The sequence below is a fragment of the Odontesthes bonariensis genome, chromosome 5 (genome assembly GCF_027942865.1).
Source record: "Odontesthes bonariensis isolate fOdoBon6 chromosome 5, fOdoBon6.hap1, whole genome shotgun sequence".
Classification (NCBI taxonomy): domain Eukaryota; kingdom Metazoa; phylum Chordata; class Actinopteri; order Atheriniformes; family Atherinopsidae; genus Odontesthes; species Odontesthes bonariensis.
This window is the reverse complement of record NC_134510.1, coordinates 38,912,290-38,984,165: the sequence shown is the minus strand read 5'-3', so window position 1 is coordinate 38,984,165 and position 71,876 is coordinate 38,912,290. Positions and strand designations below refer to the sequence as shown.

The 71,876-nt window shown below is 40.6% G+C and overlaps 3 protein-coding genes across 6 annotated transcripts; 1 reads left to right on the top strand and 2 right to left on the bottom strand.

Moving 5' to 3' along the window:
- Positions 1 to 8,340: 8,340 nt before the first annotated feature.
- On the bottom strand, positions 8,341 to 11,854 carry caspa (caspase a). The gene is made up of 3 exons (XM_075466341.1): positions 11,400 to 11,854; positions 8,637 to 8,680; positions 8,341 to 8,544 (listed from the first exon to the last, which is right to left on the bottom strand). Exons 1-2 carry the CDS (start codon positions 11,650 to 11,652, stop codon positions 8,655 to 8,657), a joined length of 279 nt encoding a protein of 92 aa, XP_075322456.1. The 5' UTR covers positions 11,653 to 11,854; the 3' UTR covers positions 8,341 to 8,544; positions 8,637 to 8,654.
- Positions 11,855 to 15,053: 3,199 nt separating this feature from the next.
- On the bottom strand, positions 15,054 to 25,426 carry etsrp (ETS1-related protein). 2 transcript variants are annotated; one of them, XM_075466850.1, is made up of 8 exons: positions 25,295 to 25,426; positions 24,954 to 25,035; positions 23,358 to 23,477; positions 23,193 to 23,267; positions 19,330 to 19,479; positions 19,006 to 19,248; positions 17,182 to 17,300; positions 15,054 to 15,782 (listed from the first exon to the last, which is right to left on the bottom strand). In XM_075466850.1, the coding sequence occupies exons 1-8, from the start codon at positions 25,358 to 25,360 to the stop codon at positions 15,495 to 15,497; spliced, it is 1,143 nt and encodes a 380-aa protein (XP_075322965.1). In that variant the 5' UTR covers positions 25,361 to 25,426; the 3' UTR covers positions 15,054 to 15,494. The 2 variants fall into 2 exon arrangements, with proteins under 2 accessions (XP_075322965.1, XP_075322966.1); XM_075466851.1 differs by having other exon boundaries at positions 23,358 to 23,444.
- A 10,506-nt stretch (positions 25,427 to 35,932) lies between these two features.
- fli1rs (Fli-1 proto-oncogene, ETS transcription factor-related sequence) lies at positions 35,933 to 69,831 on the top strand. 3 transcript variants are annotated; one of them, XM_075466335.1, is made up of 10 exons: positions 35,933 to 36,143; positions 47,351 to 47,556; positions 50,850 to 51,019; positions 56,111 to 56,314; positions 59,172 to 59,255; positions 61,198 to 61,269; positions 61,769 to 61,831; positions 67,342 to 67,389; positions 67,604 to 67,690; positions 68,846 to 69,831. In XM_075466335.1, exons 1-10 carry the CDS (start codon positions 36,126 to 36,128, stop codon positions 69,367 to 69,369), a joined length of 1,476 nt encoding a protein of 491 aa, XP_075322450.1. In that variant the 5' UTR covers positions 35,933 to 36,125; the 3' UTR covers positions 69,370 to 69,831. The 3 variants fall into 3 exon arrangements, with proteins under 3 accessions (XP_075322450.1, XP_075322452.1, XP_075322451.1); XM_075466336.1 differs by lacking the exon at positions 35,933 to 36,143 and adding an exon at positions 36,335 to 36,637; XM_075466337.1 differs by lacking the exon at positions 67,604 to 67,690.
- Positions 69,832 to 71,876: the final 2,045 nt, after the last annotated feature.

Sequence of the window (71,876 nt, the reverse complement as noted above, 5' to 3'; positions counted from 1 at the left end):
CTAAAGGACAGATTTGGCTCGTTTTTATCTCAGTTTGTGTGATGCAACATCTGCTGTTGGTAAGAACTTTAAAACAGTTTTCATGACCTTCTTTTACACTGAAAAAAATTACTTTTTGGTGAAGTAACTGTCATAATCTCCACCTTGTATTTTTAAGATTCAGTAAGAACTCGAGCTTCTTAAGTAAAATTAAACATTTTATTAACGTAATACATGAATTATGGGGGAAGAGTAAGTTTTACTTAGGTTTCCTCATACAATTTAAATGTTTAATAGTTGTATGTACATAAACCTAGAAATACTACATAAACTTTACTCTGAAAGTGTATCGTTAAAATCTACTAAGTTACTTCATAACAGCAAATACTACAGATATGTAAAATTTACTTAAAATTTTGAGTAAAATGATGTTCCTGCGTATGAAAAACAAGTAGACTTTACTTAATTTGTTTAAATAAATATAACTTAAAACTTAGATGTAATTAATTAAATGTTATTTAATATCTTCTAAACGGTTGTGTTTTATGGTAAGTAAAATTCACTTGATATTGCAGCATTAAATATTACTTAAATCATTTGAGTACAAATACTTACGAAGGGTTTTTTAAGTAAATCTTACAAGTTGTTTTTTTCAGTGTATACTCAATTTAATATAAGATAAATATATGATTATTCATTGCACTCTATTTTATTCCATATGTATATATTTTTAATCTTATTTTGTACTTTAATCTTGCTTATATATTTTATTTGATATTCTACTATTCTAATTTAGGAATTTTTAATTTTACTTTAACTTTCCATTAATGTTACTTTGCTACCTAGTTTATATTTTGTATTTTGTGGACGGCGGTCAAGGTCATTTCACTGCATGTTGTACCGTGTATAACAATGCATGTGACAAATAAAACTTTGAATCTTGAGTAGTTTTTTTTTTGTACTTGTACTTTTTTGAGTAATTTTTAAAATCAGTCATTTTACTTTTATTTAAGTAAATATTGTTGGAAGTATTTTACTTCACTACATTTTAAATAACTTCTGTTACAAAGTAAAAAAAAAAAAAAACAGTTTCTGCAGCGCCAGAAAGTGCGAAACGTCGAGACGTTGGTGCCACAGAGGAGCTAGCTAAAAGATAATGGAGACGAGTGTGTGGGTGGAGACACCCGTGGGCGTCGCATCCGTGGGGGATGGGGGTGTTTCGACACCCCCACTTTTACAGCAAGATGATTTCACCTTTTTGAATTTTCAATGACCAAATAAAGTTTTAAAAATCATAAAATGTGTTTTAAAGACCCTGCACCCTCTTTAGAATAATTCCATCCAGATATGAGCAGTGCAACTATTGTAGTTTCCATACAGGACCTAGTTTAGTGTGATCAAAATGCAAAAAAATGCAGAAAATGGCCTTGTTCTGCATTTTTACAAATCAGAAAAAGGTTTCAAAAATCCCAAACCAGGTTTTAATGAATCTATAGCCTCTTTAGAATAATTCCATCCAGATTTGAGCAGTGTAACTATTGTAGTTTCCATACAGGATCTAATTTAGTGTGATCAAAATGCAGTAAAATGGCCTTGTTCTGCATTTTACAAATCAGAAAAAGGTTTCATAAATCCCAAACAAGCTTTTAATGAATCTATAGCCTGATATGAAAATAAATAAGTCCCAGGCACTCAAAAAGTAGAAAAGGAAGAAGGTATAAATAAAAAGCCTTTAATGACTTTGGCTAATCATGATAAAATGCCAACATGTTTCAACCACCACCGTGGTCTTCATCAGGGCAAAGCAGAAGTCACAGACTGAACAACGGTAAAGACAATTAAACCCCACACCTGGATCAGGTGTATAATTAGTGTGCCACCAATAACAATTGGAAGAGTAAGGCGCACCTGTCATAGATGAGGGAGGGAGGGAGGGGGAGGGGGGGGGCATAGATCACAATACAATAATAGTTGTATAAGTACCAGCATGACAAAAACAATAAACTCTTTAGATATACAAAATAGCAAATGGGCAGATAACATCAGAAAAACCTACAGACAAAATATCATAAAAAACATTTAAACTCGATATCTTCATTAAGGCCTGGATACCTAAGCGCATCTAACTGGTGGATCCAAAACGTCTCACGTTGGTTGAGCCTGCGGATCCGGTCGCCGCCTCTATCTAAGGGCCTAATGTGCTCCAAAGCCTCAATTTTTAACAAGGAGTCGTTCTTATTGTGCGCTTGTAGGAAATGTTGGGCCATCTGGTAGTCAGCATTAACAGTGCGTATCGCATATTTATGCTCAGCAAGTCGATCACGTAGGCGTCTTTTGGTGCGTCCTACATAGAACACACCTGGGCACGGACAGGACAGACGATAAATAACAAACGTGGTGTTACAATTTATAAAATCTTTTATTCTATATTCCTTATTGGTTTTAAAATCAGTAAATGCTTTTGAAGGAATAAGATGAGCACAATGAGGGCAATTATAACAACGGTAGACTCCCAACGGTCTCTTGAGCCAACTCTCCTTTTTAACAGGAGGAAGATGGGTGTGTACGAGTCTGTCGCGCAGTGTCGGAGCTCTTTTGTAAGAGACTAACGGGGGTTCAGGAAAGATCTGTTGCAGATCAGGGTCCGAGTTAATAATGGCCCAATTATTCCTGATGATCCGTGTAACCTGTTTGGCCTCTGAGCTGTATTGTGTAACAAAAAAGGGTCGAGATAGTAAATTTCTATCTCGACCCTGTTCAACATCTATAGCCTCTTTAGAATAATTCCATCCAGATTTGAGCAGTCTAACAATTGTAGTTTCCATACAGGATCTAGTGTAGTGTGATCAAAATGCAAAGAAAATGCAGTAAAATGGCCCTGTTCTGCATTTTCACAGATCAGACAAAGGTTTCACGAATCCCAAACAAGGTTTTAATGAATCTATAGCCTCTTTAGAATACTTCTATGATATTATGAGTGTATTATGGCACATTGAAAAATGCACCAAAAAGCTATTAAGTTTTGGCTCATAAAAAATCTTCTAGCTTTGTTCTATTATTGGGTCTCTTTAAAATTAAATCAAAGAGTTATGGTCTACACTGACCTCGTGGCACCACGGAAGCGAAACCTGGAACCAGAAAAAAAAAACCCAAGCAAGCAAAAATATCTGACTTCCTGTCAGTGGGTGGAACCAAACGTGCGCCACAAGCAAAAGTTGACATGGTTCTGATTAAGTTAATTTGTGAAGGCCTTCATCCATTTGCTGTGGTTGAACAACCTGCTTTTAAAGAACTAAAAAAATAAGTAAGTAAGTAACTTTTACTCTGAGTACATTTTAAGGCCCAATCCCAATTCTATTTTCTACCCCTTCGCCTACCCCTCGCCCCTTCAAACGTAGGGGTAGGCGAAGGGCTAAGAATGTCACCCCTTCGAATTGGGACAGCACTTCACACTCACGAACGTAATAAGTCCGCGCCGTCAGTTGTTACGTAACCAAAAGCGACAGCTTTAGCCAGAAGTAAACAAACATGACCGGTGCTGTGGTGTTCGCGCTGTCCTGGGCTATTCGGATATTTTTAGAAATATCTGCGTCGAATCGACGGAGTGCCATCAGGCGAAGGCGTCTTCGACATCTGGGAGCATTGCTGGATCTTGTTACAGTATGTACAATAAGAAATTAATGCAAATAACGCTTGTGAGTGAGCAGCTGGTAGCTTCCAGAGCCGGCGTGTGAAAATGATTGTGTGTGTGTGTGTTTGAAAGTGCTTCTAACTGTACATTTGTGATATCGTGTAATATAGAAACAATTTGCTTGTCTCGTTGGATTTGCTGATTTATTGACTGGAGTAGTATCCTAACCTGGCTAACCTAGCTGAAAGCATAAGCTAACGTTTAGCCTTTGTTACTCGCCTCGTTCCGTTTGGAATAAACGTGCAGCTCATGCGTTTTTGAAGCGGTTTTCTTTGTACCAGGTTCAGATTTGATGACTTAAATAAATGCACTGCATTGTGTGTGCTATCAATGTGTTGGTTTGGGAGGATAAAAGCCTGACCTTTCCATGTTTTTCTTTCCAGCAGACGGGTCATCCTACAAATTATTGCCCATTGGACCACAACATGTACCCCAATTTTTTTTGTTATCCCTTGTATAATAAATCTCTTCATACCAATATCCGTTCCAGTCGTTCATATGATGTTGATGTGATAATCATGCTCACAAACCTTTTGTCCTTAATTTCTTTTATTAGGCTCACATTACAGACTGGTAAGGCAGCTTATTTTCAGAAATAACAGCTTAAAGTGTCTGCTGTAAAGTGTGTGGTGCAAATATGGACAATAAACAGTATGAATATAAACGGGCAACAGTGCAATCATCAAGAACGAGATGACCGGAGCAGGAACAGCGGAGGGCGCATCGGAGGTGCTGATGGGCTCAGTGATGTTCTGGGGGAACAAGACATGACATTATAGCATGTACTTTCATCCATTGTAAAAAATTTAAAAAAGGTGTTTCAGAATGCGGTAGTGGTGGCTGTGTGTACAATAGGTGCATGGCGCATCAACTCACCGTAAAGTTTGTCTATCATGCGCTCAAACAGAGCTAAAAAGCGCTCCGTTTTCTGCTCGTGGCGCTTCTGCTCCTTCAGGCTCTCCTGTATCAGGTAATCCATTATGGGATTGGACTTCCTACTTCTTTTTGGGGATGGGGATGACTTTAGAAACAGATCTTCGTTTTCGGCGCTAAACCTGATCAGGCTCTTTGTTTGTGCTTGAGTCCCTGTGAATCAGTCACGTATATGAATACTTGTGATAATAGGTAGCGAAATGACACTCAAAAGGAACTTCTCTATGGTTAACCAACTACATTGCTTGTAAATACTCGTGTTACAATTTAAAAAACGACAACTCTTTCGCAGCACCTTCACATGCATTGACCGATTACTCCATGTAAAATAGCAACTTTTCCCATGTGCGTTTATAGCAGAAAACAACTACACATTGCCACCACTTTAAACTCACACAATACACCAGTTATCACAACCTAAAACGATTAAAACAGTTAAATTATGGCAAAAAAAATAGAAGAACTTACATTTGTGTGGTGCTCTTTGCTGCTTCTGCCATTTTTAAAAAGACTCGCGATCTCCCGGTAGTCGCGTTGTATTCTGGGAAATATATCATACCCCTTCAAACGGAGTCTGCCTGGCCGAAGCCCTCCGTTTGAAGGGCTACAACGGAGGGGTAGGGTTAAGGGGAAGGGCTTTGGAAGAGTATTGGGACAACACTACCTCTACACGTGAACGCGCAAAACGGAGGGGAAGGGGTAAGGGGTAGGGCCAAGGGGTGAATTGGGATTGGGCCTAAATGAGCTACTTTTTACTTTTATTGAATAGATTTTTACACCAGCACTTTAACTTTTACTTAAGTAAAATTTAATCAAGGTAACAGTCTGTTGTCTCATTTTTGAGGGAGCTGGGCGTAAGTGGACAGAGTGTGAGGAAAATGGTGAAGGAAGTGTCAGATGAGGCAGTAAAGTCCAGTCAGTGGATTTGGATTAGAAGAAGCAATGGCAGCTGGGGGCCCAGCAGGGGGAGCACTTAGGGTAAACAGACTTTTGGAAGAAGCAAAGAAGAAATTCAGGAAATTTAAGTGGAGGGTTTGGCCTATGTGATCCTTTTGAAATCAGGCGGCCATTTTGGGTGAGTTGGCTTTGAGTGAGTTGTATGGCTTAGTTTTTGCTGGCATTTTTGCTGATTATAGGACTGTTTAGGTGAGTTTGTCTGCTGAATCTGCTAGTGAGTCTTGTCCTGCTTCCACCTCTGGCACCCTCTATGCTTTGATTACCCCCTACCCGAACCAGGGTTTGCATCCCCACCCCGCTGTGACTGGTGTGCAGTTGGTGACAGGCTGGGGTAGCTTGTGGCTGTAAAAGTGATCACTCTCTAGCCTCCTGGAGGTGTCGTGGGCCCAACTAGATGAAACACTGATGAAAGGAGGTTCCCACCTGATGACCCCAATGACATGTTGGTCAGCACTGCTCACTGGTATATATAGGGAGTACAGGGAATTAGTCACTGAGTCTGGTCCTTTTTTCTTTTTTTTTCTTTTTTTCTTTAGCACAAGTTTCTTGTGTTTACCTTGAATCTTGAGTAGATTTTTTTGGTACTCTTTCCACCCCGGGTGTAAACTGCCCGACCCGCCCACATAAAGACCCCCCCCCACACACACAACATGCAGGTTACACACTTTAACCTGCGTGTGAACACTGCTGGAGCACATTCAGATTTGTTTTCTCTCCGTGAGGCAGATGAAATATTCACGTTTGGTTCCCTCAGTTATTCTGAAGCTGTTTTTTCCTATTTTCAACGGTTACTGAAAGAAACTGTAACTGGGTGATAAAGATAAGAGAAAATGAACCGCTGGTGGGAGGAGGCAGTCATTACCGCCATCTCAGAAGAAGGAAAAGGTCAATTAGCTTGTGGTAAAAATAAGTTTCTGAGCTCTGTGGAATTTAAGAAGAGACTTAACAGAAAGGTTTAATATCAGAAAGACAAACAGAGAACATCATCGGGTCCATAACCTGGAACACGGAGGGTGCCGCGCTACTGACATTTGGTGCTATTAATGCAACATTAAGATAGAATTAATCACAGTCTGGGAAATTCTTGCATCCTTTCCTTCTTCCTGCACCAGGAAGAGTTTTCCAGTTTCCTTATTGAGCCAAACAGCTGACGGATGAGACAGATAAAGGAATAAAAATGGCAACTGGTGAACACATAGACATGATCCGACAAAGCGTTTCCCTCAGAAAGAGGAAAACATTTAATTTTTTACATCGATTTACAGAAGAAGCAGTTCATCCAAAGTTTGCTTTGTGAAATATTAAAAATATAAATAAATATTAAAGATGTGAGCGAAAATGGACACAAAATGGCTTCCAGCTGTGATCCTGATGCTTTTAGCTGGATTCGGGTTTTTAGGTTTTCAACAGATGTTTCGATTGAAAGGTTCATTTTAGGGCTGGGCAACGATTAAAATGTTTAATCTAATTAATCACATGATTTCCCTGATTAACCACAATTAATCGCAAAATCCCAAAATGAATCCAAAAGTAGTGTATAGCCTTTAGCATTTAGCTTTATTTTAAATGTGCTGCCATATGAATGAAAGTGCCATAACATTTGTTGTGCAAACACACTTTTAACATCAGCATCTTTCTGTAGTTTTTATGTAGAAGCCTCGCTCCACTGTCTGTTTCCTTGAATGACTTGCTGCTATCAGTTGTGTGTTTTGCCTTTAAGTGATATTTTAGACTGGAACTACGACGCTGAGAAGACAATTCAACTTGGCAGAGTTTACAGATGACTTTGGTTCTGTCGACTCCGCCGTCTGGAAGAACTTTAACATGAAAATGGCCGAGAAAAAGTTCCGTACCCTTCTCCATGTTTGGTGGATCCGCCGATTACTTTCTTTTCCTGTTCCACAGCAGACAGCAACAGACTTTTACAGAATAAAAGCCTGTGAGCAAAAGACTTTTACAGAATAAAAGCCTGTGAGCAACAGACTTTTACAAAATAAAAACCTGTGAGCGACAGACTTTTACAATAATTAAATAAATAATAAAACAGGGGTGGTCCGTGGCGTAGTGGGTTGAGCAGGCGCCCCATGTACAGAGGCTATAGTCCTCGCTGCAGCTGGCCCCGGTTCGAGTCCCACATTGGATGGCCCTGTGCTGCGTGTTGTTCCCCCTCTCTCTGCCCTGTCTCTCTGAACTTTCCTATCCATTAAAGGCACAAAAGCCCCCCCCAAAAAATGTAATGTAATTTTTTTAATATAAAATATATATATATATATATATATATATAAAAACGTGAGATTTAACACAAGCGTCTGGATTCCGTCAGATCAGAACATTATCCTGTAAGTCTGGAAGGGAGTACATCTCTACTGGGAAGAAATAAACAGCGTTTAGTCTGAGAAACACATTCTTTTGGATTTTAAAGTGTTCAATTTGGGGTTTCGAAGGTTTAACAGCTGAGGCCAAAAGCAAAGCTGTAACAGTGTCTCTGACAATTTGGTAGTATTTTGAGGGAGAAAAAAATGGCAGCAGCCATTTCTGTACTTAGAGATAAAAGCAGAAAAGAGAAGTAGGCTGCTTCATCAGTCCATCCATTTTCTATACCCGCTTAAAGGAGAAGTTCGGTTGTTTTAAACCTTATTTCTGGCATAAAATACGTTCATCTACTCATCGATAACAGTTTGGTGAAAGTCGGCGTCCTTCGGAAGATATTTAGATCACTGGAGATCGGCGTATATCCATATAACGGGAGAGAACAAGAAAGAGACAATACAGCCTCTAAATAAGGCATTGTCTGTCTTTATTTCACCAATACTTTAAGACCAATGAATGAATAAACGCGTACTATTGCTCTGTTAGCTCAGAGCTGCCGTGTTGCTGTTATCCGGGGTTATCGGGGGGCTTATAGGAAGCTTTCTACACACACGTCTACTGGGATGATGTCATCAACACGCGCCGCTGCAGCACAGCTCCTGGAAGTCCTCCTCCTGCAAAACAATTAGAATTTTTTTATTTATTTTTTTTGCGAATGTTAAGGTAAGTGCACAAAGAGTAAAATCTTTTCAGGTCAACAACTCACCGTGAACACACAGGAGCTCTACTGTCCTCCCCTCGCCTCTCTGACTGTAAAACACATCAGAAACAAGAACGGTGACGTCAGCGTTTGGCTTTTTCTTTCATTTATTTATTCAGAACAACAGAAAACTATTCAAACAATCTGTTTCCTGCAGTAAAAATGATTTAATGAAACACAAATCTAAATGCGTTGCTAGCTGTGGGCACGTCTGCAGAGAAAATGTTAAGTTGGCATCACCTGTTGGTTCATTCGGGCCCTGAGAAGCGTTTGTCTGCACAGGCCCCAACTTCTAATGTCAGAATAGTTTGTGCTCACATCTCAGTCCATTTAGAATCCTCAGAACCAAACAAACACGTCTAATAATAAATAAATAATGCATTGGGGGGTCTAATTCTGTGAGGCATCAGGTTTCAGCACAGCATCAGATCTTTTCCATGCAGCAGCAACATTCAGGTATTCCCTGTAAAAAGCATCATCTTCCTCCTTTTTTCCTTCCTCCATCTTGGCCAATTTGAGCCAAACTAAACAAATTCTAACCAGGCATCATGGTCAGAGACAACAGAAGCGCATTTCACATAAGATGGTGTTCCTGTTTTAGTTTAAGGACGTTATATTTGAGCTGATATCTCTGGCTTCCTTTTGTTCAAAGACCAACCGAGCGCCACCAGAACAGGGGCGTCCCTGTCCCAGCTGATCAGAGAGCATCTCCCTGTATGCTTCACCGTCCCCTCTGAGTCTGACTGGTGGTTTCCTTCTATGTAGCTTATTGTTAGCTTTGACGTTAGCTGTAATGTTATAGCCTCATATGCAAGTCGCTTTGGATAAAAACGTCCGCTAAATGCATGAAAAAGATCATTTCAAAATAGGGCTGGGCAACGATTAAAATGTTTAATCTAATTAATAACATGATTTCCCTAATTAATCACATTTGTACACAAAATCCAAAAATGAATCCAAAAGTAGCGTATAGCTTTTAGCATTTAGCTTTATTTTAAATGTGCTGCCATATGAATGAAAGTGCCATAACATTTGTTGTGCAAACACACTTTTAACATCAGCATCTTTCTGTAGTTTTTATGTAGAAGCCTCGCTCCACTGTCTGTTTCCTTGAATGACTTGCTGCTATCAGTTGTGTGTTTTGCCTTTAAGTGATATTTTAGACTGGAACTACTACGCTGAGAAGACAATTCAACTTGGCTGTTGCAGGAGTTTTTCTTAAAATTTATTTTGAAATACGTGCTTTTATGTTGAAACAAGTAAAACAGGAAGTAGCGCCAGTTAGCTCCGTTAGCTTCACACCTGTAGCGGTGATGTTACCTGCTCGTTTATCTTTATTTTATTCCTCCATGCTTCGTGGTGTTTGCTGTAACTGTGTGAATGTGATGCAGAGGAGAAGTGGAAGTTAAAGAATCCTAGTTCTGACCGTGAAGATTGACTCTGCCGTTGGTTCAGAAGCAGCTAAAGTGGCCAGAATTACTTTGATTATTTATTGGTACCAGCGACAATGCTAAGCATGCTATTTCTTTAATGATTACAACAACTAATGTTGTCTTTTACTTTGTTTACATGAACATTTAGTTCTACGGTGTTGATGTGGCGTTAATAAACATTTGTGAAAATCAACGGGCGGCATATTGGCAGAGTTTACAGATGACTTTGGTTCTGTCGACTCCGCCGTCTGGAAGAACTTTAACATGAAAATGGCCGAGTAAAAGTTCCGTACCCTTCTCCAGGTTTGGTGGATCCGCCGATTACTTTCTTTTCCTGTTCCACAGCAGACAGCAGCAGACTTTTACAAAATAAAAGCCTGTGAGCAGCAGACTTTTACAAAATAAAAGCCTGTGAGCAACAAACTTTTACAATAATAAAATAAATAATAATAAAACCTGCGTTAATGCGCGATAAAATATTTATCGGCGTTAAATAATTAACACATTATAACGATTTAACTCGCCCAGCCCCATTTCAAAGTTCAAGAAGTTCAATATCAGTCAGTTCAAAAGGAAAAATATAATAAATAATAATGAACAACTCCAAAGGACTGAATGAATTAAAGTTCAGTATTGACACTAGAAAAGGTTTTCGGGTCAGTTTCTCAATGACAGGAAACCAGGAAGCTTTCACATGTTTAAGATCACATTTTTGTTTCTTACATCTAACCGACAACGACACGTATAGAGCTCACATCTAAATCTAAATATTAAATATAAATTTAAACAAGCATATTGAAAACATTTAGATTTAACATTTAAATTATGTTTGAGCTTTTTAAATGTGAGAAAAGTGAGATAAATATTTAAGACGTTACTTCAAGGTTGGTTCAGACCCAAACTGTCTCAGATAAAAGGATAAAAAGGATGCATTTACTTATCTAACTACAGAATAATCCCAGGTTTTACCCAAAATGGAACTTCAGGGTTGGTTCAGACCCAAACTGTCTCAGATAAAAGGATAAAAAGGACGCATTTACTTATCTAACTACAGAATAATCCCAGGTTTTACCCAAAATGGAACTTCAGGGTTGGTTCAGACCCAAACTGTCTCAGATAAAAGGATAAAAAGGATGCATTTACTTATCTAACTACAGAATAATCCCAGGTGTTACCCATAAAGACTCTTCACTTCGGAATATCTTCACTGGGACGCGGACTAAAGGATTTCTGCTTTGCCTTAGCACTACTTTATTTCCCTGCCATGGCCACGTCACCCTTCGGGTTTCCTGTTAGGAGAGGAACGAGCGGAACCCAAAGCGTGCAGAGACCTCACCGAGCGCGTGCGCCTCCTCGTTGCAGTTGATCTCCCGCAGCGTCTCCACGGCCACGTGCACGGCTCTCGCCTCGGTGAAGGTTGACACCATCACGTCCACGATCTCCACCCGAAGTTTCCCCTCCACCGTGCAGCGGCGGACGCGCGGTTCCTCCGCGCGGTGCACGAGCTCGTGGCAGAACAAGTCAAAGTTGTGCTTGGACAGTGTCTCCAGCGCGTTCAGCAGCGCTACCTTTATGTTGGGGGGAGGCATTCCTCCTGAGGAAAAACGATCTTTATTCTCACCCTCGCCTCCAAAAGAGGAAGAACAGCCAAGTTCAAGGCGCGCGCCGGGAGGCCGCGTTCAGAAACAGGAAGCGCAGCAGAGTACACATCTGGAACAGAACTCCTCCTTTTCCACGTCCGTGATGTGAATGGACTTCTTTAGAATGTGGAACTGAACACGATCCAATGCACCAGAGCAAAGGAAACCTTCAACTGGTGTCGGACAAGAAGAGCTCTGCAAATCAGCTGTTGGAAGCAGCACGAGACGCGGAAGTTGTAGGATAAACAGTTTAGATTAAATTAGACCCCAAAAAGCCACAGAAACAACATCTGGGTCATTATAAATGCGTAAGATTAAGACAGCTTGTGCATGTAAAAGTCTGATCTGTCTGTTTCTGCCTTTGCAATTTAGTCTTTTGATTTATTGTAATTTATTTCTTGATTCATTGTTTGATTGTTGGTTTTTGTGTTGTTTTTATTCTTTATTGTTTTTGTTTTTCTCTCTCATTAATCCATTTGTTGTTTTATCCTGATAAGATACATTTAATTTTGTTTATTTACCTCAATGGTGATGTTCCCGATAAGCCCTCCCAGGGTTTCTAACCTCTGATTCATTGCAGCTTATCATTTATTATCTATTGTATATATATATATATTTATATATATATATATATTTATTTATTTTATTCTATTTCTTTCTTTTATGTGATATACTCTTGTTTGTAATGTTTTATTAAAGTGAACACATAACAGCCTCTGATTTAACACAATATTAAACTAATCCTGATTGAACTTTACACCAAACATTTACACACCGCGACCCCGGGAGAATTCATTTCTCTTCACTCACTCTTATCCGTAAAGGTGAAAGCGGTCCACAGATCATTCTATCTTTCACAGCCGTCATCCTGCTTCAAGTCAACAACAAACAATCACTCGTTCAGATAGAAAAGAGAAGATTTGTTATTAGGCAGGCGGCTGTATTCCTCAAACTGAGGCCATTTGCTGTCTATCTGCTCACAAAAAGGACACAAATGCCCCAAAAAACATTTAAAATAACCAGGGCTGGGCGAGTTAACTCGTTATTATCGCGTTAACTTGTTAATTATTTAACGCCGATCAATATTTTATCGCGCGTTAACGCAGGTTTTGTTATTGTAAAAGTCTGTTGCTTTCTCAGGTCCGTATGCAGTCCCGAGAAGTCCGGTCGCGGCAGGTGATGAGTTAACAATTACTGATACGCGCGGCATATCAGTAATTGTAAGGATTCCTTACTTATGATGTACAGTAGCCTACACATTAAGGGTTGTTATAATATGTTTGAATGAAAACACCAATGAACACAGTATTTCATCGGTCAAAATGATTTTGGAGAAACAGTGTATAATGAGCAGATAGACCACACATGTGAAAACATTAATACAACTTCTTCAGGGGATAACTTATTCATAGCTATGAGCTATCACCTGCCCAATAAACATATTAACAATAGTCAGTCTTAACAACAGCAATTAATTCATTTAGCCTCGTTTGCCTTTTGCTGAATGAAAAGAATCTCGTTTTTATTAAGTAATCTTGCCCTCGAAAAATAGCAAGGATGTCTGGGTAATATCGTTGCCAAAGATTCTAAAGCCCACCTACATTTCCCTCCACTATTTAAGCTTGGGCTCTGACTACGTCTTAAAATGTCTCTTGGCATATTTAGTACCCCGTCAAGTCTACGCTACGCTATTGAGTGAATATCATCTTGTTAGTATGGCTAAGGACACACGTACAGTCAAATACATATGTGATGAGTGATGAGTGAAACATGAACATGGCTGAGTGGGTAGGCCTGTGAGAGCCCAAAGACCTTACGGTGCAGGCCCGTAGGCAGGGGGTGTTCTACAAAGTCTAAAAAGATGCATGTGGAGGCATTACAAAAATGTATATATTGAATTCGTATTCTTCATCGAAAATTTATACATTCTTTGAATACAATACTGCCTGAAACAGTTATCTACAGTCTCCGTTTCTTACTTTGAAATCCTCTCAAAAACACAGGAAATGCCATTTCAGAGGGTTGAATTTTCAAAATTTTACGGGGGGGCATACCCCCCCCCCCCCCCCCCCCCCACCGACCCCCCTACAACAAAGTCTCAAAAATATACAAAAAGAACCCCCCCAAGCAAAATCCTGGCTACAGGCCCCACCAAACATGGAGAAGGGTACGGAACTTTTACATTTTCATTCAAGTTAGACATCACCGCTACAGGTGCTCCTCGGTCTCTGTGTGAAGCTCACGGAGCTAACCGGCGCCACTTCCTGTTTTACTGGTTTCAACATAAAAGCATGTATTTCAAAATAAGTTTTTAAAAAAACTCCTGCATTTACAGCCAAGTTGAATTGTCTTCTCAGCGTAGTAGTTCCAGTCTAAAATATCACTTAAAGGCAAAACACACAACTGATAGCAGCAAGTCATTCAAGGAAACAGACAGTGGAGCGAGGCTTCTACATAAAAACTACAGAAAGATGCTGATGTTAAAAGTGTGTTTGCACAACAAATGTTATGGCACTTTCATTCATATGGCAGCACATTTAAAATACAGCTAAATGGAGAAGCTGCCTTCAGTTTTTATGGATCATGCAAACTCCCAGATAGGTCTGAGGCATCGCTTTGTCTTTTGAATCAAACCCAAAGACTTTCCCGTTTATCGCTGAGTTGAATTACCGACTGAATTGAATTGATGGACTTTGGTTAATAGCTTTCACTGCACTGTAGCTCTCAGAAGAGGTCGTAAATGTTCTTTTTAAGGCTTTTATGTTCGATTTAAAGCACTTTGCTACACAAATACATTTGCTTTGCCTCTCTGCCCTTTTTAACCAAATTTAGCCCAATTTTGTGACATTATTGTGGTCATTAACTCGTGTTTCCCTGTTCCAACAGGTATCCTTTGAATGGTGTTACAGTGGGTTTTTTCTGCTCTTTTCTGTCTTCTCAGACCCCAGCTGGTGGAGGCGGATGGCCACCCTTCCTGGTTCTGGTTCTGCCAGAGGTTTCTTCCTGTTCAAAGGGAGTCGTTTCTCTCCACAGTCGCCTCAGGCACGCTCAGCACGGGAGATTGGACTGAAGACAAGTTTCGGTGCAATCTGTTGGTTTCCTTAGCTGGGAAATTGTTTTTTAATTGGCTCTATATGAACGAATTGGATTATTTTGTAAATAATTATGATTACAATAAATTGAATTCCAATTGGCTTGAATTGGACTTTATTATTTAAGTGCCTTGAGGTGACATTTGTCGTATTTGGCGCTATTTAAATAAAAATTAATTGAATTGAATTGAATTTTAGCTCCACAAACCATTAAGTTCTTCAAAGTCTTTTAAACCAAAACGCTCAGCAAGTGTTTAATATATACAATTTATTTACAGAAAAGGATCATCATTAATTAATAAAAGCTTCTCTGGGAGGGCCTAATGACCACCAGTCTGTCAGTCTCAGTATCAATGGAGGTAGACATGAGTTTTGTTTAAAAAACAATAACAATATAAATGCACAAAACTCTACAAAGTGTTCATATAAACACTATTTACAAATGATAATTGGAAACCCATCGAGTGAAATATGGCTGCATCTGTAGTGCTGAAATGATCTCCGGCCGGTTTCTGTGCTGCACTCGTAGCCCTGAGCGTAAAAAGACTGAGAAATTCATTAAGTTTCATGTATTATTTACGACAATCTGACCTACAAACACCAGATCTGAGAATTCCCTGCCACAGAATCAGCCGCTGAAGGCACAAAAGTTCGTTGGGGGGCCCTGAAGAAGCAGTGTTGTCTCCTGGGGCCAGTTCCCTACTGCGCCGCCCATGATTCGCTGCCGTGTTCGGACGCCGCCGCCACCGCCGCCGCAGGTACCCTGGTCCACGACTCTGTGTTTGCAGGCATGATGTTCAGACTGCTCAGGACCTCCTGCGCCGTCTTACCCAGCATGCCCTGCATGTCACAGACGAAGCGGTACACGTAGCGCTTGCCCGCCGTCTTGTGGATGATGTTCTTGTGGTAGTAGTAGCGCAGGCCGCGGCTCAACTTCTCGTAGTTCATTTTGGGTTTGTTCTTACACTGACCCCAGCGCTTGGCCACCTGTGGGGTCAACAAAAAGAAAAACCCTCAACTTCAGTGCTGGATAAACGTGGAGTAAACCCGGGGATTAGTCATTCAGAAGCTGAACACCAGAGATGGGGACTCGAGTCGCTGTTTTGATGACTTGTGACTTGACAAAAAAATAAAAGACTTGAGACTCGACTCGGACTTGGAAGTTAAAGACTCGGCACTTGACTTGACTTGAGACACGATGACTTGAATGACTTGAGAGTTATTCAGTTCATGTTTTCAGTTTGAATATAAAACTAATAAATTAATTTAAAAAATAATATTGATTACCCGGTAGCAGCGCAGGCTGAGAATGGCGTCATGATTGGATCCCTACCCTGTCAATCAGTCATGCCCTCTCTACATACCTTAGTGTTTATTGGAGAGAATAAACTCATATCAGATATGCATCAACATGTCAGCGGGACCGAGAGTCGTTGTCTTCGGCTTCCGTAATCACCATTTTGACGGCAAAAGACGAACAGCTCAGTGCAAGACATGCAGCATCAACATCTCAGACAGCCAGACGACAACTTCCAACTTTGTTCGTCATTTGAAGATCCATTCTGACCAGTAAGTGCTCGTCAAATTAGCTAATATTATCCTGTTAGCCTAGTCGGTAGTTAGCTAACGTTAGCTTGATATGATACGGGGTGGACAGGTTGGACACATTGGCCAATGATGTTTACTGACAGTTACTTATATCTTTGTGTTTTCACTTTATTAAGATCAGATTCTGCAGGTAAAATTGCAATAATAAGGTGACTTTGACTTTGACTTGACCAAGAAAAAATGACTTGAGACTTGCACATGTGTGACTTGGTCCCATCTCTACTGAACATCCAATGCTTTATCTCACATGTTGGAAAGAGAGTGTCTGCCTGTTTAACTGTTAATCACATTTTAACTACTGATTTGATCTGATTCTATCTATTGTTCTTATTTCTTTCTGTTTTGTTTAAAATTTAAATCATGCTTTTTATTTCTACTGTTTTATCTGTAAAGCACTTTGAATCGCTTTGTAGTTGAATTGTGCCGTACAGATAAACCTGCCTTGCCTTAACTGACTGAGATGGAGCTGTTGATAACTACCTCATATAGAGTTCAGACGCATCCAAAGTCTAAAGAGCTGGGAGTGGACAGAGGTCCAAACTCCAGCAACAAGTGCAGAAAACAGTGATAAGATAATCATAAAACACATAACTTCCAATAACAATTTGACTGATTGGTTCTGACATAACTGAGCTACCACAGACTCCTGAACTGGGACTATTGTGTGCATTTAAAACAGAAGTTACTACTTTTCATAATGTCCAAAAGATGCAAAAGAAAGAAAGATCCCAGAGGAAGGTATGAGGTAACTTTGCACCCATGTAAAACCCGTCCTTACCTCTGTGGGGTCGGACATCTTGAACTCCCAGCCATCTCCGGTCCAGGAGATGAACGTGTTGCAGGTAGAGTCCAGAAGAAGCTCCAGTAAAAACTGCCACAACTGGATGGGACCAGAACCTGAAAAACGTATGAACAAACTGATAAATGTGGTCACAGAAGTTTGCATTAACGTGTAATAATCAGTGTTTGTTCAAATATATAAAAACATTAGGGCTGGGCGAGTTAACTCGTTATTATCACGTTAACTCGTTAAATATTTTATCGCGCATTAACGCATGTTATATTTATTTATTTTTTAAATTAACATTAAAAAAAAATAAATTTAAATTTTTTTTAAAATGTAAAAATAAAAAAAATATATGTATATTTTTTTTACATTAAAAAAATTACATCACATTTTTTTGGGGGGGCTTTTGTGCCTTTAATGGATAGGAAAGTTCAGACAGACAGGAAGCAGGGGGCAGAGAGAGGGGGAACGACACGCAGCACAGGGCCATCCGATGCGGGACTCGAACCGGGGCCAGCTGCAGCGAGGACTATAGCCTCTGTACATGGGGCGCCTGCTCAACCCACTACGCCACGGACCACCCCTGTTTTATTATTTATTTTAATATTGTAAAAGTCTGTTGCTCACAGGCTTTTATTTTGTAAAAGTCTGCTGCTGTCTGCTGTGGAACCGGAAAAGAAAGTAATCGGCGGATCCACCAAACATGGAGAAGGGTACGGAACTTTTACTCGGCCATTTTCATTTTAAAGTTCTTCCAGACGGCGGAGTCGACAGAACCAAAGTCATCTGTAAACACTGCCAAGTTGAATTGTCTTCTCAGCGTAGTAGTTCCAGTCTAAAATATCACTAAAGCCCGATTCGCATGGGACTTGTATTACCTATGGACCCCCCGTAATTCGGAATAATTGCGGAGAATGTCTGAGTTCTTAGTCCTGTGCGAATGCGCCATGTCCGTGATTTGTGGGGTAATAATTCCGCCGCGAATTACCTACTGTGTTTCGGCGAAACACAGACGTCCTGTGGTAATTTAAGTCCTGTGTGAACGCACACGTGTGTGTTTGTGAATGCAATCGCACATCTCTTGTGACGACAATTACGGAATATCCGCTCATGATGTCTGTGATTTGAGTAAATTACAAACTTTTGCTTGTCCCGTCCGAATGCGCCACAAAAAAATACAGAGGTGCGGGGGTAGTTTCGAATTACCAGTGATCCATAGGTAATATTTAATCGGGCTTTAAAGGCAAAACACACAACTGATAGCAGCAAGTCATTCAAGGAAACAGACAGTGGAGCGAGGCTTCTACATAAAAACTACAGAAAGATGTTGTTTTTAAATTCATTTAAATTACTTTATTTGTTTCTCTTTATATTATTTTATATATTTTAACGCTTCTTCCACTCCCTGCTGCAATGCTTTTATTTTATGTGAAGCACTTTGAATTGTTTTGTACATGAAATGTGCTACAAATAAATTTGATTTGATTTGATTTGAAAGATGCTGATGTTAAAAGTGTGTTTGCACAACAAATGTTATGGCACTTTCATTCATATGGCAGCACATTTAAAATAAAGCTAAATGCTAAAAGCTATACGCTACTTTTGGATTCATTTTTGGATTCTGCGTACAAATGCGATTAATCGTGATTAATCAGGGAAATCATGCGATTAATTAGATTAAACATTTTAATCGTTGCCCAGCCCTAATAAAAAACTAACTGGATTTTCTAAAAAGAATAACCCCAAAAAGATTCCAATAAAAAAAAAATCGTGTCAGATGCTCGGATCTCAGAATAAGATGAAACCCTTTCTGACCTGGGTAAGCTGACATTCCCGTCATCTGGCCCTCCCTCTCTGGCCTCTGGGAGTGTGTGTGTTTCCGTTTGGCCACACGAGGGCAGTACTGCACCGAGGACTGGCGGTTGGGGTTGGAGGGACAGGATGCCGGAGAAGGGAGTGGTGGTGGCGGAGTGGTGAAGCTGGGGGATGGATATTCAGGCCAGAAGGAGGAAGACTGCCTCTGTCCTTCTGCGTCGTAGTAGCTCTGATCTGCCTCATCTGCAACGAAAACAAGGATTACACACACCGACCCGCAGTGCATGAGATGTTTGATTTGAATCTGCGAGAGACACCACGCACTCTGTAATGTATTAGATCCTTTTCCAGTCAGGAAGGGACTGTGGCTTCCCTCCAAGGCTGGGCTGAACTGTCCGTTCTGGGGCACCAGGCTCTGATATGTCTGGGCAGTCTCCTGGTACCCAGTTTGCGTCGGATTTAGAGCCAATCCATCTGTGCACAAGTATTATTATTGTTTGTTTGCACTTTAATAAAACATTACAAACAAGAGTATGTCACATAAAAGAAAGAAATGGAATAAAATAAATATATATACAATAGATAATAAATGATAAGCTGCAATGAATCAGAGCTGGAGAGGTTAGAAACTCTGGGAGGGCTTATTGGGAACCTCACCATTAAGATAAATAAACAAAATTAAATGCATCTTATCAGGATAAAACAACAAATGGATTAATGAGAAAAAAAAAAAGAATAAAAACAACATCACAAAAATCAATTACAATAAATCAAAAGACTAAATTGCAATGGCAACTATAAACAAAAAAGAGAATAAAAAGTATTAAGACAGTCCCATAGAGTACAGGTGAACTTTTAATTTCCTTTTATAGACGGGTAGGGAGGGAGAGCTGTTTGTCAGGTGAATATACCTGTTCCATAAAGTTTATATTTGATGGAAAACTGTGCTCTGGTGGTACAACAGCTTAGATTGCCGATTTGTTCTGGAGTGAATGTTTGAGGGTTTTTTTTAAAGTATTGTTGGAAATGAGATGGAAGTGTGTGTCCCTGATACACTCTCAGAAAATAAAGTACAGGATTGTACCTTTAGGGGTACGATGGCTTGTCCCTGGGGCAGTACCCTCAAAAGGTATAGTTTTGTACCCTTGTGGTTTGTACGTTACAGAGACCAATCTTGTACCTCTGGTGGCAATTTTGTACCTTTATACTGAAGTTGCCTAACACAGACTGTCTATTGTATCCCAGCATGTAGAAAAAAAGGTGCATATATGTACTTTTAGGTCCAATAATTAACCCTACACTCTCAGAAATAGGGGTACAGTACGAGTCCTTTTTTCCCCCCTGAGGTACAATCTGTACTAATGTACCCCCTAGGGTTAATTATTGGACCTGAAGGTACCTATATGTACCTTTTTTTAGGGTCCAAAAGGTACATATATGTACTCAAGTGGTAAAAAGTACATGTATGTACCTTTTTGAGGGTCCAAAAGGTACATATATGTACTCAAGTGGTAAAAAGTACATATATGTACTCAAGTGGTAAAAGGTACATATATGTACTTAAGTGGTAAAAGGTACATATATGTACTTAAGTGGTAAAAGGTACATATATGTACTTAAGTGGTAAAAGGTACATATATGTACTTAAGTGGTAAAAGGTACATATATGTACTCAAGTGGTAAAAGGTACATATATGTACTCAAGTGGTAAAAGGTACATATATGTACTCAAGTGGTAAAAAGGTACATATATGTACTTAAGTGGTAAAAGGTACATATATGTACTTAAGTGGTAAAAGGTACATATATGTACTTAAGTGGTAAAAGGTACATATATGTACTCAAGTGGTAAAAGGTACATATATGTACTCAAGTGGTAAAAAGGTACATATATGTACTTAAGTGGTAAAAGGTACATATATGTACTTAAGTGGTAAAAGGTACATATATGTACTCAAGTGGTAAAAGGTACATATATGTACTCAAGTGGTAAAAGGTACATATATGTACTCAAGTGGTAAAGGGTACATATATGTACTTAAGTGGTAAAAGGTACATATATGTACTTAAGTGGTAAAAAGGTACATATATGTACTCAAGTGGTAAAAGGTACATATATGTACTCAAGTGGTAAAAGGTACATATATGTACTCAAGTGGTAAAGGGTACATATATGTACTCTAGTGGTAAAAGGTACATATATGTACTTAAGTGGTAAAAGGTACATATATGTACTTAAGTGGTAAAAAGGTACATATATGAACTCTAGTGGTAAAAGGTACATATATGTACTCAAGTGGTAAAAGGTACATATATGTACTCAAGTGGTAAAAGGTACATATATCTACTCAAGTGGTAAAGGGTACATATATGTACTTAAGTGGTAAAAGGTACATATATGTACTTAAGTGGTAAAAAGGTACATATATGAACTCTAGTGGTAAAAGGTACATATATGTACTTAAGTGGTAAAAAGGTACATATATGTACTCAAGTGGTAAAAGGTACATATATGTACTTAAGTGGTAAAAAGGTACATATATGTACTCAAGTGGTAAAAGGTACATATATGTACTCAAGTGGTAAAAGGTACATATATGTACTCAAGTGGTAAAAGGTACATATATGTACTCAAGTGGTAAAAGGTACATATATGTACTTAAGTGGTAAAAAGGTACATATATGTACTCAAGTGGTAAAAGGTACATATATGTACTCAAGTGGTAAAAGGTACATATATGTACTCAAGTGGTAAAGGGTACATATATGTACTCTAGTGGTAAAAGGTACATATATGTACTTAAGTGGTAAAAGGTACATATATGTACTTAAGTGGTAAAAGGTACATATATGTACTTAAGTGGTAAAAAGGTACATATATGTACTCAAGTGGTAAAAGGTACATATATGTACTCAAGTGGTAAAAGGTACATATATGTACTCAAGTGGTAAAAGGTACATATATGTACTCAAGTGGTAAAGGGTACATATATGTACTTAAGTGGTAAAAGGTACATATATGTACTTAAGTGGTAAAAAGGTACATATATGTACTCAAGTGGTAAAAGGTACATATATGTACTCAAGTGGTAAAGGGTACATATATGAACTCTAGTGGTAAAAGGTACATATATGTACTCAAGTGGTAAAAGGTACATATATGTACTCAAGTGGTAAAGGGTACATATATGTACTTAAGTGGTAAAAGGTACATATATGTACTTAAGTGGTAAAAAGGTACATATATGAACTCTAGTGGTAAAAGGTACATATATGTACTCAAGTGGTAAAAGGTACATATATGTACTCAAGTGGTAAAAGGTACATATATGTACTCAAGTGGTAAAAGGTACATATATGTACTCAAGTGGTAAAAGGTACATATATGTACTCAAGTGGTAAAAGGTACATATATGTACTCAAGAGGTAAAAGGTACATATATGTACTCAAGTGGTAAAAGGTACATATATGTACTCAAGTGGTAAAAGGTACATATATGTACTCAAGTGGTAAAAGGTACATATATGTACTCAAGTGGTAAAAGGTACATATATGTACTTAAGTGGTAAAAGGTACATATATGTACTCAAGTGGTAAAAGGTACATATATGTACTCAAGTGGTAAAAGGTACATATATGTACTCAAGTGGTAAAAGGTACATATATGTACTCAAGTGGTAAAAGGTACATATATGTACTCAAGTGGTAAAAGGTACATATATGTACTTAAGTGGTAAAAGGTACATATATGTACTCAAGTGGTAAAAGGTACATATATGTACTTAAGTGGTAAAAGGTACATATATGTACCTTTTTTTCTACATGCTGGGGTACAATAGACAGTCTGTGTTAGGCTACTTCAGTATAAGGGTACAAAACTATACCTTCTGAGGGTACTGCCCCAGGGACAAGCCATCGTACCTCTAAAGGTACAATTTCTGAGAGTGTAGGGGGTACATTAGTATAGATTGTACCTCAGGGGACAAAAAGGACTTGTACTGTACCCCTGTTTCTGAGAGTGTACCGGACTTTGAAGACAAATATCCATGTTTCCATAGTTTAAATGTTGTAAATGGACAATATCTTTGATTTGGAAAGATATTTCCAAAGTGAGAAAGTCAGACACGAGAACACGCCCCTTTAAAGCTGTGACAAACAGACCAGGACCGTAGAGTGTGAGGCTCACCATGCGGATAAGAAGCCCACCAGTTGAACTCCTGGTACGAGTCCAGGTTGAAGAGGGCAGCTTCGTTGCTGCTCACTGAGGGGAGAGGGAGCAAAAACTAAGATGAGCCATCACAACCACCGGCCGACGCCTCTCCCAAAGCAAGCACATCAGAGGAGGTTTTACCTTTGGTGTCATAGGGGTGGGAGGCTTTGGGCTGCTCCGGGTAACTGCCTCCAGCCACATACTGCTGCTGCCCGGGTGCTTTACTGTCTAACAGAAAAGACAGGTCTTCACCAGGGTAGTCTGGAGGTTAAACATAACGCAGACAGGTGGAGTCAGTGGAGGAGGGGAGGGCAGAAGCACAGCTCATGCTTGTTATGGACCAAACCATCAGTTTCACATACAAAACAAACACATTTGGATCCATTTCAGCAGAGAAATATGACTGAAAACATAAACTACTGTGAGTTTAAAGGACCCTCAATGCTCACTTTGGGTGCATTAGAGGAAATGTGTTGGAGTTAATGACTTTTCTCCTGCCAGCTCCAACTCATAAGGTTTACTTACAAAACCCTTTGTAAGTATTTGCACTCAAACGATTTAAGTAATATTTAATGCTGCAATATCAAGTAAATGTTACTTCCCATAAAACAGTTTAGAAGATATTAAGTAACATTTACTTAATTGCATCTAAGTTTTAAGTTATATTTATTTAAACAAATTAAGTAAAGTCTACTTGTTTTTCATAGGCAGGAACATCATTTTACTCATAATTTTAAGTAAATGTTATATATCTGTAGTATTTGCTGTTACGAAGTAACTCAGTAGATTTTAACGACACACTTTCAGAGTAAAGTTTATGTAGTATTTCTAGGTTTATGTACATACAACTATTAAACATTTAAATTGTATGAGGAAACCTAAGTAAAACTTATTCTTCCCCCATAATTCATGTATTACGTTAATAAAATGTTTAATTTTACTTATAAGAAGCTCTAGTTCTTACTGAATCTTAAAAATACAAGGTGGAGATTATGACAGTTATTTGACCAAAAAGTCACTTTTTTCAGTGTTGCATAAAACTCAAGAATACAAGAAGCCGTCTCTGTTATAAGAGCTCCATATGGGTGAAGTTTCACATCAAATGAGTTCAAATCTGAGTGTTAAACACACTCTGTGCAGGAAACTGTGACATGATAAAGTCACTGGTTTGGTTCTTTAAGCAGGAGGTTAACACGAGCTCAGCTCAGCACAGAGAAGAAAAGAAAAGATGGGATGAATTTGTGAATTAGATGTTTGGGTTGTTATCTAACAGGAGATAGCAATCAGTTTACCGTCAAAGTGCAGATTTTTACAGCTCCGTGGATGGATGCAGCTCTGAGGAAACAGGGCAGGGAGGGGGAGGAAGAGCGAGGAGGAAACGCCAGCGGAGGGAGTGTGACAGAGTAGTGATGGAGGGATGGGGAGGGGGAACTCTAAATCTGTTGGAGGAGGAAGTCTGGAGGAAAGGATTAGGGAGGACAGAGAGGGGAGTGCAGCGTGGAGGGCGTCTTTAACCCGACCACCCGGCCTCTGCCCGGCCCTTTCAGGCCTGATCACACCCCGCAGCGCCCCGTCACCCTGACGCAGGCCTCAGAAAGCTCTGACAGATGCGATGACTCTGTCAACAAAAAATGTTTCCTCTGTCCTTCAGCCGCTGGGGTCCAGAGGAAACAGCTCAGACAAACATGCAAAAAGCTCTGCTTCAGCCCCGTGAGCAGGACAGAGAGGCGAACTCACCATAAGATGCAAAATCCAGGCCGGCCGGCACCTCCTGTGTCCTGAAGTCTTCTGTGTAGTATCCAGTGTGGCAGATCTCCATCTGTGAGTCATGTGATTACAACTTTAATCCTTTCACCTTCTAAATAAAGGCAAAACCGCCCCCCCCCACACCCAACTTACAAATTAAGTCTAAAGTCACAACAGCGCACAGTCATGTCTAACACCGGCACTTATCACCCAACATGTGTCAGAAATGGCTTTTCTTATAGATCTCATGAGCTCCACTTTTCAGCTGAAAAGCTTCCGCCTGTAAACTGGATGTTACCAATGAATGAATTTAAAAAAAGTCATGAACCAACCTTTAATTCCGAGTTTCTGTTGTCCGCGTTTCTGTCTCCGGGTGTGATGTCGGTCTCCCAGAACATGTGGCTCGTTCCAACACTTTGTTATCAGACTTTTACCGGCTGCGGATCAGCGGGAAGACGCTCAGCCTCCAGCCGGCCCGGTGCCGTTATAAGCGCGGCGGAAAGGGGTGGGCGGGGCGCGTGCCTGCGGGTGCGTCGTGACCTGAGGCGCCGAGGTTTGTTTAACCACCGTGACGTCAGAGCCCATCCCCGCAGCAACAAGCGACCCAACATTCATTCATGAGAGATCCTCCGTTAAAAGAATGACAACACATCTGGAAGCAGCACTTTGCATTTTGGGTATAATTCCTGACGGTGTGACAGATAATAGATATTTGAATTTCCCCAATTGGGGGATGAATAAAGTATTTTTCTTTTCTATTTCTATTCTATAAGAGCTCTAAATGTTTACTGAGAATCCTGCTGCTGATGGCAAAGAAAGACTATAACAGCTTCCTGGCTGAAACAACAGCCTCCAAGCATAAAGCAATGGAGAGAAAATGTGTTTATTATGGAAAAAATCACAGCAAGACCACACCTGAAAACAGACGTGTTTGATAAAAGATGGTCATTATTAGTACAGGCACCGCCGGGACTCTAGTTACCTCTATATTCTTGTTTTTCTTATTTTTATTTTTTATTTTTTTATTAATTACAGGAGAGGTTCTTTATTTTTCTTTTTGTATTGTTGTTGCTCTCACCTGTAAATGACTCGTACTCTGTATGGTTGTTTTTCTCACTTATATTAATGCAGAATGCTGGTTAGGGCATATAGAGCGAAGAAGAGGATTGGATTAGCGGAAATATGACGTAAAGGTGCAAAACAGTGACTGAAATTTACAAAGATCTAGTCAGTGGAAGAAAAAAAGAAAGAGAGAGAGAAAGGACTTTTAAAGAACTTTAAGAAAGTATAACTGCATATAATATACACCCCCTCTGTGTTTGCTGAGTTTGTGTTTGTATGTCTTTATATGTCAAATAAAAAATCAGTTATAAGCTATTAAAAAAAAATGACAACAAAGCGGGTTTCTGTCCGCAGCCGAACCGAACAGGCTGAGCCAAAGTTAGAACTTAAACCCGGAAAAGTTCCACTCAACAAACACACTTTCATGTGAGGAGATTCCTCATAATAAGAATGGAACTGCTCAGCACACATCCTGCGGCTCTAAAGGTGAATGTGTGGAAGTGGGAATGGTTGGGAATACCGGGAGAAAACTGAAAATGATGCTGAAAACGGCGTTAAGAGAGCGGGCTGATCAGAGAGTAAAAGGCTTGCAGCGGGGCTGGGTGGGTACTTCCAAACCTAAAGGTATGCGTGGTGCACAGATAGGAGACGCTTATGGGCAGGAAACACGGGCTGAATGTGTGGAGGTCCGTTTATAAATCACTAAACACTAAAAGGGTGGTCGCTGAATGAGAAATCCACAGAGTAACTCATTGTGTTGGTCTCATTAAATAATAAAGAGAAAAAAGAGAATAAACACTCCCTTCAGAATAAGAACATGATGGAGAACTTTACGCAAGCACCAGTCTGCGCTGGCATGATGGACAGAATAAAAGAAGATACACAGCTTTGGTTTTTTCCCGTTCAACACTTTTAGTTCCCAGACTTCACACAGCTACTTACATGTTGCAGTTTGAGTTCTTCTCCTCTCCTCCTAAACGCCCAACACCCCCCTCAGCAGCTCATCATCATGCCGACTGATTTACGACCAAACTGCAGCCCGATCCCCCTCATGTGTAAATGTTACATGAGGCATGATTTAATGCTACAGTCCCACAGTTAGAGGTAATTACTTTGATCACAGCTTGACCTCAAACAGAAGACGTCAACACGGTTTCTCTTTTAGGACCAATGAAGCACAATCATGTCCATTCGAGTCCAACATTAAATGTAAAAACGTTTAAAATCTACAACATTTCATTCCAGCAGATTGTTTATCAGGCGTTCAGACAAGAAGACTCTGACCACTGATGATGGAATCTGATAATCCTTTAAGTCAAAGTTTTCTGAGATAGTAAACTGCGAATATCTTTTTTTGGTTTTGCACTAATTTGAGCTTTTATAGATAAAAAAGAAGGAGTGTAAATCAATAATTTTGTTAAAGAAGCCCAGATGGAGCAGAGCCAGTCAACTGTTTGTGTCTGAATGTCAGGTCTGTGATGGCTGTTTTAAGGAAGCTTATGTTTCTATTTATTTGCCGGCTAAATTAGTCTAATAATATAATTATCCTACTGTTGACATTAAATATAGTATACATCTGTATATTGGAAACATTGGTATGATTGCCTCCTAAAAGATTAGGAGTGTTTTTATTATTATTATTTTTTTATATAAATGTCTTTTTTATGTACTTTTATTATTGATTGTTTTTCTATGTGATCTGGACTACAAGTATTCAATAAAATCTATCTAATAAATTGGTGATCAGAATGGCTGAATCTCTTCTTTCTTTACTCAACTCAACTTTATTTATAAAGCCCTTTAAAACGGCCGTGGTTGGAACAAAGTGCTGTACATGAGTAAGAACATAAAACATGAGAACAATGTAAAAACAATAATAAACAAAAACAATATTAAAAACAATAAAACAACAACGGAAACAGAGTCTCATGCTGGGTTAAAAGCCAGGGAATAAAAATGGGTTTTAAGACGGGTTTAGTCTTTAGTTTGATGCTTTCAGGTAAAACAGTAAAACATATATTTTCGGTCTTTGGTCTGATGTGAGCAAATGATTAAAAAATTAAGATTACTCAGAAGAAAATGCCCCCCACCGCAGTGAGATCTGTGTTCATGTTCTAAACATAGTCAGTTCAACGAGTGGAGCTTGTAACATAAAGGCGGAATAACAGGCTGGGAGCGCAGCATTGTGTCACTGAATGGCTTTAACATATTTCAGATCACTGATTGTCTGACAGGCGGGACCAAATAACTGAGCCGCAGTTTGGGTGGAGATGAAGTGCAGGCTTTTTGAAATCAGAGCTTTTGCCAGTCGGCTTTTTAATGAGGTGGAGGAGGAAAAAAAAAAATCTGTGTATCTTTAGAAACCATTCGACAAAACAATGGCCCGTAAAAAAAACACACAAGTACTTGCTGAAGAAAGTCTGAAATCACAGCGTGAGTGGCTGCAGCAGATAAGGCCGAGCCCAGAGACTTGTGTAAACAAACATCTGTGCCATTCTGCTCCCACACACACACACACACACACACACACACACACACACACAGAGGCCGACTCCATCTGGAAAAGTGCAGACGGGTGAAATCGTGCGCGGAGACGGGAGTCGTGATTGGGAGCCCCACCTCGGGACAAGGACACAACCAGGATGAAGTTACACAACAAGCGCAGTGATTAACAACCATCTGCGGAACGCTGTCAGCTCAGGAATCCGCCGGGGAAGGTGAGTCGGCTGAGGGGGCAAAAAGAAAAAACTTTGAGTCAAAGCTTCAACGGTGGCCGAGGAGCTCTGACAGAGGCGTAAACTGGGCTCCAGAACCCCAGATCTGCCAACCTTAAGCCTCTGGCAGGTGAAGTGGAGCACCGACCGTCAGTCCTGGACCTCACGCTGACGCACACATCCACCGGAGGCTTGTTTTCATATGATCGCTGATACACTGACGGTGTGATGATATCTGATTTATTGCGTAAAGCACTCCACACGCGCCCTCACGCACAGGCCCAGCACGTCTGCGGGGGCCTGTGCGCAGCTCCGACTTCAGTTTTACCCCCACAAAGATTCCCCATCTCCAGTCTGGTGATGTGACGTGATTACGGAGGTCACTGTAGTTTGGGATGGTGTTGCTACTATGCTGTTCATTCCATAAAAACATGTGGCATCAATAATAAACAGAGCTGACTGATCAACTTTATCATTAAAACTGAAATATGAGCTTAAGATTAGACTTTCCTGCAGAGCTGAGGAATGTCAATTTTTCACCTCAACAAAGTTTATTTCTGATTTAAGAATATTTCTCATATATTTACACATTAAATCCTTTATTTCCTGGATCCTGGATTTACTTTCCGTCTGCTTTACTTTCCGTCTGCTTTACTTTCTCTCTGCTGTACTTTCTCTCTGCTGTACTTTCTCTCTGCTGTACTTTCCACCTGCTTTATTTTCTGCCTGCTTTCCTTTCCGCCTGCTTTACTTTCCGTCCGCTTCACTTTCTGCCTGCTTTACTTTCCACCTGCTTTACTTTCCATCTGCCATATTTTCCGCCTGTTTTACTTTCTCTTTGCTTTACTTTCCGCCTGCTTTACTTTCTGCTTGCTTTACTTTCCGCCTGTTTTATTGCTTTACCTTCCGCCTGCTTTACCTTCCGCCTGCTTTACTTTCCACCTGCTTTACTTTCCGCCTGCTTTATTTTCCGCCTGCTTCACAATCTGCCTGTTTACTTTCTGCCTGCTTTACCTTCCGCCTGCTTTACTTTCCGCCTGCTTTACTTTCCATCTTGCTGTACTGCTTTATTTTCCACCTGCTTTTTGTCTACCTGTTTTACTTTCCGCCTGCTTTATTTTCCACCTGCTTTTTGTCTGCCTGCTTTACTTTCTGCCTGCTTTACTTTCCATCCTGCTGTACTGCTTTACTTTCCGCTTGCTTTATTTTCTGCCTGCTTTACTTTCCATCTTCTTTACTTTCCGCCTGCTTTATTTTCTGCCTGCTTTACTTTCCGCCTGTTTATTTTCCACCTGCTTCACTTTCCGCCTGCTTTACTTTCCACCTGCTTTACTTTCCACCTTATTTATATTCCGCCTGCTTTATTTTCTGCCTGCTTTCCTTTCCGCCTGCTTTACTTTCCATCTGCCATATTTTCCGCCTGTTTTACTTTCTCTTTGCTTTACTTTCCGCCTGCTTTACTTTCTGCTTGCTTTACTTTCCGCCTGTTTTATTGCTTTACCTTCCGCCTGCTTTACTTTCCACCTGCTTTACTTTCCGCCTGCTTTATTTTCCACCTGCTTTATTTTCCGCCTGCTTTATTTTCCGCCTGCTTTATTTTCCACCTGCTTTACTTTCCATCTTCTTTACTTTCCGCCTGCTTTATTTTCTGCCTGCTTTACTTTCCGCCTGTTTATTTTCCACCTGCTTTACTTTCCATCTTCTTTACTTTCCGCCTGCTTTATTTTCCACCTGCTTTACTTTCCATCTTCTTTACTTTCCGCCTGCTTTATTTTCCACCTGCTTCACTTTCCGCCTGCTTTACTTTCCACCTGCTTTACTTTCCACCTTATTTATATTCCGCCTGCTTTATTTTCTGCCTGCTTTCCTTTCCGCCTGTTTTACTTTCTCTTTGCTTTACTTTCCGCCTGTTTTATTGCTTTACCTTCCGCCTGCTTTACTTTCCACCTGCTTTACTTTCCGCCTGCTTTATTTTCCGCCTGCTTTATTTTCCGCCTGCTTTATTTTCCGCCTGCTTTATTTTCCGCCTGCTTTATTTTCCGCCTGCTTTATTTTCCACCTGCTTTTTTTCTGCCTGCTTTACTTTCCGCCTGCTTCACTTTCCTCCTGCTTTACTGCTTTCCTTTCCGCCTGCTTTATTTTCTCTTTGCTTTACTTTCCGCCTGCTTTACTTTCTGCTTGCTTTACTTTCCGCCTGTTTTATTGCTTTACCTTCCGCCTGCTTTACTTTCCACCTGCTTTACTTTCCACCTGCTTTATTTTCCACCTGCTTTATTTTCCGCCTGCTTTATTTTCCGCCTGCTTTACTTTCCACCTGCTTTATTTTCCACCTGCTTTATTTTCCGCCTGCTTTATTTTCCGCCTGCTTTACTTTCCGCCTGCTTCATTTTCCACCTGCTTTTTTTCCGCCTGCTTCACTTTCCTCCTGCTTTACTGCTTTCCTTTCCGCCTGCTTTATTTTCTGCCTGCTTTAGGGGGGCTTCAGCCCCCCTAAAGCAGGCACCAACAGCAGTATTCATCACTGCTGTTGGTGACAATAAGTTAGCTCCAGCCCCCCAGCTAACAACAGAAAGTCCCATGTAATTAATGAACGAAATGCTCCCTGTTTGACAATTAAAACCGGGCCTGCAGAGAGCCCCCTGTACAGGAGACAGCGTGTGTTGTGTGCTGAAGAAGGTCTCTGTGCACGTCTTACCTTAGTTGTTTTGCAGTCAAAAGTTACATTTCGGCTCTAAAAGAACGCTGCTACATAGCTAACTAGTTCATCTGAAATGCACTGTGAAGGTCCTGGTTGCTTATAGAGTTAGCTGTGCAGTCTTTTTTTTTTTTTTTACCATATACTATCTTTGGGGTGACTTCCTTCTGGAGCATCAGCTCCAGCATCAGATACACACAGTGAAACAGGAGCTGAGCTCATTCACGTATGATTATGTGGATAATAATGACAATAAGAATGATGATAATAATAATAATACACTAATAATAATCACACCACCACCCATATTGACCTATAGGAGTCAGGGCAGAGGAGCAGAGAGAGTGAGAGGGGAAAGGTGAGTCACAGGATAGAGTCATTTGTGATGCAGACAGTCTTGGAATTTTATGGAACTCGATATGAATATGAAATATGAAACATTTCAGTCCAGGTGCACCATATAAGACTTATTTAACTTGAGCTTTTATTTAGGAGAGTAATGATTGGAAAGTGGAGATAGCCAAGAGAGAGCTATATAAGCCAAATTAGCCTGGCCCAAATATTTTCAAGAGTAGGCTACCATAATATGACTGTAATTTAAGTAATCAAGTAATATTTTTCAGGACTTGAAATTACAAACATTTTAGTCTCACATGTGCCGAAATGTAATCTGTGGGTCTTCAAAAATTTTGGGAGTAAACAATTATTGTGTTGTGAGCAAAAGTCATGGCATTAGCCTCTTTGTTGATCAGTTATTAATTCAATTCATTGTTTTAATGTATCTTGAAGGGTCAGGCAGAAGGAGATGTAGTGGGAGAAAAAGATCAACAGGCAAGGCCAAAGCAGAGAGAGCAAGGGGATCCAGAGATGGATCAAGAGCTGTTTGTGAAATTAAACGTTCGCTCACATCCTGTGCATCTCCTGGGGGCTTAGCCCCCCCTGTCCTTAAAACCTAGTGACGCCCCTGACAAAAATGTCCCTTTTCAGAAATTAAGGAGATTTTTTTTTTATCAGGCATAACAAAAAAATTTAAAATCCCTAAAAATCAATGTTGTTGCTAATCATTGACATACCCCAGACCATAATTATCCCTACTCAATAATTCCACTTTGCATTCCATATTTTGAAAATACTGGCACCTAAAGGCTTAAAATTTGGGCTAAAAAGTTCAAATTGGCATCTTAAGGGTTAATTTTTTTTTAAATAATTGAAACCTTGGTGTTTATGATCAGAACTGAAGTGGAATAAAAGATTTATGAAAAAAGTGGAAAAAATATTAATATATGATGTTTTTAGGTCGTTTTAAAAGGGGACAAAAATGTCCCTTTTCAGAAATTAAGGAGTTTTTTTTCTACACAATGAAAAATTGCATTGTATATGATGTGTGTTTGAAATTAGAAAAAATAGTCAAAAATGCACAACTGGACCAAATATGTTGAGTATCACTATCTACAGTGTGAAATTAGAGGAGAAAGTTCACCCCAAGTGGACATAAATGTCCCCTATCAGGGATTAGGGTTAAAAAGTTTAATCGTTGCCCAGCCCTAATTTTATTAGATTCCCCAAGACCAAAACAATACCAGTGTAATGACAGGATATGACTGAATTATCTATGAGATGAACATGTGACATGATGTAGAATCAGAATTACGGTTAAATGAAATGGTCTCTGCCTTTCTCACTTCTTCACTCTCAGAAACTAAAGTACAGAATTGTACCTTTAGAGGTACGATGGCTTGTCCCTGGGGCAGTACCCTCAGAAGGTATAGTTTTGTACCCTTATACTGAAGTAGCCTAACACAGACTGTCTATTGTACCCCAGCATGTAGAAAAAAAGTACATATAGGTACCCTTTACCACTTGAGTACATATATGTACCTTTTACCACTTGAGTACATATATGTACCTTTTACCACTTGAGTACATATATTGAGTACCTTTTACCACTTGAGTACATATATGTACCTTTTACCACTTGAGTACATATATTGAGTACCTTTTACCACTTGAGTACATATATTGAGTACCTTTTACCACTTGAGTACATATATGTACCTTTTACCACTTGAGTACATATATTGAGTACCTTTTACCACTTGAGTACATATATGTACCTTTTACCATTTGAGTACATATATGTACCTTTTACCACTTGAGTACATATATGTACCCTTTACCACTTGAGTACATATATGTACCTTTTACCATTTGAGTACATATATGTACCTTTTACCATTTGAGTACATATATGTACCTTTTACCACTTGAGTACATATATGTACCCTTTACCACTTGAGTACATATATGTACCTTTTACCACTTGAGTACATATATGTACCTTTTACCACTTGAGTACATATATGTACCTTTTACCACTTAAGTACATATATGTACCCTTTACCACTTGAGTACATATATGTACCTTTTACCACTTGAGTACATATATGTACCTTTTACCACTTGAGTACATATATGTACCTTTTACCACTTAAGTACATATACTGTATGTACCTTTTACCACTTGAGTACATATATGTACCTTTTACCACTTGAGTACATATATGTACCTTTTACCACTTGAGTACATATATGTACCTTTTACCACTTAAGTACATATACTGTATGTACCTTTTACCACTTGAGTACATATATGTACCTTTTACCACTTAAGTACATATACTGTATGTACCTTTTACCACTTGAGTACATATATGTACCTTTTTTACCACTTAAGTACATATATGTACCTTTTACCACTTGAGTACATATATGTACCTTTTACCACTAGAGTACATATATGTACCTTTTACCACTTGAGTACATATATGTACCTTTTTTACCACTTAAGTACATATATGTACCTTTTACCACTTGAGTACATATATGTACCTTTTACCACTTGAGTACATATATGTACCTTTTACCACTTAAGTACATATATGCACCTTTTACCACTTGAGTACATATATGTACCTTTTACCACTTGAGTACATATATGTACCTTTTACCACTTGAGTACATATATGTACCTTTTACCACTTGAGTACATATATGTACCTTTTACCACTTGAGTACATATATGTACCTTTTACCACTTAAGTACATATATGCACCTTTTACCACTTGAGTACATATATGTACCTTTTACCACTTGAGTACATATATGCACCTTTTACCACTTGAGTACATATATGCACCTTTTACCACTTGAGTACATATATGTACCTTTTACCACTTAAGTACATATATGTACCTTTTACCACTTGAGTACATATATGTACCTTTTACCACTTGAGTACATATATGTACCTTTTACCACTTGAGTACATATATGTACCTTTTACCACTTAAGTACATATACTGTATGTACCTTTTACCACTTGAGTACATATATGTACCTTTTTTACCACTTAAGTACATATATGTACCTTTTACCACTTAAGTACATATACTGTATGTACCTTTTACCACTTGAGTACATATATGTACCTTTTACCACTTAAGTACATATACTGTATGTACCTTTTACCACTTGAGTACATATATGTACCTTTTACCACTTGAGTACATATATGTACCTTTTACCACTTAAGTACATATACTGTATAGTACCTTTTACCACTTGAGTACATATATGTACCTTTTACCACTTAAGTACATATACTGTATGTACCTTTTACCACTTGAGTACATATATGTACCTTTTACCACTTAAGTACATATACTGTATGTACCTTTTACCACTTGAGTACATATATGTACCTTTTACCACTTGAGTACATATATCTACCTTTTACCACTTAAGTACATATACTGTATAGTACCTTTTACCACTTGAGTACATATATGCACCTTTTACCACTTGAGTACATATATGTACCTTTTGGACCCTCAAAAGGGACATATATGTACTTTTAGGTCCAATAATTAACCCTAGGAGGTACATTAGTACAGATTGTACCTCAGGGGGGAAAAAAGGACTCGTACTGTACCCCTGTTTCTGAGAGTTTGACAGGTCTACACCGTTTTAATAAACTCCAGGATCTCAGGCTTCACTTCTTGGTGGTTAAATCTGTTCTTTTTACAGCGTGAATATGCACAAAAGCTCAAAGTTTTTTATAACTGCGCAACAGAAGCTCAAAGTTTTTTATAACTGCGCAACAGAAGCTCAAAGTTTTTTATAACTGCACAACAGAAGCTCAAAGTTTTTTTTTTTAACTGCGCAACAGAAGCTCAAAGTTTTTCCTTAACTGCGCAACAGAAGCTCAAAGTTTTTCTTTAAATGCGCAACAGAAGCTGAAGCGGAGCCCCAACAGACCAACTTAAAGGCGTCTGAAACGCTCCAGAATCTCGCGTAAAACGACCCGTCTGCGGCTCGGGCCTGCTGTGCGCGTGAAGGAGTGAGTGTTTTGTTTTTCCTTGTGTGCGGGAGGTGTCGGTTTCAAGAGAAGCTGCTTCTGCGCTCAGAAGTGACTTCACTTCCCAATTTACAGGGCGAGAGAGAGAGAGCGAGAGAGAGGGCTGAAAAAAAACCTGCCATCCGGTTATGGTCTGTGAGCGAAAAATTGTAACTGCAATGGTTTGCGCCATCGAGCCAATGCGCGCCTGCATGAATTGAAGGGAGGTTAGAGGGCTGAATTAGCTGCAACTTTCACAAATCGAATAAATGACAAAGAGCGCGAGGCTGCTGCAATGGACTGTTCGATAAAGGTAAGAGTTTGGTTTGTTTTTGAGGCGGCCACCCACACCAGCGCTGAGTCTGCTCAGTGAGAGAGGCAAGGCGGTGATGCGAGCTCCCCACTCTTTCCTTCTTGTACAAAATTTCCTCTTCCTTCCCGTTCGTGGTTGTATGTCGGCTCTATAATAACACAACTAACCACTACATCTTTACACTCACATAAATACTAATTGCTGGCCCGCTCCGCGCGTAAAACAGGAATTTCCCAGAGTTTCGGGGTTTTTTTTCGTTTTTTTTCTGATTGATGCGTTTTGATTCAGCTCGACGAACACAATCCACGGAGTCAAGTCAGACACGGAGAGTAAAATTACTCACAATTATTCTGGTTGACTAACAGTTTCGTCTCTATGGCGGAAAGTGAGTTAGTGAAGGGATGCGGGACTTTGCTGATGCGCGCGGTGCAGGTGTACCTGATGGCGCCATGGATCAAACTGGAGCAGGGGGATCCATTTCCAGCAGATGACGGGTATTTCTCATTTCACACTGTTACACCTGTTCTTCAGCTCGTCGAGCACAACGCCGCAAACTTTTTTTTCTTCTGGGTTTTATCTGTGAGCTTCAAACTGAAAAACATTTTCACCAAATTAACAGTCAAAGCTGCGCGTTGCGCAAGGTGGGAGAGGAAAGACGTGTTTTATTCCGACCGCGCACGCATGTACGAGCTGGTTTAAACTTAAATGCGACGCAAGGCCTCAGACTTTTTTTATTTGTTTTTATTTGTTTTAAAAAAACGTTTTTAAGTTGCGTCTTTTGCGCATTTTCGAACCAGAATAAGAATGAACGCTTTTAATGAGTTAAAAACTCGTTATTTCAACGAGTTTGATGATGTTTGATGCAGAATTAATGTTTGATAGATTTTTGAGGAAAGACATTTATAAAAAAGGCCTCGCGCAGGAACTGACGATCAGAATTTCTGTTGGTTTCTGACGGTTTTATGGGTTCTGATCCATTTTTGAGTTGCTTTATTTTCCTTCTGACATTAAAGGCAGTGAGTGGGTTCACTGAGGGGCAGCGCATGATCGGTGCAGCTGAGGACATTTTGAACAACTGAATAAACCTTTTCAAACGTTTTGTCCCGCGTTTGTTCGCCTGTTTGCTCATGAAACACAAGCATCATTGAACGGGATGATCATTCTCTTGGGTTTGAGCTGGAAATTGTGTCTGAAGTTATTTTAGGAGTAATTTATAGCTGCGAACGGCAGCACTTGTCAGGTGTCGTTATCTGAGCGCAGCAGGCTTCCTGTCTCAAACCTCAGACTTTCCGCACACGTTTCCGCTGCCTGGACGCGACAGAAAGCCAACAAAGCCCCCAGAGAGACGCGCACTGGACACGCCGGGGCCTGACATTGTTCCACGTCCACGCTGCGCGTTCACTGGGGCTCCGAGCTGCAGAAGAAGCGGGTCCGGGGCGCGCGCGCGGCCTGCAGGGCCCTGCGGGGGCCCGCGCGCTGCCAGGCTCCAAACTGTGAAAACCGCACCGTTGTTTGTGCAGCAGAACGCGCAGCTGCTCGAGCCTTTGCAGAATCAGCTCGCCTGAACTTTTACTTCTCCTTTCCGCCACTTGCCTCAGACTCTGCGAGCACGAAGCGCCGCGCTTTGCACAACTCGTCTGAGGCCCAGATCCAGGTTTAAACCCGTTTAAACCCGGGTTAAACCCGGTTTAATGTCCTCCAACAAGAACTGCGACGGCCAAAATTATTTTACAAAAACAAGTATCAATTCCTCAAATCTCATTTGTAAACAGGAGCTCGGAAAAACAAAAACAAAAACAAAAAAAAAACACAATTTCAGTTTCTAGAAATACACGATGAGGAACGCACGAGGAAACTCATCAAATAAAGTTTCTCATTAAAACTCAAGAAGAAACACAATAAAAACCGAGATGAAAATTCGTTTGGGATCGAATTCAATTAGTTTGAATTGTTTATCAGGCTTCAATGCATTGAACTGAAAAATGAAACATTTCAGGGGGAACGGGCACGTGATGCGCTGGCCCACTCTGACGGTGGACACAAATGTGGTTCAGTAAAACCTCACATGGTTCCAGCTTAAGGAAGTAGCTTGTTTTTGACTTCGAGCTGCTTAAAATAAAACAATGATTTCCTGTTCAATTGTGACAACATCAACCAGAAATCATTTTATTTGATCTTCTTTATTTAGACTCAAAGCAGAAATGCATCCAGTAATTCCATCAAATCAAACGATGCAGGCCTAAAACGATTTAAAAAAAAAAAAAAGGTTAATTATGATGCAGTTTATTTGGTTCAGCGTCAAACAACAGGGCCAGCCGGAGAGTTAAACTATTTCCTGATCCAACATCAGCTGGAAATGGAAACTTATTTCATTTCTCAGGTGAAAAAAGGCTCCACCTCCCCAACTGTGAGGGCTGACGGCTCCTCGTGTCTCACATGGAAACATTTAACAGCTTTTAGTTTTATAAACCAAAAGCTTCAGCAGATTAATCAATAAAATAAAAGATAAACGGCTTCAGAAGTGAACAAAAGGCCTAAAATACTGAGCATGGATTAAAAGTATCACAGCCAACTCCCCCAAAAAAGAAAAGCTTTATGAATGTTGGTTGCTTTCATTCAAAGTTCCTGAAAGTAAAAAAATTAAGAGTTTTGGAGCTTCAAAACAGCTGAAAGTCCCTTTATTTGTGATCTCAGGCTGACTATTACTTCATTTTATCTGATTCAGGGCTGTGTTGTAACATCCTTTCTGCAGATTAAAAAAAAAAGTGATGTAGCTGGAGATGTTAAAGAGAGTTAAAGTGCTCATCTGAGCTGTTGGTTTGGGTGAGAGTGCGTGATGCAACCTGCAGAGCTGCTGCCGAGCCGAAAGTTTCCACGCAGGGCAGTGCGTCGCGTCTGCGCGCTCACAGCAGGTGAAGAGCTGCGCGCGGCCTTAGTCAGGCGAACGTTTTAGGCTCCAAGAAGGTCATGTTTTTAAAAGCTGTTTGTGTCACCGAGCAACGGGCTGAAACACAGAACAGGAAGTCAGTTGTGGCATTAGTGGTCAGGCCACATTTTGGTATATTTGTATCAGTGTGCAGAGAAGACGCGTAAAAGAAGATAAAGAGTTTGTGCCAAAGAGTGAACACAAACGAGCCTCTGCAAGTCACGATAACATCAGTTTGAATGTTGGGAGGCCCCAAAAAAAAAAGAAAGAAAGAAAATCTTTAGTAAGAAGTGAGTGGAACGCGCTGTGATGAGAATCTGCCGTCAGCAGCCAGCGTTATCCCGCCTTCAGCCGGCTGTTTCACTTCTGCACAGAGTAAAGGCGCTCAGCGGGGGGGGGGGGGGGGCAACACCACGAACAGAGAGAAGAAAGCAGGGCAGCGTTCAGGCCACCATCACTTCAGCAAAAAAAGAAACATTTCTGCTTTAAATGTTTAAATCCTCCAGCCTTTAGTTCAAGTTAGAGCTCAGTCATCCTAAAAATACAACCGACGCTTCATAAAAAACTACAGCTGGGCAACCATTAAAATGTTTAATCTAATAAATCACGTGATTTCCCTGATTAATCGTGATTAATCGCATTTGTACGCAGAATCCAAAAATGAATCCAAAAGTAGCGTATAGCTTTTAGCATTTAGCTTTATTTTAAATGTGCTGCCATACGAATGAAAGTGCCATAACATTTGTTGTGCAAACACACTTTTAACATCAGCATCTTTCTGTAGTTTTTATGTAGAAGCCTCGCTCCACTGTCTGTTTCCTTGAATGACTTGCTGCTATCAGTTGTGTGTTTTGCCTTTAAGTGATATTTTAGACTGGAACTACTACGCTGAGAAGACAATTCAACTTGGCAGAGTTTACAGATGACTTTGGTTCTGTCGACTCCGCCGTCTGGAAGAACTTTAAAATGAAAATGGCCGAGTAAAAGTTCCGTACCCTTCTCCATGTTTGGTGGATCCGCCGATTACTTTCTTTTCCTGTTCCGCAGCAGACAGCAGCAGACTTTTACAAAATAAAAGCCTGTGAGTAACAGACTTTTACAAAATAAAAGCCTGTGACCAGCAGACTTTTACAAAATAAAAGTCTGTGACCAGCAGACTTTTACAAAATAAAAGCCTGTGAGCTACAGACTTTTACAAAATAAAAGCCCGTGAGCTACAGACTTTTACAAAATAAAAGCCTGTGAGCAGCAGACTTTTACAAAATAAAAGCCCGTGAGCTACAGACTTTTACAAAATAAAAGCCTGTGAGCAACAGACTTTTACAAAATAAAAGCCTGTGAGCTACAGACTTTTACAAAATAAAAGCCTGTGAGCAACAGACTTTTACAAAATAAAAGCCTGTGAGCAGCAGACTTTTACAAAATAAAAGCCTGTGAGCAGCAGACTTTTACAAAATAAAAGCCTGTGAGCAACAGACTTTTACAAAATAAAAGCCTGTGAGCAACAGACTTTTACAAAATAAAAGCCTGTGAGCAATAGACTTTTACAAAATAAAAGCCTGTGAGCAACAGACTTTTACAAAATAAAAGCCTGTGAGCAATAGACTTTTACAAAATAAAAGCCTGTGAGCAACAGACTTTTACAAAATAAAAGCCTGTGAGCAACAGACTTTTACAATAATAAAATAAAGAATAAAACAGGGGGGGTCCGTGGCGTAGTGGGTTGAGCAGGCGCCCCATGTTGATGCTGCATGTCGTTCCCCCTCCCTCTGCCAAAATATTTTTTTGTAATTTAACAAAAAAATTGTTTAAATAAATAAACAAAACCTGCGTTAATGCGCGATAAAATATCTATCGGCGTTAAATAATTAACGAGTTAACGCGATAATAACGAGTTAACTCGCCCAGCCCTAAAAAAAACATTTTCACTGATTAGACTTATTAGTAATAATTTATTTCATCACCATTGATGAACATAAAGGCAAATAATACACTAAAGCAGATGGAGGCTGAACATCAAAAGGCTTTATTCTCAGGTTTCGATAGATGGCTTCACGTAAAGTTAATATGAGGTAGAAACTGTCTGCTGCTCATCTGCTCGAGGATACATTAGCTGCTTTACGTTTGGGTTAGTGGCACAGAAATAAAAAACTTATATAAAGCTGAAATTTAACATTCCATCTACAGGCCCGATCAGCCCTCGTTTCTTTACGACTTTCCTGAAATCTTTAAAGTGTCCTGATCAACAGTTCTCCAGCTTTCTGAAGCTCTTTCAGACTTTTTCTTCTGACATTTTCTGCTTTTTCCCCTCACAGTCCACACAGAACAGACAACTCAGCAAAGAAGCCGTTTTAAACTGGATCTTTAGGCACTTTGTTCCCAGCAGCCTGTCACAGAGACACATCATTTGTTCCCATTTCTTTAGCTGCATCTGTGAAAAACAGCTTCATAGTTTCAACTTTTTTGTACATTTACGTTAAAACTGCTTTCAGTTACCAAAAGAGTCAAATTAATATAAGAAATTCAGTTTAAAAAAAATCCTAATCCCAAAAAAATGAATGTTATCACGTCTAAAAGTAGAAAAGTAGGAAAAAACAGACAATAATAAGAATTATATGTTATTCAACATCAAGAAAAAGTCAATAAGATTCAATTTAAAGCTTAAAAATGAATATAAGATATAATCTAATGACTAATTATGGAACAATTAATATAAATGAAATGATTATACTGCTTTATGCCACCAGAAATGAATAATCTAGAAGCTCTTTGTGGGTTTCAGACTGGAATTAAGATTTGTTCCCATTTCTTTAGCTGCATGTGTGAAAAACAGCAAAGATAACACAGTGTGACAGACAGAAAACAGGATTTCTGCAGCAACAAGGTGATTCCCAAAGAGCTGTTAGCTGAAAACTTGGCATATCTCAGCATGGTGTGCAGTGTGTCCTTAAAACATTTGAGGAAACTGGACAAGTGGAGGACAGAAGAAGAAGTGTCAGGCCTAAAGAACTATCTACAGCAGATGAACAGGATCTGAAAGTGATGTCCTTAAGAAAGAGGAAAACATCCAGCAAAGACCTGACACAGGAGCTGAGAGATGCATCTGGACCTTCAGCTGATCCGTCTGCTGTTGGCCCAAGCCTCATCAGAAATGGGCTCCATGGAAGGGTGGCTGTCAAGAAGCCGTTCTTAAGGAAGGGAAACAGGGAGAAAAGGCTGAGCTGTGCCAAAGGACACAAGAAGTGGGCTGAAAATCAGTGGCAGCAGGTCTGATGGAGGGATGAATCCTCCCCAGAGCCCGGAGCTCAACATTACTGAAGCAGTGTGGGATCATGTTGGCAGAGAACGGAACAAAAGGCAGCCCACATCCAAAGAAGAGCTTTGGGATGTCCTTCAAGAAGCCTGGAGAACTATTCCTGAAGACTCCTTAAAGAAAGGACAGAAAGCTCGTCTGAGAGGGTTCAGGCTGTGCTGGAGGAGAAAGCAGCTCAGAGCAGATATTCACTTTAGAGCTGCTCAGAACTGAACTAACTCTGGTTCTGCCTCAGATTCTGGGTTAATGTTCATGTTGGAACACGTTTCCATAGAAACAGCTGCAGATATTCACTTTAAAGCTGCTCAGAACTAGCCTAGCAAGTCAGACCTGGACAGCAAATAGCTGTACAGGGGTCTAGTGACGCTGGATAGCAGTGTGGGCGGGATAAACGGCTGTCTGTCAAGTTCAACGCCACGCAATAGGATGGCGCAACAACCAATCAGAGCGATGAAGATTTTTTATGTAGTCAACGCGATGTGGTTTGTAGTCTATGGCCTGAAAAGCTGATTTCTCTTAAGCTCTAAACTCTGTAAATATATAACTTTAGCAACATTTGAAACATTTTCAGGCGAGAAAGTAGTCGTTTAGACCCCCAAGGTGTTGAAAATCTGACAAAATACCGGCTGTTTACAATTTTGTTCAGACGAATTCAGCGCTGCTAAAGCTAGCCGCAGTGAGCAACGCACTTCCGGTTTTGACTGCTCTCGTCCCGTTAACGGAATTTGACCGTTCAAATGCCTTACCAGAGAGTTTTGTCAGCTCTGAGACGAAGATCGGCCCGCTGTCTTCGCTACATCATGCTCGCAATCGACTGGGGAAAGCCTGTTCGCCGGGCGCAGCCATTGTTTACCTCTCTCTGGAACTTTTTTGTTTTTGTTTTTAACCTCTCTCTGGAACTACACACTGAAACGTCGCACCTCTGTCGTCACTAGGTAGCCCGGCCTCCGACCCCGCTCCTCACGATTTGATTGGCTCGATCAACTATTGATTTGGAACGTTGCAAAACGACCACAAGTGACTAGACTGGCCCCGGAGCAAATTCCATTTGCGGCCGCTAGGGGCGTCTAGATTTTTAGGCTAGCTCAGAACTGAACTAACTGTGGTTCTGACTCAGATTCTGGGTTTATATCCATGTTTGAACACGTTTCCATGGAAACAGCAGCAGATATTCACTTTAAAGCTGCTCAGAACTGAACTAACTCTGGTTCTGCCTCAGATTCTGGGTTTATGTTCATGTTTGAACACGTTTCCATGGAAACAGCTGCAGATATTCACTTTAAAGCTGCTCAGAACTGAACTAACTCTGGTTCTGCCTCAGATTCTGGGTTTATATCCATGTTGGAACACATTTCCTTGTTTCCTGGTGGTTTATAAAGTCTTGATCAGTGACTATGAGCAGATAATCCAGATATAAACCAACACGTTGCTTCTTTTCCTCTAAACTAAAACATTTGGGTCGCGCTCGCTTCAGCAGCCGCCCCACGCAGCTAAAGTCCCACGCACTGCTGACAATCAGCTCGTCAGCAGCGCTGAGGAAATGCCAACTGTGTGCCATGCATTAAGATGCGGTTCACAATGCTCAGGCAACAACTGAGCTCTAGAAAAAAAAGAAAACAACACAAAGAAAGAACAATGTGATGGCGGCACTTCAATCAGGTCTGCGCTCTTCTTTCTGCCCAACGAACCCCCCCTCCTCCTCCCAGGTCTTTAGGGTTGTTTTCCAGCTTTAAAATGACCCACATTTGAACACTGCGCCCCCCCACCCCACCATTTCCTCTCCCTTGGCCTGTGCCAAAAGGTTCCTGTGCACATGGCGGCCAGGTTTCCTGTAGGCCGCTGAAAAAGCACGGCACTGACGTACAAGGTCCAAAGACAATGCTCAGCTCCTCTAAACAAACACGCATTGCATCCACTTGGACTGCCGTGGTCGCATCGCACATGCACGCACGTGCACGCACATGCACGCACTTAATTCGAGCAGCAGACAGAACAACAGCTCCAGCGTTTGCAAGGGACCAAAGTGCCATCTTTGGGTGGTTTTCAGGTCTCCGTGCAGAACACAGGAAGACGGAGTTAAATCTCAATTAGGCTCCACCTTGAGCTAACACCCCTCCCACCCCTGCAACCCCGATCCTAACGACAAAATAAAAACTGTGGTTAAGGTTACCGATGTTGTTTAAGATTAGACTGAGCACCATTTGTGAGCTTCACTCCTCTGTGTTTTTCATAGCGGTTTCATAACCTCTTTGTTGCCTTCAGCTTGCACTGAAAGTTTGGAACAGTCACAAGTCAACACTCTCTTGGATTTTAAGCATTTACATGCAACCGACTGAAGACTGTAAGTTTGAATCATGGCAGAAAAACTAAACTGAACAATGTTACCAGCTCAGAATACCTGCTGCTGTAACCGTTCGATCCTAATCTTTAAAGTAAATAGGTCTAAATCTGATTTATGCCAGTAAGTCTACATGTTCTATGTGCATTAAACCATTTTATTGATGAAGAAAAAGGAAGTTCCAAAAGAAAGGAACACAATTCTTGGAAAAAAAAGCGAGTTCTTAAGAATGAAAGTTTGCATTAAACTAAAAGTATTAAAGTTACGTCATATTGAAAAGATCCGAAACCTTTAACAACTTGTAGTTTCTTAAATATTCTGTCCTGTCATGTCAGAGATAAGTCAGCTCAGTCACTCCCAGGACCCCCGATCACAAGGCCAGAGTTAAAAATCAGACTGGGACCCTTTAAGTTTTACGTCCACTTACCGTTTGGTTAGGTTTAGGCACTAAAACAACAAAAAGATAGAAGTTTATGCTCACACACTAAGCTCGAAACGTCGAGTCATTTAGACTTCTGCAGCTGTAGTTTGGAATGAATTAAGATTGGAACAAAGTAAAAGGCAAAAGAATTAGAATAATCTTCTTTGATCGGTGAAATGAGGTCAGCGTGTGGACGGTTATGACACATTTAATCGTATGAATCTATAAAATAAAATTATCAGCCGATTGTTGCAAACAAGATTGCAAACAAGAACAAATTGTTGCCAGCCGTCTCACAGTTGGTTAAAAACGTTTCTTTTTGAGGCGGAACAGTAAGTAAAACTGCATTTCTGTGAAGATGAAGGGAGCTGCAAACACATCAGTCGAACTGAAACTAAGTGTGAAAATCTGGGGTGTCGTCTTCCCATCAATGCAGATTGGAGCCGGAACCAAAATAGATGCACGAACCTCCATCAAACGGGACAGAATAAATGTAAATGTACTTTATTTCTGCAGCCCTTTACAGACAATCCTTACGGTGCACCAAAGTGCTTTACAGCAGGTAATAAATAAAGAGAAGAAGAAGTAAAAACAAATAAAAACAACAAAAGAACAGTGAAAGCAACAAAATACAACAAAATCGAATAAGATAAAATAAGATAAAAGTGTCATCATACTACTGGGTATTAAAAGACAAGTTTTTAGCCTAGATCTTATTCCAGAGCCTGGGGGCAGCTTTGGGAAAAGGCTCGCTCACCCCAGGGTTTGTATTCTGACCTGGGCACTTCCAGCAGAAACTGATCTGCTGACCTCAGAGCTCTACCAGGACTGTTAAAAGCTCAGATAAATACGATGGGGCGAGGCCGTTAAGAGCTTTAAAAACCAACATTAAAATTTTAAAATCAGTTCTATAAGGACAGGAAGCCGATGGAGGGAGTTAAGAACAGGAGTGATGTGCACACGTCTGTTGGTGTTGGTTAAAGACGGGCAGCAGCGTTCTGCACCAGCTGAAGGCGGCTGAGAGAAGACTGGGAGACGCCCACATAAAGAGCATTAAAACAGTCTGACCTTGAACTTATTAGGGCATGTATGGCTTTCTCAAGGTCATGACGACTTCAAAACATTTTAACTTTGGCCAGCAGACGCAGCTGGAAAAAACTAGTCCTGACGACATTGTTCATTAGTTTGTCCAACCTCAGGTCAAAGGTCAAAGGTCACTCCCAGATTTCTGACGGTTGAACTGAGCTTTGAAGACGAGGTGTCAAAGCCAGCCACTGCTTAATATCAGCAACACAATTAAACAAAGAACATTGTGCTCTGTTACTATTTGGCTTCAATGGTAGATAAATGTGTGAATCGTCTGCATAAGGGTGAAACCCTCTCGTTTTGTAGTCAAAGGGCAGATCTTGGCAGGATTCGGTGGGTTTTACTACCAGTATACCAGCATAAAAAGGGCTTTAGAAACTTTCCGATGGGTGACATCAGATTTCACACGTGCTCGTTCATGTCATCAGTGGAGATTTCACGTTACTGGAACGTGAACGTGGGCCACGAAAGCTTTTTTTTTTTTTTTTTTTCTTTTAAAGTTTAGTCTCTCCTGAGGTGTTTTTCCTCTCAGTCCGAGCTCCATTGTTGTCTCCCAACTATTTAAAAACACAAAACGGAGCCACATGCTTGAGCTGCTCCTTCATTTCCATAAACACTGTCACTGTAATTTATTTTGACTCGAGCCCACATGCGACATCCTGCTGCTGTAAATGTGCTCTAATGCAAATCCAAAGGGGCGATTTCCTCCCACATGGAGCTAAAACTCGTCATCACAAACATGCTTAAGGTATTAAAAAGTTTCTGATTGGTTTAAATCAAATCAAATTAAATTTATTTGTAGCACATTTCATATATAAAACAATTCAAAGTGCTTTACATAAGTGGAAGAAGCATTAAAAATACATAAAAGAATATAAAGAGAAACAAATAAAATAATTTAAATGAATTTAAAAACAAGCAACAGTCCAGATAAGTTCAAACTGATTTAAACTGAGAACATCGGGTTATTCTGGATGTCATCCTTCCTTCCACTGGGATTTTTTTCATCTTTCCAAGGTTAAACTCCAGCCGATGTGTTTCAGGAACAAGCCGAGGTTGTTTCCACAGGTTGTGACGCCGCTCGTAAGCGGCAGACACTGACCGCTGCGTCTCTGTTGGACAGGAAGCGCTGTCTGTGGTGAGCGAGGGCCAGCCCATATTCGAGTCGCCCTACACCCCGGCCCCGGCCATGCACATAAAAACCGAGATGACGTCGCCCGGCGGCTTCAGCCAGGCCTCCAAGCAGAGTCCAGAGCCCACCGAGCCGGAGTGGGTGGGGTCGGCGGCGCAGAACTCCGGGAAGAGGAGCGAACACGTCAACGGGACCAGGTGAGTCAGGGCCTCGGGTTCCCGGACCATTCCACTGTCACACTCTGGGTTTTTCCAGACCCTAAAAGTATTCCTGTATTGTTCACTCGGCCAACGCAGCTCCACGTCTATTGTTTCTTTTTTTTTTTTTTTCCTATCTTTGCCAATTATTCTCATGGTTTTGTTCTTTTTTTAAACCTCACCTGAGGGACTTCCCATCAACAGAAGCTGCACACATCTGTTAAAGAGCTCCACTTCAAAGGGTGAAGTCGGTCTTCTCGCACTTTGTGCTCCAACTCCACTTTTTAAAGGGGAAACAATCATACTTTGTGCTCTACAGCCACAACAAATACAAGTATAAGCAATTGCTTTACGTTTCAATAGAAAGCATGTAATCCACTGATGCGTATGGTATCTAAATCTAATCGATTTGTTCAGAGATATCTCACAAGATTTAAAGCAATTAAATAAAGATTAAATAACCAGTTCAATTCAATTCAATTCAATTCAATTCAGTTTTATTTATATAGCGCCAAATACAACAAATGTCATCTCAAGACACTTAAATAGTAGTCGTAGTTCCACCTGCTAAATGCACATTATTGTATTAATATTTAAAGCTGATATCTTCAGAGATGGGACCAAGTCACACATGTGCAAGTCTCAAGTAAGTCTCAAGTCTTAGCTTTCAAGTCTCAAGTAAGTCCCAAGTCTTAGCTTTCAAGTCTCAAGTAAGTCCCAAGTCTTAGCTTTCAAGTCTCAACTAAGTCCCAAGTCTTAGCTTTCAAGTCCCAAGTAATTTTTTCTTGGGCAAGTCAAGTCAAAGTTAAGTCACCTTATTATTGCAATTTTACCTGCAGTATCTGATCTTAATAAAGTGAAAAGACAAAGATATAAGTAACTGTCAGTAAACATCATTGGCCAATGTGTCCAACCTGTCCACCCCGTATCATAACAAGCTAACGTTAGCTAACTACCGGCTAGGCTAACAGGATAATATTAGCAGGGCTCTCAAGTTTTCAAGTTTGCTTGGAGTGAGATTCGGGCGGGGCAGGGGCCGGGCCATGTGCGCGGGGCGTGTGCGCGTGGGGGGGGGGGCTGGTCCCTTGCAGTATCCGATCGCCATAAACTAGCTACTTAAAGAACAAAGAAATTGTTTTATATATACCAAAATCACAAATCTTCACTTTTACACTAAATTCTGCTATATTTTAAAATAAATTGTTTTAGGTTTGCAAAGTGTTGTTGTGAGTGTTTGTGGCAGATTTTGATGCTTGATGACTGATATTGGGGGCTCCCATTTAAAGCACTGTGGCTCAATGTCAGCCATTTTCACAGTCATGATGGATGACAGAGTTCCATTCAGAGCCAAAGTGTTCTTGGTCTTGGTTTTATTGAGCCCCACCATGGAAAAAACCCTCTCTGCATCAGCATTTCAGTGCGGCAGAACTAATACCAGTTTGGTAATTGTAGATGGCCTTATTGGGAATCTGTTCATACCAGTCACCTTTGAAAAGAATTAATCACGGAAGCCTAATTACACTCCTACATATTTTTCATTAAGTTGCTCATGTCAGAGGGTGTGTGCTGAATATTTAGGCCTACTACTCCAACAAACACTTTAATCGGCAGGTATTGGTCTTTTACAAAGAGTAGGAAAACTATAGTAACTAATAAAAGATTCAAATAAATGAAGATATGACCTGCTGATGATCCTGGCGGTTCTCTTCCACCTCCAGCTCGTCTACAACTTCTGCACGCGTGCTTGCAGCTGAAAGCTATTTCAGACCTCACCCGGCAACAAGAAATTCTGTTTTTTGATTGGCTGAGAAATTCTATTTTGTGATTTGCCGATGGGTTGCTAAATCAAGACAGCTGTATTGAGCTATTCTGAGCTGTACGACCGCACAGTAACCTGCCATTGACTCGTTTATAGTATCGGCCATTAGAATTTCTGTGCGGCGAAGTTGATCATTTCTCAGCGTGAGAAATGGCATGTGTGGCGTGTGAGCGTGTGAACTTGTTGAAATGCGTGTGTTTCACGCTCATTGCGTGAGACTTGAGAGCCCTGTATTAGCTAATTTGACGAGCACTTACTGGTCAGAATGGATCTTCAAATGACAAACAAAGTTGGAAGTTATGCTAGATGCTTAACACTCAAGTCATTCAAGTCATCGTGTCTCAAGTCAAGTCAAGTGCCAAGTCTTTAACTTCCACGTCCGAGTCGAGTCTCAAGTCTTTTATTTTTTGTCAAGTCAAGTCACAAGTCATCAAAACAGCGACTCGAGTCGACTCGAGTCCAAGTCACAGTGACTCGAGTCCCCATCTCTGGATATCTTACAGCAGAACGGAGACTCAGACTGTACGAGTGCAGAATAGTTCTCATGGTGATGCATGAGGTCAAAGCTGCTGCCTGCTCATGTCCTCTGAGCTCCAGACAAAGTCTGACATTACACCAGACTCTGGCGGCCATCGTACGGTCCTCTTCTGAAACGGACATTAAACGTACCGACATGGAAATATTATCAAATCAAATCAAATCAAATTTATTTGTAGCACATTTCATGTACAAAACAGTTCAAAGTGCTTCACATAAAATAAAAGCATTGCAGCAGGGAGTGGAAGAAGCATTAAAAATATATAAAAGAATATAAAGAGAAACAAATAAATTCATTTAAATGAATTTAAAAACCAGAAAAGTTCAAAGATAGCGTGCAGATTTCATGCATAGACACATGAGAACAGAAATGTTTTTAACCTGGATTTAAAAATGTCTCCATTTGGTGAAAGTTTAATCTCCACTGGCAGTTTGTTCCACTTGTTTGCAGCATAACAGCTAAATGCTGCTTCTCCATGTTTAGTCTGGACTCTGGACTGGACCAGCTGACCTGAGTCCTTGGATCTAAGAGCTCTGCTGGCTTTATATTCTCTGAACAGATCACAGATTGTAAACCATCAGCAGGCTTTTAAAATCTATTCTGTGACTGACTGGAAGCCAGAGTAAAGATTTTAAAGCTGCTGTGATATGTTCAGATCTCTTAGTCCGGGTTAAAACTCCAGCAGCAGCGTTCTGGATGAGCTGCAGATGTTTAATGCTCTTTTTGGGAAGTCCAGTTAAAAGAGCGTTACAGTGATGGAGTCTACTGGAGATGAATGCATGGAGGAGTTTCTCCTGGTCTGTTTGGGGAGGAAACCTTTAATTCTGTTTCAAATCAAATATTAAACGTCTATAAGATATCTAAAAGTTCAAATTATTCCTCAAACCATTAGAGGGAAAAACCTCGACCAACAGCCTCTTCCTGTGTTTGTTGCAGCCGCGAGTCGCCAGTTGACTGCAGCGTCACCACCAAGCGCTCCAGACACATGAGCAATGACGGGGCCCTGATGCCGTACCAGGCCTCGTACCCCGAGCCCCGCGTCAGCCCCCAGACCGCCGCCCCACCCAGCAGCAACACCGAGGAGAAGAGGGTCATCGTGCCAGCAGGTGAGTGCAGTCGCTCAGTCACACGCTCCCCGTCACAAGACGGTTTCCCAACAGCTGGCACACATGGCGCTTGTGCAACAGCCTTAAGTGAATCAGACACGGGCACGGCCTTTCTGCTTTCTCCAACCCAGTGATACTCACTATTTTATTCACTACAGCCACATTGGACGAAGAGCAAAATCAAGGTTAGAACCACTTTTACCACAACATACTAAAGTCCCCTTTTGCAAATATGCATTTCTACATATAAAACATCCCACAAAAAAAGAAACAACACAGCCAATACATTTTCAATTCAGACCACATTTACCTTAATACTGGGATGAGTGGAAGCTGGCGTGCATGTCCTCGACTTTCTTCATGTTGTATTTGTAGTTTGTTGTTGTAATCATAGTGAGACATTCAGGATGAGCATGGTTTTTGTGCTGGTTTTTGCCCTTTTTTAATCAAAAACTGATCCATGGTGCCTGCATCTCGCGCTGGCTAAAGGAGCTAGCGTGCGGTCAAGTGTGACGGTGGTTTAAGCGGGCTGCGTTGCCAGGTTTGCCAGTGTGCCCCCTTTAGGAAACACCATTAAGCCTTAATTAATACTTAATAAGAATACTTCATAAACGCAAAATTAATAAAATTACCTAATACTGTGCAGTATTCACTGTGTGTTATTTGAAAAAAAATATTGTTATTGTTACCATATTGTTATAAGCTACTATGCGAACCCAGATCATTTTAGATACTTGCAGATGAGGAACTTTTTCAATAAAGAAATAAAAAAAAGCACAAAAATTCAATAACCAAAACCATAACTGAAGCCTATAACGCAAAGAAATTCAGAATAATCTCTACAATTTATGGGCATATAATGGAGGCAAGGGTGAATACAACGACATATGTAAAACTGAAGTGGCAGACAGAGCTAGGTGTGAACATATCTGATGATGAATGGTCACATATTTGGAAAACACAGCAGTCAACAACATCATCACGTGTTTGGAGACTACATTTCTGGAAAAATTTAATTAGATTTTTTATAACACCCAAAATTAGGAATAAACATACTTCATTACCACAGCCATGTTGGAGAAGCTGTGGAGATGTAAATGTGAACCACTCACATGTGTTCTGGCTCTGTTCTAAAATCACAAAATTCTGGGAAGATGTTCATTTGGTTATGTGCAGAATTTTGGGTTATGTTGTATCCAAGTCTTGTACATTATTATATCTTGGTGTTATTACGGAAAATGTTGTGTTGAGAGATGATAGATACATGTTGAAAATTATGTTAGTAGCCTGTAAAAAGGCAATTACAAGAAAATGGTACAAGACAGACCCACCATCCCAGGAAGATTGGTTGAAAGTTATGGACGAAATACATATCATGGAACAACTGACTTATAAAATAAGGACTCAAGAAGGTCAATACTGCCGGAAGTGGGAGAAATAAAAACGACAGGACAAGGACAATCACATTGACATCGAAAATTGATCAAACTGTAGAAACATGGTGATCCAACATGTTCTTTTTCACTTTTTTGTTTTTTATTTGTTTCCCCCCACTCCCCTTCCCCTTGCATGATGTTATACACTGCTAAAGAAAAACAATAAAAAGAAAGTATAAAAAAAAGCTACTATGTGAGTGCGAGCCGCCAATTAAAGCTGGAGGAGCCGCATAATGAGTATTTCTGCTCTAACCAATACAAGCCAGCCGCCGCCGCCGGGCGCCACGAGTGACGTGACGTTGGGGTTTAAAGCCAACGCCATTCAGAAAGTGTGAAGGATAAATTTAACACTGTAGAAATGTGATGTTAAAGAGAACAAAGAGGAATAAACGTCTCAGTTTTAAATCTGCCCGCTTCCCTTTTCACCCCGATTATGAGAGAAGACGAATAACCAGCAGCTACAACTGAAATTTTTCAGGAAAAATCTGAAAGATAAACTTGGCTACAGCATATTTTTGTTATTGCCATTAAATCTCATATCGTAAAACCATTTAGAGCTCCGATGTTTGTGCTTAAAGGTCACAGCGTTGACATTTATCTCGTTGGCGAGTCAATCTCACCATCCAGCAGCCATAAATCAATGTTCATGTGTTCATGCACGAATCCAGAGGCAGAAAAAAAGCAACATTTACTCATCATCTGGTAAAAAAAAGAAAAAAAATAGCAGCGAAAACTGTATATTCGTCACCCATTTTAAAAGATTTACATCCTCATAAGGATGAGATGCGTTCAGATGATGAAGAGGAAAGTCACAGATGAGGGCTGGATACTAAGACACCAGTGAGTCTTAATCTGTCTCCTTCAGCCTCTGTATGAGTCACTAAAACAACAACATCCTGCAGAACTCCCAGAATCCGCTCTAAAGGACCCTCGGAGGCTCGTTTGTGGTCTCAGACGGAGGCGAGTGTCACGGACAAGTTGAAATTCACGTAAATTCCAAGCAGATTGATCAGTGAGTCATCAGCAGGGTGTTTCTGCTTAATAATGGCCGGATGTTGCATCAGAGCAGCATGTGCGACTAAAACAATCAGGACCCGAGGGTGTGGTGCCCGCCGCTCACACCACTCACACTTTGCTTGCTTCTGGAAATGAGCAACTTGAATTTACTGGATCAAAAAACAGAGAATCTTTTCCCACTCTGTGACGTTTCCTTCTCCCACTCTGTGACGTTTCCTTCTCCCTCTGTAACGTTTCCTTCTCCCACTCTGTGACGTTTCCTTCTCCCTCTGTAACGTTTCCTTCTCCCACTCTGTAACGTTTCCTTCTCCCATTCTGTGACGTTTCCTTCTCCCACTCTGTGACGTTTCCTTCTCCCACTCTGTAACGTTTCCTTCTCCCACTCTGTGACGTTTCCTTCTCCCACTCTGTAACGTTTCCTTCTCCCACTCTGTGACGTTTCCTTCTCCCACTCTGTGACGTTTCCTTCTCCCACTCTGTGACGTTTCCTTCTCCCACTCTGTGACGTTTCCTTCTCCCGCTCTGTGACGTTTCCTTCTCCCGCTCTGTGACGTTTCCTTCTCCCACTCTGTAACGTTTCCTTCTCCCACTCTGTGACGTTTCCTTCTCCCACTCTGTGACGTTTCCTTCTCCCGCTCTGTGACGTTTCCTTCTCCTTCTCTGTAACGTTTCCTTCTCCCACTCTGTAACGTTTCCTTCTCCCACTCTGTGACGTTTCCTTCTCCCACTCTGTGACGTTTCCTTCTCCCACTCTGTAACGTTTCCTTCTCCCACTCTGTGACGTTTCCTTCTCCCGCTCTGTGACGTTTCCTTCTCCCGCTCTGTGACGTTTCCTTCTCCCACTCTGTAACATTTCCTTCTCCCACTCTGTGACGTTTCCTTCTCCCACTCTGTAACGTTTCCTTCTCCCACTCTGTAACATTTCCTTCTCCCACTCTGTAACATTTCCTTCTCCCACTCTGTGACGTTTCCTTCTCCCGCTCTGTGACGTTTCCTTCTCCCACTCTGTAACGTTTCCTTCTCCCACTCTGTGACGTTTCCTTCTCCCGCTCTGTGACGTTTCCTTCTCCCGCTCTGTGACGTTTCCTTCTCCCGCTCTGTGACGTTTCCTTCTCCCACTCTGTGACGTTTCCTTCTCCCACTCTGTGACGTTTCCTTCTCCCACTCTGTGACGTTTCCTTCTCCCACTCTGTGACGTTTCCTTCTCCCACTCTGTGACGTTTCCTTCTCCCACTCTGTAACGTTTCCTTGTCCCACTCTGTGACGTTTCCTTAAGGACGTTTAAGGCTTTTAATGTGGAAAACAAGATTTTAGAAAGTCTACCGGGGGGTTTCGACTGTTTCCATCCCATAAGGTGCCTGCCTGCAGTGTTTTATGGGTTAACTGTTCATTTAAACACTTTTTACCTTGGATAAAATAAGATTAAAATACAGGTGACAGTCTAACGAATGTGTTTGTTTTCATCATGAAGGTGAACAGAATACAGCTGAGGAGCAGGTTTTGAGCTTTCACTGAGTGGTAATACCCACCCGACCACCTTTTCACAATCAGTAACGAGGAAGTCTTGGTGTCATCAGTCGTTTCCGGTGTTACTCAGCACTTTGATGTCATCCGAACAAACAAACAACTTACTACGTCATGTTTTCACCCCGGAACGAGAGACTTAAAAGATTCCCTTCAGACATAAATGCAAACTTTAAATGCTTTAAATGCTTGGTGTGCTGGGGGCTTCGACTCGGCCGGTTTGTACTTCCTGGTCTTAAGCTCAGATGTAAGATCCGCACAGATAAACTTTGCCTTTCAGTGTTTCTTCAAATGTTTGCACAGGAAGTCACTTCTTCTGCAGATCAGCTCAACCCCGGTTATTATTAAGAACTCTTCAACCTTTTGTTTGGAACTTCTTTTAAAGGGATAGTTCGCCTCTTTTGACACGAAGCTGTATGACATCCCATATCAGCAGCATCATTTCTGAACATCTTCTTACCCCCTGCTGCGTCCTGTGAGCAGAGTTCCAGCCTCGTTTTGGTGTTGATGAAGGTAGTCCGGCTAGTTGGCTGGGGTTTAAAAAATAAAGCGTTTTGCTTCTCAGAACAATATGCGTTCAACAGAGTAATACATTTGCATAACAAAATCGTTCTCCAGGAAAAAGTCAGACCTCACAATCTCTTGGCCCTATTTTCTCTCCCTTCATATCACTGCCTGCTGTGCAGACCGAGCAGCAAACACCGTAACAGGCGCGGCTGTCGGCAGGCGGCAGCAGGCAGTGATACGAAGGGAGAGAAAAGCGGCCAAGCGATTGTGAGGTCTGACTTTTTCTGGAGAACCATTTTGTGATGCAAATGTATTACTCTGTTGAACGCATATTGTTTTGAGAAGCAAAACGCTTTATTTTTTAAACCCCAGCCAACTAGCCGGACTACCTTCATCAACACCAAAACGAGGCTGGAACTCTGCTCACAGGACGCAGCAGGGGGTAAGAAGATGTTCATAAATGATGTTGCTGATATGGGATGTTACACAGCTTCATGTCAAAAGAGGCAAACTGTCCCTTTAAAGCATGAAAACCAGAACACCATCAGTGTGTCTGCGCAGGCTCTGAAACTTAAGTGGTTAAGCTCCTCCCCCTCCCTGTTCCCAGATCCTGAGGTCTGGACCCAGGACCACGTGCGGCAGTGGCTGGACTGGGCCATCAAGGAGTACGTCCTGGAGGAGGTGGACGTGGCGCTCTTCCAGGCGTTGGACGGCAAGGCCCTGTGCAAGATGACCAAAGACGACATGATGCGGCTCACGTCGGCCTACAACGCCGACATCCTGCTGTCGCACCTCAGCTACCTCCGGCAGAGTAAGCCCCCCCCACGTCTCTGACATATCTCTGCAGCTGATAACATTGTTCGCCTCCTGTCGTCTGGTGGTCGTCAGCAAGGTTCAAAAGGTTGTCGTTGTTCCGACAGACTTCAGCTGTGCTTGCTTCAGCCTTTTTTTCCCTTCATGACTTTAAAATTGATTGAAATTCTACCTTAACCCTCATACCTGATTTATAACACAACTTAATTTCTGAAAAGGGACATTTTTGTCCTCTTTTAAAACGACCTAAAAACATCATATGTTAATATTTTTTTCTGCTTTTTCTTTCGTAGATCTTTTATTCCACTTCAGTTCTGATCATAACTACCAAGTTTTCAATTATTTTCAAAAACTGAACCCTTTAAATACTGGTTTATATGATGTAAACGCCAATTTCTGTGAAAAGAAAAACAAACACAAAAACTGCTATATTTTCAATATATAGAATGCAAAGTGGAATTGTTGAGGGGGGATTATTATGGTCTGGGATATGTAAATGATCAGCAGCAACATTGATTTTTAGGGATCTTTAATTTTTTGCTATGTTTGATTTAAAAACAAAAAACTCCTTAATTTCTGAAAAGGGACATTTTTGTCCCCTTTTAAAATGACCTAAAAACATCATATTTTAATATTTTTCCCGCTTTTTTTTTCATAGATCTTTTATTCCACTTCAGTTCTGATCATAACTACCAAGTTTTCAATTATTTAAAAAAACGAACCCTTTAGATGCCAATTTGAACTTTTTAGCCCAAATTTTAAGCCTTTAGGTGCCAGTATCATAACCACCAAGTTTTCAATTATTTAAAAAAAATTAACCCTTTAAATACTAGTGTATATGAGGTAAACACCAATTTCTGTTAAAAAACACACACAAAAACTGCTGTATTTTCAATGTATGCAATGCAAAGTGAAATATTATATGGGGGATTATTAGGTCTGGGATATGTCATTGATGAGCTACAACATCAGTTTTTACAGCTTTTTAGTTTTTCTGCAATGGCAGATTACAGAAACGGCTCCCATAGACATCCATTATAATGAATGTTTGAAATTCGAAAAAATAGTCAAAAATGCACAACTGGACCAAATATGACGAGTATCACTATCTACAGTGTGAAATTAGAGGAGAAAGTACACCCCAAGTGGACAAAAATGTCCCCTATCAGGGATTAGGGTTAAAGTGGACAAAACAGAAACATCTCACAATGTGGGAACTCTTTGTTTTCATGAGGCGCTCGAGACAAACCGTTGTTTACCAACTTTCTGGTCTTCTGTGAGTGTTGTGACTGTAGTTCCTCTTTTCTAACGGATGCTTCCTGCGTTTGGCATAAATCCTGCACGTCATCATGATTTTGGGTCTTTGCTGCATGACCTCATGGTTTTATTTAATGTGTCTGTGACTGAAGAAGCAGCAGTTTGGCTTCTGCAAATCACTGCAGGCCTATTCTGGTGGATTTTCAATGCAACATTACAAAATGAGACCGCAGACCCAGAAGGGAAGGCTGGAACATCCCTTCTTACTTATTTCCAGCTGTTTTAATCATACATAGATAGATTTATTAAAGACTCGTAGTCCAGATCACATAGAAAAACAATCAATTATAAAAGTACATAAAAAGAACATTCATCTCTAGTTCGACTCTAGTTACCTCTATATTCTTGTTTTTTTTTTTTTTTTAATTATTATTATTATTTTTTTATTAATTACAAAATTAATAAAAATTACAAAAAAAGAGAGAAATGACTTTTAAAGAACTTTAAGCAAATATGACTGCATATAATATACACCCCCTCTGTATTAGTTAAGTTTGTGTTTGTATGTATGTATTTATATGTCAAATAAAAAAATCAGTTACAAAAAAAAGAAGAACATTCATAAAACAAAAAAAAAATTATAATAAATAGATAATAATAATAAAAATAATAATAAAACACTCCTAATATTTTAGGAGGCAATCATACCAATGTTTCCAATATACAAAAGTATATCTTACTGCACTATATTTAACATTAGTCAACAGTAGGATAATTCTATTATTAAACTCATTTAGCCAGCAAATAAATTCATACATAAGCTTCCTTAAAACAGCCATCAAAGAGCTGACATTCGCAGACACAAACAGTTCACCGGCACTTCTCCATCTGGGCTTCTTTAACTAAAGTCTTAATGCATCATTATAAGCCACCTTCCATCTCTGAAGGCTCGCTTTTTTTTTATAATTGCACCATGTGTGCCGTATACACTCTCAGAAACTAAGGAACAGAATTTTACCTTTAGGGGTACGATGGCTTGTCCCTGGGGCAGTACCCTCAGAAGGTATAGTTTTGTACCCTTGTGGTTTGTACCTTACAGAGACCAATCTTGTACCTCTGGTGGCAATTTTGTACCCTTATACTGAAGTAGCCTAACACAGACTGTCTATTGTACCCCAGCATGTAGAAAAGAGGTACATATAGGTACCTTTTACCACTTGAGTACATATATGTACCTTTTGGACCCTCAAAAAGGTACATATAGGTACCTTTAGGTCCAATAATTAACCCTAGGGGGTTAACAAGTTCAGTTTAACTTAATCAGAGCAATATCCAAATTTCCCAAACTAGAACATTAGCTTGAGCGTATAACATTGGAACCTGACGGTAAATGTCCTCATCATCTGATAGACCTGATAGGTCTGTCAGCACATGACCGATGACACAGCCACAAATACAAAATAAATACATTAAGCTGCTCCATCCACACAGTTGGAGGAGAGCAACATGACCCAGTGTTGAAGCTGCGGCACAGCCAACACCTTCCAAGTGTTCGTCATAGCATTTCATTCATTCGTTTCCCTTTTCCTTGGTTTCAGGTAGCCCCACATTCTCCTACTCCACAACTCCCACCAACAACACACCACCACCTCCACCTCAGCCCAGACTACAGGTGAAAGCAGGTGAGATTCCCACTCGGACCATCGTCAACTCTCTGGGAGACGTTCGGCTCGGTAACCGATCGGATCAAAGCTTTGAGTCTTTGATCGTAAAACCTGGTTCGGTCACAATAAGACGCTTTAAAAAAGACAAGCACACCCACAGATGAGATAAAACAACGGCTGCAACGAGTCCAGCTACGTTTGAGGTTAGAATTATACAATTCCTTCTTTTCTCTAGGATTTAAACTAGGGCTGGGCAACGATTAAAATGTTTAATCTAATTAATCACATGATTTCCCTGATTAATCGCGATTAATCGCATTTGTACGCAAAATCCAAAACTGAATCCAAAAGTAGCGTATAGCTTTTAGCATTTAGCTTTATTTTAAATGTGCTGCCATATGAATGAAAGTGCCATAACATTTGTTGTGCAAACACACTTTTAACATCAGCATCTTTCTGTAGTTTTTATGTAGAAGCCTCGCTCCACTGTCTGTTTCCTTGAATGACTTGCTGCTATCAGTTGTGTGTTTTGCCTTTAAGTGATATTTTAGACTGGAACTACTACGCTGAGAAGACAATTCAACTTGGCTGTAAATGCAGGAGTTTTTTTTAAACATTTATTTTGAAATACGTGCTTTTATGTTGAAACAAGTAAAACAGGAAGTAGCACCGGTTAGCTCCGTTAGCTTCACACCTGTAGCGGTGATGTTACCTGCTAGTTTATTTTTATTTTATTCCTCCATGCTTTGTGGTGTTTGCTGTAACTGTGTGAATGTGATGCATTCAACAGACTTTTACAATAATAAAACCTGCGTTAACGTGCGATAAAATATTTATCGGCGTTAAATAGTTAACAAGTTAACGCGATAATGATGAGTTAACTCGCCCAGCCCTAATTTAAACATTTAAACTTCACCCTAAAACCTCTCTGCCGGTGGAAGCTTACTCAAAACACTACTGCAAACTCAAACAGGACGCTGTAAAATTCCTGGAAACGGGGTTTTTATTTTTTTTTGCTGCGGTTAGTGATTAATATTCAGATTAAGGTCTCACACGCACACTAAAAACTTGGAGACAATCTGCTGTAGAAGCTTGAACTCTCATAAAATGTGTGTGATCTCATGATCAGAAACAGCACCTCCTTTGATTTAGTTGAGCAGGAAAAACACAACTTATTTAATAAAGTCACGTGAGCGTCCAGCAGGAGTCTTAACGTTTCTCCATCCTGCACCTTTAATATTTCCATCCGTAACTTTACTCAACTCAACTCAACTTTATTTATAAAGCCCTTTAAAAACAGCTGTGGCTGAAACAAAGTGCTGAACATGAGTAACAACACGAAATATAAGGCATAAAACATAAGAACAATGTAAAAACAATAACAGAAACAGAGTCTCATGCTGGATTAAAAGCCAGGGAATAAAAATGGGTTTTTATTTTTTATTTTATTTATTTGTTTTACTTTAGACGCGACATCCTTCAAACTCGTAGCAAAGCAACACCTTTTTTTTCTGCGTTTAACTGCAACCATTTCCTGTGAGTCGAGCAAAAAAGAGCAAAGAGGAGCTACTCGAGTGATTTAAGGATACATAAATAACGCGTTGGGTTTCAGAACCACGTTGAAAAACTCTTTCTAAAAGTCTGAAAGGCTGCCTGGCACAGCGTGAACCTCTGTCGACAAAAAACTGATGAGTCCAAAACTCAACAGCCAGTTTCAGACAGGAAACAGCTGCACCGACAGAGGAAATGTGGGTACGGGTCCTGCTCCTGGGACGCCATTCACAATCTTTGTGGAGACAGCGGTGGCCTGAACAAAAGAACGCTCACCCAAGAAACTGCAGGTCATCTTCAGAGCTGCAGAGTCTGAGCTCGTGGCTTCACTTCCTTCCTTCCTCCTTCAGCAGACCTCTGTCACTGTCCACTTCAAAGAGTCTGGTCTCATCCTTTTTCTTTTGTGCAGAGAGCGGTTTTGATGAGATCGGCCGCAGGAACAGCTGGCCTGCGAACACCATGACTGCCGCAGTGCCTAAAGGTAGGAAAGCGAAACCAGGGAAGGCCTGAAACCGTGAACACCGACCGGCTTTGCATAAAGTCCACTTTGATTTCACATCTACCACTACAGCTTCCACCAGCTGAAATGGAGTTTACCTTGGCTTGCTACTTTTATTGTTACTGTTATTGTTATTTTATTGCTAATTTTATCTAAAATTGTATTTTTTATCCGTGATTAAGTTATTCTTATTGCTAATTTAATGCTAATTTTATCTAAAATTTTATTTTTATCTGTGATGAAGTTATTCTTATTGCTATTTTATTGCAAATTTTATCTCAAATTAGATTTTTTATCCGTGAAGTTATTCTTATTAATTCTTATGAAGTTATTCTTATTGCTATTTTATTGATGACTCTCTTAATATGTGATGCAGCTGCTGTTGTGAAGCACTTTGGTCAGCTGAGGTTGTTTTAATGTGCTATAGAAATACATTTTGAATTGAATTGAAGATCAAAGTTATTCCTTTCTTTATTTGCAGGTTCTTCAATCGAGCACCAACACAGCACAAGAGTTACGGAGCCGGCGCCGAGAATTGTGCAAGGTATCACCAACACTTAAGAAGTATTCACACCCGTGTGCTGTTAAAATTGGCTTTGTTCTTAGACATTATAAGTGATATTAAATTGTCTTTTCCACGATATATGACCTTAAATGATCCAGGCATAGTGAGACAAAACAATTAGCCTGGGAAAGCAGGTGCAAGATTCACACACACACACACACACACACACACACTGTTTGGCTGATCCAGAGAACATGACGAAGCATGTTGAACCTACTCATGTCCAACCAATGTGAAATAATGAGGCATATAAATACAAAATATACCCGGAAATCGGGGCTCGGTCTGACGGATTTCCTGCGGGAGCTCTGATATGCTTTAGGTGTGACCACCAATAAACACTTTATTTAACTTGAGATTCCTCCGGCTTGTTATTGAGCTTCCAATGAAAGAATCGAGCTAACAGTACTGTGCACGTAAGCACTGCGTTAGGAGTTAGAGCCAAGAGTCTCTACTTAAAGATGAACCGGACAATGTGATCATAGTTTCTGTAAATGCTTCCAGGATGTAGTTACGGGGAGTTCATGAGAAGACTAAACTCTACCAGTAGACCGGTTAATAGCAGGAGATATATTAAGGGAAAAAAAAACAAAACTGTGAAACTCTTGTGTGAAATTTTCTGAAAGAAAACGGTGACTAACGCATTACGTGCTCTGTCCTATCAGCAGCTCTGTATCGCCTGCTATTATCAGGCCGGGCCAATTGGTGACGACGGAAATCATGAGCCTTGCTTATCGCTCTAAATCCAAGTGGTGTGAACAGCTCTAAATAAAAAGGTGTGAATGCAACAAAGAGATAAAATCACAGCTTCTTTTAGCTGATGTGCAGGTTTCTGTGCACAGAGAGTCTGATGAGCAGAGCCAGTAAAGATGGACAAACAAGCCGAGCCAGAACTAGAATGGCACTGCCACCTCCAATTGGTGATGTCATCCGACACTGGACTCTGTGCAGTTGTAATTTGGGGGCTTGAGAATGGGTACAGCTAATGAAATTAGCACCTCATAGAGGAGTGGTTCTCAAACTTTTTTGGTCATTCCCCACTTTGAAAGAGCCCCACCTGCCCCCCGTCGCCCCAAAAAAAATATTGACAAATCACATTTCAACTTTATTGAACTAACACCAAGTAACGTCATATTTTATAATGAATAAAAATCAATTACATCAAATAACACAAAGTTCAAAAAGAGAAAATAAAAGTGTTTCATTTGCGATCTGTGCAAAAAAACAAAAACAACTAAAATTTATCCCTGCATTAGTGGCTGCACACTGGAAAAAATCGAAATCTTACCAAGTATATTTGTCTCATTGAGTATCTCATTACACTTGATATAAGACACAGTTGCCTAACAAGTACCATTCCAGCCAGATATAGGGACTTGTTTTTATACAATACATCTTGAATATCTTGTTAAGTGAAAAAGTCTTGAAAACAAATTGTTTTGAGTCACATATCACATGAAACAAGCTTTTTTTTTTTTACATTTGAAGAGGTTTTTAAGCTAATTTCAAGATCACTTTTAACTCAAAAGTCCTAAATATCACATTTTATTTCAAGAAATCTTGACAGGCTGATTTTCACTCGTTCCATTGGCAGATTTATTTTGCTTATTTCAAGCAAAACGTCTTGTATTTGTTGTTTTTTTACTTATTTTTGGAGGGGCATTTTTTCCAGTGCAATGAGCCTGTTTTGCACTGCACAACTTCTCAAAACGTGGTTGCAGGCTTGAAACTGCCACTCTGAGTCATGCTCAATGTTGAGCTGAGATCTGTGTTTTGTTTTCAGAGATGCCACAGCTGAGCACTGCGGGTTGCACTGCGGGATTCTGTATGCAACTTTGTACGAGGTCATTTGTGCTCGACTGTTAACCGCAGCCTTTACCAGGCATTGCTCCTGCTGTCGATTTTCAAAGAAATCCAGTGGCTTGTTAACGTGACAGGGGTGTGTTATAGTGATGGGATACTCGAGTTTGTATGGGTCACTCACTAAAATGAATCGGGTTTTCGAGTCACTTGAATCAATCACTCAGAGTGTCTGCCACGGAATGTACAAACAAGTTCCAAAGTTCTCAGGTATGAGAACAGCAGTGGTCTCAAACTGATCCGTTTGAGCCGGCCTGAAGCTGATTTCTCTTAAGCTCTAAACTCTGTAAACTTTAGCAACATTTGAAACATTTTCAGGCGAGAAAGTAGTCGTTTAGATCCCCAACGTGTTGAAAACCTGAATCTGAATTCGGCGCTACTAAAGCTAGCCGCAGTGAGCAACGCACTTCCGGTTATTTTCACAAAATAAAATACCCGTTGCCTTTTATCATAGGGAAAGCCATTACCATACAATTGGTGCTTTTGTTTTGAAAACAGGAAGTGAACCTACCCTCGTTGTAGCTAGCTTGAAACTGCCGTTTTGACAGGAAATGACGATCGGCGACGTCACGTTACGTTGCATCTTGGGTAGTTTGAGTATGAGTAGTAACCTCATGATGCATACCCAACATTTCAGAGAATCTAGTATGCATCCGGGAACTTCTCGCTTACTCAAACTCGCATACTAACTCAAAAAGTTAGTAGGAGTAGTGGGAGAAGTATGCGGTTTGGAACACAGCCCAGGTCTTAACCAGTTCAGTTGATTGAATGAAACAAGTCAGCTGTGCTGCTGCAGGGTTGGAGCAGAAACCTGCAGCCACACCGGCCCTTTCACGGATCAGTTTGAGACCCCTGGCCTACAGCCACCGGTCTGAACTCTTATTGCCCAGTTTAGAGCCCCAAGTTGAGATGGTAAAGTTGCTAAAAAGTGAGCCGTGTCCACACTTGCTGCACCCAAGTGCTGCGTTACAGTCAATGCAGATGGGAGCCAGAGCCAATAAAAAGCCACAACTTCTGCAAAGTTATGCGATGTAGAACTAAATGCAGATTCAACACGTTCCTGCACCCAGAAACCAGATTGATGTTTTTTTTTGACCAGCGGGAAAAGGGCTGAAGTGTCGACAGGACACTACCGCCCACACATCAGTTTTTATCTCGACCGAGATCAACCAAAATCAGCAACATCGACTGTGTTTGCATGGGTGGGGCAGTGGGCGGAGCCTCTATGCCACGTCTCCACCCACTGAACATTCATAGTTTGCAAATAGGCATCACTGATGTATGATCTGAAGGAACCCATCTCAGTCATATCCGGACTCTGTTTCGCTCAGAGGAACGAAGTGTCGACATTTAACCCGTCTTTATATTCATCGTATGGTTAACAGTTCAGTCTCCCAAGCATTTTAGAGACATTTTTACCAAAAATGACTCATATGTTCAATGTTCAGCCAACAGAACTTTCTATGTGCAGATTATATAAGTGCTGTATTCATTTATTCATCTAGTTTTCTGTCTCTCGGCTCCACAGAAAGTTTAATTAAAATGTAGAACACGCCTCTGGATTTTTCTTTTGATGTCACCATCTTATAAATCCCATTTTATTCGACTTGGTCGATTCATCCTGACATCTAGGCTCCTGTTATTCAAGCTCTGACTGATCCAATGATCCTTTATTCTAGTGATGCTCCGATCATGATCGGCCGATAATGCCCAAAAATAGCCTGATCGGCGATCGGAAAAATATGCCGATCAAAAAACCGATCACGTGACGTAAATTACTAGCGACCACTTTCTAATGTGGTACGTGACGTGTGTGCAGAACCGAACAGGCAAAACCTCTACAGTGCATCTCGACAACATGACCTCTCCTGTCTGGAATTTCTTCAAAGTGTGTCAGAAAGATGTGAAACTTACTGCGGTCACGCCATCTGCGCTACGGAGAGGCACGGTCGCGCTAGCTACACTTGAAAATCGAGTGCCCGTTTACATCGCGTCGTACGGTAAAACGTGTGAGCGGATTTATGGTGCATTCAAGTGCACCCCGTAAACTCAGCAATCTATATCGAAGTTGATTTTTCATTTGTTGGAATACATACACCTGTCATTACTTGGTTGTTTTTTTACTACGTTCTTTTTAATGATTAAAACAAAATGATAGAACAAAATTATTGAAGCATATTCAGAATCAAACTCATTTCTGCATAGTCAGATTTGAAAACTTCATTTTGAACCAAATCAAAATGTTCTCTGCCGACTCCACCAGATTCTTGTTCTACATGTCCCCAGCTACCTCTGTGGTGATTTTCAAGTCATTCCACTGCATCATTGTTTAATAATCTGATGCTGAAATCAAACCCAATGCATGTATATGGCTAGATTAAAAAATTCATTAAAAAAAAAATTCTAATTGTTTTCTGCAAACTCCACCAGATTCTTGTTCTACATGTCCCCAGCTACCTCTGGCGGTTTAATTTCTATAAATGGTGCACTCTCTGCTAGATGAAAGGCATGGAAATGTCCGATTCCTTCCGTGATCGGCAGTGATCCGCAATCGGGCAGATCATGATTTTGGTGATCGGTGATCGGTCCAAAAAAATGTTGATCGGAGCATCACTACTTTATTCACACATATGGCTGAACCAAGCTTTGCAACAGCAGATCCAGCATGAAGACACGTTTAGTCTCCTCAGGAGGGCACTTAAGATGAAACAAAGGGTTAATCTAGGCACATTACGACTTAATAAGAAAAAAACCTTCAATAAGATCCTGTTTTTTTTGTTTTTTTAATTTACTTTTTTTTCGTTTTTATTTGGTAACATACACATATGTGCCAGTTGGGCACAAAAACATAACATGAAATGACGAAGGGAGGATTGTGCACGAAGTAAAAGGGCAGTAACAACAATGGAACAAGTATATTCACCTGACAAACAGCTTCCATCTAGAAAAGGAAATTAAAAGATTACCTATACTCTATGGGACTGTCTTAATACTTTTTCTTCTCTTTTTTGTTTATAGTTGCCATTGCAATTTAGTCTTTTGATTTATTGTAATTTATTTCTTGATTCATTGCTTGATTATTGATTTTTGTGACATTTTTATTCTTTGTTTTTTTCTCCCTCTCATTAATCCATTTGTTGTTTTATCCTGATAAGATACATTTAATTTTGTTTATTTATCTTAATGGTGAGGTTCTCGATAAGCCCTCCCAGGGTTTCTAACCTCTCCAGCACTGATTCATTGCAGCTTATCATTTTTTATCTATTGTATATATATATTTATTTATTTTATTCTATTTCTTTCTTTTATGTGACACTCTTGTTTGTAATGTTTTATTAAAGTGCAAACAAACAATAAGAATCAACATAAGCACATCATACATAGAAATATAAGGATGCTGCTCGAAAACAGGGAAAAACTATTTAAAATAAAATCTTAATAGAGGGTTTGAGCTAGATCTATATCGATCTATATGAAATCAGGTCTTACAGTTACACATAGCTGAGCCATTTTGACGAGTTCTCTTCAAAAATATCAGTTTGGTTTCTTAATTTCAATGTAATTCTCTCCATAGCATATATATTATATATGAAAACAATCCAAGATCCTGTTTTTGTTCTTCTCTACAGACCCGTATCAGACATTGGGGCCCATTAGCAGCCGGCTCGCCAATCCAGGTAAGAGTCGAAACCAAAAAGACAGACGACACAAATGAGGCCTTTACACTGTCTGCTTTGGCACCGCGAGCGAAAAGCAAGAAAGGGCTTACTTTCCAAAGAGGAGTGAATCTCAGGCAGCACGTGTGTCAGCAGATGTGCATCACGCTTACACGAGACGAAATCTGGCGTCCGTCTCACCAAAATGACTGTTTGCCCTGCTGTTTCCTCACAGAAGGCCAAGCCCTCAGCTCATCCAAGAACCGAACAGGCAAACAAAGTCCGTACAAGCTGCCTGACCCCAGCGCTCACAGGCCTGTGGGTAGGTTTCTGCCCCAATGTCCGTCTCCTCTTCCAAGCCACACAGTGAAAAGGTCACATTTGATGTAAAACAAATATTTGACCTGGCGTGTTCTGTTAAAGCTGCAGCCACAACAAAACCAAGGCCCCACGCAGGTCCTGAGTAGCTGCATTTATTGACATTTCAAATGCTAATCTTAAAGTCTCCCTCCTGCTTGTGGCTTAAAGAGACAGTTCGCCTCTTTTGACATGAAGCTGTATGACATCCCATATCAGCAACATCATTTATGAACATCTTCTTACCCCCTGCTGCGTCCTGTGAGCAGAGTTCCAGCCTCGTTTTGGTGTTGATGAAGGCAGTCCTGCTAGTTGGCTGGGGTTTAAAAAATAAAGCGTTTTGCTTCTCAAAACAATATGCGTTCAAAAGAGTAATACATTTGCATCACAAAATGGTTCTCCAGGAAAAAGTCAGACCTCACAATCTCTTGGCCCTATTTTCTCTCCCGTCGTATTATTGCCTGCTGCCGCCAGCCGAGCCTGTTACGGTGTTTGCTGCTCGGTCTGCACAGCAGGCAGTGATACGAAGGGAGAGAAAATAGGGCCAAGAGATTGTGAGCTCTGAGAAGCAAGACGCTTTATTTTCTGGACGCCAACAAACTAGCCGGACTACCTTCATCAACACCAAAACGAGGCTGGAACTCTGCTCACAGGACGCAGCAGGGGGTAAGAAGATGTTCATAAATGATGTTGCTGATATGGGATGTCATACAGCTTCATGTCAAAAGAGGCGAACTATCCCTTTAATAGTTACATGCAGATTATTACACACGCTAATTATGCCATTTTCCAAGATGTTTAGACAGAAACTTACGCACTTATTTCCTAAATTGTCTTCCCATGTGTCTTGGTACCTAACTTACTCTGGCACTAGTTCTGCTCTTAGCTGTTTGGTTTTGGAAGGAAATGCACTTATGATTTCTTGTGACCTGAAGTTCTTTTGCCTACCGATGTGGAACACACTTATTGTAAGTCGCTTTGGATAAAAGCGTCTGCAAAATGACCGTAACGTAATGTAATGTAAACTGCCGTGCCTGGCAGCCATGTTGGTTTCACTGTTTCTGTAGAACACAGTCGGGGGTCGGCGCTCCATTTGCTAACGCTTGACGTTTCCTCGCAGGCTCGGGGCAGATCCAGCTGTGGCAGTTCCTGCTGGAGCTGCTGTCCGACAGCAACAACGCCGGCATCATCACCTGGGAGGGCACCAACGGCGAGTTCAAGATGACCGACCCGGACGAGGTGGCCAAGCGCTGGGGCGAGCGCAAGAGCAAGCCCAACATGAACTACGACAAGCTCAGCCGAGCTCTGCGCTACTACTACGACAAGAACATCATGACCAAGGTGCACGGCAAGCGCTACGCCTACAAGTTCGACTTCCAGGGCATCTCGCAGGCGCATCAGAACCACGCAGCGGAGGGCGGGATTGTTAAGTACCAGACTGAGATGTCTTACGTGCAGCCCTACCACAGCCACCAGCCCAAAATGAACTTCATGGGCGGCCATCCTGCGCCGATGCCCGTCTCCCCAGGCAACTTTTTCGGCCCTCCGACCACATACTGGAACTCGCCCAACAGCCCCATCTACCCCGGGTCACCCATGACCAGACATCCCGCCTCCCACTCCCACCTGAGCTCGTACTACTGAGGACGTCACACCTGAACAGGACCACGCAGGAGAGAAACCCAAGTGTGCTCCCACCCAGGAGCGCCTGAGCCCGACCCTGTCCGAAAACAAGGTGATATGACGCTAATGTCCAATTCTGTAAAAGGCATTACGGTGGTTTCTGTGGCCCCTTCCTTCTCAACAATGGACGAAAGGCGATGGTTTTTATGGATATACCCGTGGCACACTGTATTAATGGTAATTCAAGTTAAGATTTTTCGCTGCATTTGTAAGTACTTTGTTTGATAGTAGCCGTTTAAAAAAAAAAAAAAAGGAATAAAAAAAAAAGAAAAGCCGTAGCTCTGTGAGTAGTACCAGTGTTCCAGGACTCCACAGGGTGAAACTGCAGTTATCACATTTAGAGACTCTTTGTAAAACAAAATTGTACAGAATGGTTTTCATGTAACAATAAACATTTACGCATTATCTAAAGGTAAAAATAAAGCTTCCATCTTTCTGTTTGAGCACATAATGCAGCACAAGTTTACACCCGTAGAGGGAAACGGACACATGGGGAAAACACTTAGGCTGTGTTCGAAACCGCATACTCATCGATCAGACAGTATGCAGAGCGTTTACCCACAATGCATTTCGCTCCTGCCCGAGCCGAAATCAGCCGGCCTGAAGCTGATTTCGCTTAAGCTCTAAACTCTGTAAACTTTAGCAACATTTGAAACATTTTCAGGTAAGAAAGTAGTCGTTTAGATCCCCAACATGTTGAAGATCTGACAAAATACCGGCTATTTACAATTTTGTTCCCAGGAATTCGGCGCTACTAAAGCTAGCCGCAGTGAGCAACGCACTTCCGGTTATTTTCACAAAATAAAATACCCGTTGCCTTTTATCAGAGGGAAAGCCATTACGATACAATTGGTGCTTTTGTTTTGAAAACAGGAAGTGAACCTACCCTCGTTGTAGCTAGCTGGAAACTGCCGTTTTGACAGGAAATGACGATCGGCGACGTCACGTTACGTTGCATCTTGGGTAGTTTGAGTATGAGTAGTAACCTCATGATGCATACCCAACATTTCGGAGAATCTAGTATGCATCCGGGAACTTCTCGCTTACTCAAACTCGCTTACCAACTCAAAAAGTTAGTATGAGTAGTAGGAGAAGTATACGGTTTGGAACACAGCCTTACTTTAATCAGGATTGATGTCTGGATGTTCAATAAAGTCCTCGTGACGCGTTTCATACGATTTACCTTTTAAAAATACGGACTCATCCAATACTCACAGACAAATTTAAGCAGAGCTGTGGTGGAATGGTGGGCGGAGCCTGCTCAGCCGACCAATCACAGAGGCTGGGACTTCTGCAGGAAATACTGCTCCTCTATGCATTTTATGAGTCTGCAAGAAGTTCTGCTAACATTTAGCTTTACAACAAATAGGTCAAACAAAAGCCACCCGTCACGACCTCTAATGGAAACCAAACACCACGTGATCTCCACCTGATGCCATTTAGCGTGCTGAATAATAGGAAACCACCCGAGCACCTACAGCTGCATATCGAGCACAGTGAAATTAGCTTTTTTGGCTGGAAAACAAAAAGTGTGTCCCTAAATATTGTGTTAGATAGATATAGACTCAGAAAACATGTTTGCATAACACACAACGTCTAAGTCTGACCATACCGGATTTAAAAGCATCTGAACAAAACTGAGCTTCTCCAAACGGAGCATCCAGATATTAAATACAGAATGTAATCCTGCGTGTTTACACTCAGCTGGGATCCAGGGGGCCTTGGCGCTCTGTACACGCTTCAAATGAAGTAAATTTAAGGGTATATCAACCAGAGATGGGGACTCGAGTCACTGTGACTTGGACTCGAGTCGCTGTTTTGATGACTTGTGACTTGACAAAAAATAAAAGACTTGAGACTCGACTCGGACTTGGAAGTTAAAGACTCGGCACTTGACTTGACTTGAGACACGATGACTTGAATGACTTGAGTGTTATTCAGTTCATGTTTTCAGTTTGAATCTAAAATTAAGAAATTAATTGAAAAAATAATATGGATTACCCGGTAGGAGCGCAGGCTGAGAATGGCGTCATGATTGGATCCCTACCCTGTCAGTCAGTCATGCCCTCTCTACATACCTTAGTGTTTATTGGAGTGAATAAACTCATATCAGATATGCATCAACATGTCACCGTGAGGGGGACCAAGAGTTGTCTTTGGCTTTCGTAATTACTATTTTGACGGCAAAAGACGAACAGCTCCGTGCAAGACATGCGGCATCAACATCTCAGACAGCCAGACGACAACTTCCAACTTTGTTCGTCATTTGAAGATCCATTCTGACCAGTAAGTGCTCGTCAAATTAGCTAATATTATCCTGTTAGCCTAGCCGGTAGTTAGCTAACGTTAGCTTGATATGTAACGGGGTGGACAGGTTGGACACATTGGCCAATGATGTTTACTGACAGTTACTTATATCTTTGTGTTTTCACTTTATTAAGATCAGATTCTGCAGGTAAAATTGCAAT

Excerpts from the sequence above, each read along its gene's own strand:
- caspa (XM_075466341.1), bottom strand. The coding sequence starts at position 11,652 with ATGCCTCCCCCCAACATAAAGGTAGCGCTGCTGAACGCGCTGGAGACA. Across the intron at positions 8,681-11,399 it reads CGAGGAGGCGCACGCGCTCG|TCAGAGAGGCGAGGGGAGGA; the intron begins GTGAGGTCTCTG and ends TGTGTTTTACAG.
- etsrp (XM_075466850.1), bottom strand. The coding sequence starts at position 25,360 with ATGTTCTGGGAGACCGACATCACACCCGGAGACAGAAACGCGGACAAC. Across the intron at positions 23,268-23,357 it reads CCACCCCTATGACACCAAAG|TGAGCAGCAACGAAGCTGCC; the intron begins GTAAAACCTCCT and ends CTCTCCCCTCAG. Across the intron at positions 19,249-19,329 it reads AGGATCTAATACATTACAGA|ATGAGGCAGATCAGAGCTAC; the intron begins GTGCGTGGTGTC and ends TTTTCGTTGCAG.
- fli1rs (XM_075466335.1), top strand. Across the intron at positions 47,557-50,849 it reads GAACACGTCAACGGGACCAG|CCGCGAGTCGCCAGTTGACT; the intron begins GTGAGTCAGGGC and ends TGTTTGTTGCAG. Across the intron at positions 61,270-61,768 it reads GACTGCCGCAGTGCCTAAAG|GTTCTTCAATCGAGCACCAA; the intron begins GTAGGAAAGCGA and ends CTTTATTTGCAG.